This window comes from Ambystoma mexicanum, chromosome 6q, assembly GCF_040938575.1.
Source record: "Ambystoma mexicanum isolate Mex_15411 chromosome 6q, UKY_AmexF1_1, whole genome shotgun sequence".
Lineage (NCBI taxonomy): Eukaryota > Metazoa > Chordata > Amphibia > Caudata > Ambystomatidae > Ambystoma > Ambystoma mexicanum.
This window is the reverse complement of record NC_090937.1, coordinates 960,460,105-960,532,193: the sequence shown is the minus strand read 5'-3', so window position 1 is coordinate 960,532,193 and position 72,089 is coordinate 960,460,105.

The window sequence follows — 72,089 nt, the reverse complement described above, 5'->3', positions numbered from 1 at the left end:
CTATCCACACTAGAACTCTTTCTAGGAACTCCCAATCGACTCTGTCGAAGGCTTTTTCGGCATCAAGCGACAGGAGGGTGGGGTCGTCATTCCTCCCCTGTGCCACGTGTATCAAGTGTAACGTCTTCCTCATCGTGTCAGCTCCCTGCCTCCCCGTCACAAAGCCGACCTGGTCCATGTGTATTAATTTCGGCAAATGCGTTTCTAATCTGGCCGCTATCACTCTTGCATATATCTTGGCGTCTATGTTAAGGAGTGATATGGGGCGATATGACCCACAGTATTTGGGGTCTCTGCCTTCTTTTGGGATGATCGTTAGAAGGGCCTGAGCAAAGGACGGGGGTGCCTGCCCTGTTTCGAAGGTGTGGTTGAATAGAGTTACCAGGAAGGGGGTAAGGAACGCAGTGAACATCTTGTAGAAGCCCGGGGTGAAGCCATCGTCCCCGGGCGCCTTTCCTGACTTGAGACGTTTAATGGCATCAGCCACCTCCTCCTCAGTGACCGGAGTGTCAAGAGCTTCCGCCTCCGGAGATCTGCCTCTTTGAGATGGGCATCTACACTCCCCGGTGGGGGAGGAGGGTCACAGGTATATAAATCTTCATAAAAGAAGGCAAATGCCTCTCGTATGCCCTCTGGGGAGGATTCTGTTGTATCCACGAGAGTGCCATCTGTCCTCTCTATCACGTCTACCCATCTTTCTGCCCTTTGCGCATGGAGCCTTGCCGCAAGAAGGGCATCGGCCTTGTCTCCTTTTTCATAGTACTTTTGTTTCAGGTATTGTAAGGTCTGGGTCACCTTGTTCATCTCAAGGGCTTTTAGCTCCTCCCGTAATGCCTCAGCTTCCGCAAGGTGTGTAGCTCTACATTGAGGAGATGTCTCGGCTAGACTCTCTGCTTCGCCTAATTTCTTTCTAACGTTAGCCTCCAGCAAGGTGCGTTCCCTCTTTTTCCTCGCCCACTCCCTGATTAGGATCCCACGCCACGTGGCCTTTGCCGCTTCCCAGACATTCACTTTCACGACTTCACCCGTATCATTGGTCATGAAGAATTGTTTGATTTCATTTTCCAATTCCTCCCTGAAAACCACATCCAACCACAATGTTTCGTTGCACCTCCACTTAGTGTTGCGATGGGCAAGGCCATCCCAGTCTAGTTCCGCCATAACCATGTTATGGTCAGACCATGCAATGGGATGTATGTCTGCGGTGTGGAGTATTCTCATCAGGTCTTCCGAGAGGAACAGATAGTGTATTCTTGTGAGCGTGTCATGAGGGGCGGATCGAAAGGTAAATCCTTTGTCTGTTGGATGTAAGTGACGCCAACTGTCCGAGAGGCCGTACAGGGCAAGCATTGTTTTAATTTCTGCATGTTCCTGCGACCGGGGAGGTTGGGGGACATTGTGTGTGGTTTGCCTATCCATGGCACTGTTCATCCATGTGTTGAAGTCACCCCCAAGAATAGTATGACCTTGCGATTTATTAAACAGCCATTTGGTCGCTTTAAGGAGGAATCCTTTTTGGCCTTGATTGGATGCATAAATTGTGGCAAGGGTCACGACTGTGTTCTGAATGGATCCCACTATTAACATGGCCCTACCCTCCGTGTCAGACCAGGAATTTAGGATCTTCATGTGGAGATTCTTCTGGACCAGGATCCCCACTCCGGCTTTCTTGAGGACACCCGAACTCCAATATGTATGCCCCACCAGACCACTGGGGATCCCCTTCTCGCTACCCTTCTGATATTTCGTCTCTTGTAAGAACATAATATCAATGTTCGACCTCTTAAATTCCCTCGCTACCAGCGAGCGTTTAGTGGGGGAATTCAAGCCTTTTACATTGAGTGTGCATATACGTAGCTTGTGATGTCTAGATGTTGCTGCCATTGCAATGTGTGAGGTAGCCCCATAAGTGCACCTGCCTCAATGCCTCTGCTCTAAGCGCCATATGCCTATTCCTACACAAGTAAGCCGGTTCCTATGTGGCCTTATGGGGGCCGCTAACAATCTTTGTCGCTCAACCTTCAACAGTATTAAGTGTGCCTTTCTCTTCTTCTCATTTTCGTATTCATCCATTCCACCTGACCTTTCCAGTTGCACTAGCCCACCCCTTCCCCCCCTAAACCATACGGCGTCCGATCGGGCTGGGTTATGTTCACCCAATCGTCTTCGGACCAACAACGGGAACCGCACCTCAAATGGTCCCAACCACATAGTTATAAAACATAACCGTGAGCCCCCAACCCCCCCCTGCATATGTAAACATGTTAACGAACTGAACTGCATTTCAACAATAGGATCTCAGTCATTTGCGCCCGATATTCGGCCCCCGGTAAAACTTTGTAAGGGCCCCCCTTCATTTTCATATCGGTTCACACCACCTCTTACGTGCTACCCTTTCTCGGGCCTCACACAGACCTCTGCCTTCTCCATCTTCTTTAGGGTCCACTTAAGCGCATCGAGTCACATCATCTTAGTGTACCCTCATCCCAGGTTGCTTTGCGAGCACCTCTTCCGCATCAGGTGAGGTGGTGTGAGGACAACGATTCCACCCTCCCCCGTTGCTACCCAATGGGTGTCCATCCGACATTCTCCAGGGTCTCTAGTTAGCCTAATGTCCGTCGTCAGGTGCACCCATGAAAAGAGAAACAGGTAAAGGAACAAAGTGGGTTCAATGTTCAGTGTCCGGGGAGGCGTTCATCCATCTATATTTCCTGGCGCCCTGCATCTTCTTTCTCCGTGGACCTTTGATGTGTCATTCCTTTGCCTCCAGCCTGTTTCCGCTCTGTGACGGTTCCTCCTCTTGGGTACCCAATAGATCAAATATGCAGCACCTAATATCCTTTTCTGAGACTAGTTTGATGGCATTACTATCCCATTCAAAGGAGAGTGAGAAGGGATAACCCCAATCGTATCAGACCCCTTTTTCTTTCAGCATTTTGGTGAGTGGTTGCCACTTTCTCCGCATTGCTAGTGTGAGGGAGGATAGGTCTTGATATATGGAGACATGTACCGGGCCCAACGTGACTTGCGGAGTGTTTCTGGCCTTGTCCAGGACCCTGGCCTTGTCTGCGTAATAATGGAATCGGGCAAGCACCGATCGTGGGCTTCCTGGTTTTCCCCCAGCCCTGTGCACACACTCAATTTTGGGCTCATCAATTGAGTCATCATTGAAAAGTGACTTCATTATGCTATGCAATGTTCTTTTCAGGTCTGACTCGGTCTCGCCTTCATTCTCCTGAATTCCAAAAATGCGTATGTTATTGCGCCGCTCCCTGTTTTCCAAGTCATCGATTTTTAGGCGAAATTCCTCTTCCTTAGCTTTGAGTCCAGCGAGTCGCATGTCCATCTGGGTCTCCAGGGTGTTCAGCGAGGTCTGGTTGTGCTCAACTTCCTCAAGCCTGTCTTGTCCATTCTTTGAGTTATTTTATCGATCTTGCTGCCGATGTCAGCTCTCATACTCCGCATTTCGTTGAGGATATCGGCGACGTCCGCTTTGGTGGAGGCTGCCTCGGGGCCCGGTGTTGACATAGTGCCGACTCGGGGTGCGCAGTAGCCGTGTTGCGAGGGTGAGAACTGGTATGCCGCCAGTCTCTCCTTGGCGTTCATACATTGGGTTTGGCGGTGTTTGGGCAGGAGATCCCACCAAGGGTACAGTCAAAGAGTGGAAATCGGGGCTTGTCCCTGGTTCCACAGCCACCTGACTGAATATGGTTCAAGGTTGGCGGGTGCCCTCTGGAAGAGGAATCTTGGCAGTTGAGGAGGGCAGGGTGCGTGCTGCACCTTGGTTCATTGGGGGGCACTCGTTTAACAGTGTTGAGGCCCAGTGGAGGCAGGCCTCATTATGGACGTTGGCTCTGAGAAGGGCACACACCCCGCAGCACGCGGGGGCCCAGCTCTCAGTGCGGGGGCGCCTTTCCAATGGGAGGGGTTTTCCGCTGTTGGCGAGGTCTTGGGTGTAGGCCCAGGCAAGATGGTGTGGGGGAGGTCTCCGGACCAGTAGCTTTTAAATTGAGGTTCAGGCCCCGGAGGGGGCAAAAGATTGGTGGTTGTGCAGAGGAGGGCACACACCCCCCCCCATAGATGGGGGCTCAACCCTCTGTACTGTCCTCACCTCAGGCGCAAGTCCCTCGCCACGATTTCCGTGGCTGGCTGTGGTGTCTAAGTCTCCCAGGGCACTGCGCTTGTCCTACGGAGCAGCTGGGCCAAGGGCGTAGGCCGCGTTCGATATATACAGCGGCCCGCTTATCTGGCCTTGATGTGGGGGCCCTCTTGAGGCCGTGTCCCGCCTATCGCAGTGGCCCGATTATGGTGGGCGGTTCTCGTCTGCACCCCACATGCTATCTTCGGCCCCGGGCCCTTAATGAGGAGAGTGCCGGGGGGGATAGGGAGGACCCCTGGCCAGGCGAAGCGCAGCTGCGTGCTCCGAGGGGGGGTAGGTCACTTACCCTCTCCACAGTTTCTTTTCGCTCATGGCCTGGAGCTGCTCGGGTAGCTGCACGGGTAGTGCGGCCACACTCTCCACCCCAGGTGGTCACTCGCCCCGCAGGCGAAGCGGGACAAGTGGAAGGGCTGCGGCCGCCGAGGGTTCGCAGCAGGGCCTGCGTCGTTCGCAGTCGGCTCGTGGAGGGAGCCGGGTTCCTCGATGTGGCGCGTAGTCGCGTCCCGCTTTCCGGCTGCTGCGTGTGCGGCGGAGAGGGGCCCTGCTGTCGGATGGACTTTACTCCAGCATGGGAAGTCCGTTTTTCACCCAGACTTTGCTCAGCGGGTGGGGGGCCACTTCGGGTGGCATGAGCAGCAGTTACTTCTCCACGGTGGGGTCAAAAGCGGGGGCTCAAAGCGCTTTGGGACCCAAGGGTGCGGAGCTCACACGGCGGTGCTCATCGTCCATGCGCCCCCTGGTGGCCGATCCGGCGCTATTTTTAATAGGGCTACAGGCATTACTGGTTTACCAGTGCTGTCTTGTCACCACAATCTGGCAGAGGGCTTTAAGGAACACCCTTGATGTTTAAACAGGTTTTTCTCTTCCTGTGGTGCCTCCCCTTGGAGCTCCATTAGTTGCGTTTGCCCAAGATCGCTGTAGGCTTCAGATGATGTTCGTGCAACCGTCATTCTTTCATTGGTGCATGCCACTTCCACTTCCATAATCGTCTCACTTTTGGATGCCATACGCTTGGCTTCTGTGTCTGCTGCTTGGTTTCCGTGTGAGACAAAATCTGTCCCTTTGGTGTGGGCGGCGCATTTCACAACCGCTGTGCCCACTGGGAGCTGTAGTGCCTTCATCAGCCTGTCCAATAAGGCTGCATGCTGTACTGGCGTGCTGTCTGCTCTGAGGTAGCCCATCCTTTTCCAGCGCCCTAAGCCTGCATGCACTGTTGACGTCACATAGGCGGAGTCACGTACACCATTACTTCCTGGTCTGCGTGGTTCTCAATGGCGAGTATCAACGCCAATAATTCTGCAGCCTCTGCTGAATAATGAGATGGTATTTGTGCACTAAGAAGCAGTTGAAACTATCCATTAGCTGTGTGCTTTATCACAGCAACGCCTGCATATCTTGGCCCATCATTTCTATCGATTCTCGAAGACTCGTCAATGAAGACGATCTCTCCTCCTGCCAAGGCATTTTCTTTCATCCTGTGGATTTCATCATAGAACTCTTCATAATTTGCGCAGTCATGTATCGGCTCTCCCTCAGTGACTGGCTCTGCAATGAACATAGCTGCGTTCACTATCTTACATTGGACTATTTTAATCGTTGGATTTGATATGATCACTTCATAAGCACAAGCTCTCTGAGATGCTAATGTGCCTTTTCGGTTTCTCTAGAATGGCAAATAATGAGGGATCAATGTACAATGTCATTGAGCATCCCATTACAATGTTCGTCACTTTCTCTATGGCAGGTAAACTTTGTTCGCAAGGGAAGTGGCCTCTCATTACTGAGTCCAGATTCTCACTGTAATATGCCTGGGGCTTGTACCCAAACGAGGTTCTTTGAGCAAGCACTACCGTCATGATGCTGCCATTTTTGTGTGAAAACAGGTAAAATTCCTCTGCATAATTGGGAATCCCTAGACCTGGAGCTGTGCAAATAGCTCTTTTGAGTTTGGCAAACCCTTTCTCCATGGTCTCAGACCATTCGATCTTTTCTTTTGTCACTTGGGCCTTCTTTAGGGCCTGAAGTAAAGGCTTACTGTAGGAGCTGTAGTCGAAGACCCATGCCCTGACATAGTTGCATAGGCCTAAAAAGCTCTGCATCTGCTTTATTGTGTGCGTGTTCAATATGGCTTCAGCCCTTTCTGGGGCACTTTCTTTCCTTCCTGTGAGATCAGCTGGCCTATGTACAGCACTTACTGTTGACAATATTGTAATTTTTCCTTGTCAACCTTATATCCTTTCTCAGCCAGTATAGTCAATAGTTGAATAGAATTGTGCTGCAGATTAGGATGTCATCCACATACTGCAGGACAACACTTTTTAATGCAATATTGCTTTAAGTCCATCTGCAGGACTCCGTTGAAAATAGACGGGGACTCACAGTACCCCTGTGGTAGCCTCCTGCTTTTCAGACGCATTTGTATGAACATAAATTGCGTCAGATCTTGTGAGTCACGGTGCAACAGGATTGAGAAAAATGTATTTTTTAAGTCAATCACAGTGAAATAATTTGCCTCAACGGGTAGATTGCATAATATTGTAGCCGGATTCGGGACTAAAGGGAGCTCGGCCTCAACAATATCGTTTATCGGCCTTAATAATAATAATAATTTCCCTTTATATAGCGCTACAAACCCTCAGGTATCTGAGCACTGCTTATTATTACCCACGGTGTGTGGTGCTCATTTATTGACCTCGGAAGGATGAAAGGCTGAGTTTGGCCCTGCCAGGATTCAAACCTGCACTGGCAAGCTCTGCACGGATGTCAACGCGAGCACTCTACTCGCTGTGCCACTTGACCGGCTATGAAACTTAGATCTTGAATTAGCCTCCAAGACCCCCCCCATTGATTTCTTGGCAGGATACACTGACGTATCACATGGTGACTTTGACGTCACTAAGATGCCCTGGTCCATCATGGCAGAAATTGTCTTAGAAATCCCTTCATCTGCCTCTCTGGACATGGGATATTGTCGTGCTCTCAGTAAAATTACTCCTGGTTTCAGTTTAATCTTCACTTCTCCAACCCCATTCAAGATACCTACATCACAGGGTCCAGTAGTTCACAATGGGACAGGCACTTTAGCTATATCGTCATCAAAATATTCAGGATGTTTTAGTGCCAACATCATTCTCTGAGGTACTTCCCTTTTAATCATCTTTACCCAAAAGGTGAGACTTACTTCCACCATTGTCTGTCCCGTTTCTGTTTGTTCTTCAAACAGATCGTCATTGGTGACGTCATTCACTCATTATCCTTCTTCAATGGCAATGATTGCGCACCATTGTCTGCCTTCATAATCGCAACTGTCATCCACGACCACTATCCCTCGGACTGCAGCGGTGTGTATCATCAAGGGAAATACTTTTCCCTTCTCCTCATGCATAGGTATTATTGGTCTGAATAAAAACTCATTAGGGGTTCTCATGATTCTCCCTGCAAGGCCTGGCAATCCTGCCATAAGCACTTGCATGCGATATGCAAAGATTTCTGGCTCTAATGTTATGGCCCTCATGACTATGTGTCCTGAGTAAGCTCTATTCATTTCACATACATTTCAGTAGTGCATACCTGGAGTGGAGCATACCCTCCCCTGTGAACACAATTGTCATTTTCAACATTGTCATTAAGTCTCGACCCAAAATGTTTACTGGGGTCTGACACGAATATAATAAAGGTACATTCAGTTTGCAGTCTCCTATGGAGACTAGGAGTGCATTTGCAAAGGGAACTCGACTGTGAGCTCCTGTAAAACTCTGAGTATCTATGGCCTCGCTGGACAAGGAAACTTGCCTTCACGTATGCATGAGCGTGTCACACCCGTGTCAACTAGAAAGGAATATTCTTTACCCCCTATAACGACATCCACCCTAGGTTCCCTATGAGGTCTGGTGTCACTGATAGGATAGAGCACATAAGGGTTCCCAATGAGCTATCCTAGTTCATATACAAGTTTGGCCCACCGTGCATCTGTGGATTTTCCCCATTCCCATTGTTATTTCCCCTTTCAGGGTTCATGGTCTGTGATAGTTGCAGCAGTGCCTGTTGGGATTGGCCTTGTGGAAAATTCCCCATGCTTTGTGGTTGCGCCCTTGTTGCGCTCCTGGCGCTTGTTGCTGCACCGTGTGATTCTGTGCAAAACCCTGTTGTAAAACTGCAGGTGAATTCGCCATGCCTGCTCCTGTTCCTTGGCCATTCTGCATCATGTCTTGACTTCTGCATGTACACGCCAAATGCCGTGTCATTCCACACAGCCAACATACTGGCGGTGGTCGGATCACTTGCCCATTTGACATGTCTTGGTTACCATTTTGCATATTCTGAAAGCCTCCTTGATTATTTCGGAAACCTCCCTGATTGCTCTGCCATCCTCTTCCTCTAAATCCTCTTTCCCATGGGTAAAACCCTATGTTACCCTGATTATTTCGTTGTGGACTAGCCACCTGCTGCATGCTTGATTCAGCTGCGCTAGTTAGCATGGCTCCTTCAAGAGCATACTTTGACAATTTCTTTTGCACCGGCTTTGCTGCCTCACCCTTACAAGTCGCTTCCTTTTTTGCGATTCTTTTCCTGCAGCAGTCTGCAATAATGTGCGATAGTCAACTGTATTTCAGCCCAAGGTTTCGCCTCAACTCCTACCAATTTCTTGAGTTGTTTCTGCACCGGTTCTGGCAACCCATGGCATAGTATATGGTAAAACACAGGTATAGATTTCATCCAAGATTAATGCATTTTCAAGCACACATGCGTCTTGGAAATTCTGTATATAAATTAACGAATCTTCTGACTCATTATAACTCCCATATCGGAAGTATTTGGGTAAAGTACTCGTAGCACTTTCCATACTGCGGCGCTACAATTGTTAAATGATGCTCAGTCATGAGCAGTATTAATTGTAGTTACAACAAGGTAGCATGCTCACACCCACACATCGTCTGCTCTCTCACCAGGTATGGCGATCAGGAGACCCTTAATGTCCACTATAGCTAGCGTGCTGCCTCCTGTAATTTTTTCTAACTCATGTATCCACTTTCCGGCTCCCGATGTCAGTGTTGGAAGCTTGTTTTTCAAGTTTTCTCGATCCATGTGTCGCCATGGTATATATTGTGGTCTTACTCCCCCTTCTCTAGTAGCGGAAATTGGAATGCGTAGCCCTCTTTCTCTTCTCTTGTCTATTGCAGGGTTAATATTCCTGCATCGTCGTCTACCTGGCAATGTCCTTAGTCTGTCTACATAGGGTGGCAAAGACACCCCCCTCTGACCGTGAGATATTTCTTCATATCGGTCAGGCTGTGTGGCGGACTCTGACGCTCTTGGTGCAGACTCACTAGCGTCTGCCCATCTTATTTCCTTTTCCCTTGGGAGTCGCCTTTCACTTCGCCTCCCTTCCTAATTTTCTTCACGCGCTCCCCTTTCGGAGTCAGACATTGTCTGTCCCCAATTCACATAACTTCTCGTATCCTCCTTGTTCCTGCTTATTTCTGATCTGTCCAGGGATAGCTCTCTACTCTTTTTGTCTCGCGTCATCAATGCCTTTCCCATCGAGTTTCAATAAAATGTGCCCTCCCATCCATTCGTCTTTTGCAAATGCTATCTCATCAGTTCTGTCTTTGCTCCCTTTCCATCGCTTCCCTTCTCTCTCCTTGTCGAGAGATGCACTTGTCTGTGCCTGTTCTTTCTTCTCATCATTGCGTTGCCCCTTTTCCCTTGGGACTACGGAGGTAATATTCGCTTACATTTTATATCGTTATCAAATTCTTTGCGCTTCCTCGCCTCTTCTCTGACCTTATCTTCTTCCTTTCTTTTTTCATTTATACGTTCATCTGCCCTTCGAATTTCCTCATCTCTTAGTCTCCTTATCCTTTTTTCACATACCATTTGCTCTTCTTCTAATATTTGCTGTTTCTGTTTGTCTTGATCATAGGCCTCTCTTGGGTTGCGATTGAGCTGTTTTACTTGCTCTTCGCGATATAGCTTTTCTCACCGTTGTCTGTCTTTCCTTCTTATCCTTTCGTCTCTTAACTCCTTCTTTTTCCCCTTTCTCTGTGTATCATCTAACCTCTCTTTTTGTCTCGCATCATCAATGCCTTTCCCATCGAGTTTAAATAAAATGTGCCCTCCCATCCATTCGTCTTTTGCGAATGCTATCTCATCTGTTCTGTCTTTGCTCTCTTTCCATCGCTTCCCTTCTCTCTCCTTGTCGAGAGATGCACTTGTCTGTATCTGTTCTTTCTTTTCATCATCGCGTCTCCCCTTTTCCCTTGGGACTACGTAGGTAATATTCTAGTACTTTTCTCTCCCTTGATTCTCGTTACTACTGTGTGTAGGTGATTCATATGCAGGGTTGCTGTACCCCGTGGCTGCTTTAAGTTCCCTTAACGGGTATAATCCCTCGTCCTTACTCTCTTCAATTTTTGTTTCTGGCAGTGCAGGAGGCGCGGTAGGTGTCTCACCCCCCTCTGTGCATACATTAAATATCCAATCTGTTGGCGGCTCTTCATCCTTTACCTGTTTGTTCATTTTCCACAACTCGAGAACAGCAAGGCGTTTTTCTAACTTCTTGCCTGTATATGTGGCATGCAAATATGTCGTCATATGCTGTAAAACGGCTTTAGATAAAGACCCATTATGTGGCCACAGCATAAACATCTTGTGGGCGGTACCCTTAACCCACTTAATGCTATATTTCTTTAGCTTGAGTGCATGTTTTGGCAATTGCTTGCATAAGTCTGCTAATAGAGTTATGTCTTCCATGCTTAAATCTGTTCTCTTTCCTCTTATACAACAATTGTCAATGCTTTCATGCAACTTCAACAATTCCAATAATATGAGCGAGCACCAAACACTGCAAGCTCCAATGCAAATTTTTTTACGAAATGTTATACTTCCAATGTGTTCAAAAACATCAATTCATCTGCGATTCTGTCCCAGCTATCAAATCGCAAATGTTTTAAAACAGTTCTCTTAAAAAATGTTCAATACATATGACGTAACAACAAAGAGACATATAAAACAGACGCTCAACAGACTAGACGGACACCAGCTGGACACCGATATCTCTGCCTCTAATTATTACCCCTTTGTGGAGTATAAACGTACCCCTTTCATGACGTCTTTAAACGTTGTGGTAGCCTATTCATTCCCCATTATGTGGGACTTTGGGTACACGTTTCTTCTGGCCGCTATATTAAAGCGCAGGAATAAGGCGAATCCTCTCACTTCTCAGGTGTCTGCCCTGGTAACCTCTCTCCTCTCTCGGGTGTCCACCCCGGTATTCTCTCATTTATTTTATTATTCTCGAGTCATTATCCCCTTATATATATACAGTCTTCTCTACTTCTAACTATTTTCTTTTCCTCCTCCCTCCGTTACCTTTTCCCTTTACTTGTTCTAAGGCATACACTGTTTACCAAAGCACTACATTTTTTCTGCTTTATTCACCATTCGCATGGTTCCTCTCTGGACCCTCGGGATCACGGCCTATGTTACCAGCTTCTTCAGCTTTTCACTCGCTCAGCTGCCCGTAGGAATGGGAAGGGAAGTGTTGGAAAACAGGTCCCTTCAGGCCCTTTCTGCAGTTTTCTTGCTTATGCTACCATTGTCTACGGGGAGCCTCACAGTCTACTGAGCCGAATGGCAAAGGGCTTGCGATATTGCCGAAGACCTAGAGTTACTTTATGTCGACGGTCAATAGGTGTCTTATTTTAATCAATAATCAATAGTCACCAACCCTCCTCTGCTACCAAGTGTACTGGAGAGACCCCCGGCCGGCCCATAGAGTCGGGGTTTGCTCCACAGTACTTTAAGATGAGATAGCTGCACCTTTGAGATGGATGGGGGTGCAGATGTATTACTCCAACACCAATCAATAAAGACAACTCAATGGTTTGGCAAAGAGGAGTCCGTTTAATGACAAGTACAAAAAACGGGGAAACATGGAAATCAACAGTGATGCGATAGCCCGTCTCACTTCAACTCCCAGGAACTTCAGACAAACAGTAACGTTTATAGACAAAACTCGTCATCATTGACATGTAACACTGGAAAAGTTAACATGCAATTATATTGGTTGGGAAAAGGTAACTTTACTTTAGGTACTATATCTGTATATGGTGATGGAGTGAGGGGATTGGATAAACACTTTCAGGTGGTGTCTCAGTCCTTCCTTCTAACATTACTCTAGTAGACGTCACTATGATTACGACGTACCATTGGTTCTACTATCTATAGGACCCTAGATTATTTGGTCCATTGTGATTGGGTTGGCTTCAACCCCATGCATAAATCTCCACTTTACTTAGCAGCACGCAGAATGGTCAGCCAGGTGCAGGAAGCCACAAGATTCACCCGGCCTCCCTACAATCAATCATTACTTTAGTGGCTATGTGTCAATTAGTTGGCTGTGGTCGGCCTCGAAACTGTATCTTCTTGTCAGAAAAAGTTATGATATCTCTGTCTGGGTGACAGCCAGGCATAGGTGTGAACCCGTGCCTCTTCTTGCTCGGATGGTCACGTGCTGCTCACACCGTGGATCTGCCTAGTTTTCTTCAGTTTGTGCATTTAATTCTTGTTCGGCTTGCCACCTTCCTGGGTCCCCTAATCTCGGCCTTCCTGAGATAGGCTGTTCTGTTCTTGAGTTTCGATTCTGTGAAGCTACTGTTCGCTCCTTCTGTTGGTCTGACATTGGCTCTTCCTGGTGCACGTTGCCTCTGCTGAGATTCGATTCAGCCATCTCTTATCATTTTAGCTGGAATTCAAATCCTGTCCTGTTTGACCTCTAGTAACCTGAGTTAATTCTGCTTTTGTGTAAAGTGGACTTGCACTTATGTAACATGCTTCGTTTTGAGGTAGATTATGGATCATGGCGCTTGCCGCAGTCTATCTTCTACTAAGCATAGCAAGCCGCACAGTTTTCTTAGCTTTCTTGCGGTCCAAGCATAGGTACAGGTGTTGTTTGAATGACTTCATGCTGCTTTACAGCTTACGTTTCTTTATATTTTGACATTGTCTCTCCTTCTAGGTTCACAATATCCTCATTCATGGCGTTTCATCTCTGTGTGTCATCTTTGGGTTGTCTTATCTTCTATCTGCAAGTCTGTCCAGGCCTTCATGACATCATCATTCGTCTTCAATTAAGGCCTTTGAGTTTCTTCTGGGACAGTGTTTAGGCTATCATCATTTCGTCTCATTTGCTGGTAGGATTTTCTCAATGGATACCTTACTGTCCATGGTTGTCTGGTTATTGGTACTTCAAAAGGTATTTTTCTTCTGATAGGCACTGGGCAGAGCCCTACTGCGGCTCTCTGCTGGTTTATTTGCTCATCATACATCACATATCTTGGTGTGAATGTTCCTGGTACTTCAGAATGGGCAACTGGAGTGCAGGCTTTATTTGGGACCTCCTCTACAGAATTCTGTCGCAGAAGCTGCAAATCGCCCTGAAAGTGACTGGACCCGGTTGAGCACCAAGAACTTCTACAGCGGAAGGTATGTTGCGGTTTTGTCCTCCTGGACCTTCTCTGAAGCCGCTTGTGACATTTTATGACCCATTGCTCCCTTTGTGTTGAAACCAAGTATCCTTGAACTATTGTGTTTAAATACTATATCGACTACCCTCGTGTCAGTATCCAGAGTTCATCCCTTTTCCAGCTTTGAAAACGTCTGTCCTCAGAATTCCTATCCAGAGTGAGTTGTATTTTGAAGTGTGCTACAACTGTCTGTTGTGATAATAATAAAGTAGATATTATGTACAACCTTGACTGGATAGTCCCTTTTATCATTGGGTAATAATTTTATGTTCGCTGTATTGCAACTAACCAATGATCCACAACCTTTCGGAAATAAGCCTGCCATTCTGTCCATGTTACCACAATTGGACAAGAAGGTTTATAATTTGCTTGTATTTCTAATCTGTTCGGATCCTCTATGGTGTACTAGAGGTGTGGGGCTGATTGATGGTTTAGAAACCATTATTCATTCTGGGCCACTGATGCCCTGGAAGGTGATTAGTCACATTGGGAGCAGGCGGCTGGATCGAGTTGGAGCCTTAATCACCTAACGATAAAAGTACTGTTGCAGTCAATGTTTAGACACTGCTAGATATTGTTAAATATTAATGGATCTTGACATAGAGACTGTGAAAGGCATGGGCAAGGATGTCCTGTGTGACCTATGTCAAGAGAGGGGACTTCCACACAGCACTAAGGTTAAAGACCTGAGTTGCTGACCACCCTCGAAGCTTGGGTAGAAGCAAGGGCAGTTGGGGAGAAGACCCCAGGGGATGGGTTAGATCCTGTGAACCCCAATGAAGAAGATCTTGCGGGAGGGGCAGTGTAAGATAACAAGGAAGATAGCATGAGCAGTTTATCTCTCCAACCATCCCACCGGTGGAAAGCATGGTTTCTCAACACTCTAGAGTGTCACAGAGGTCAGGGGCTAGTGCAGCACCCTGCAAGTCCCAGACCTCAGCACAGTCACTAAGTGGTCCAGTAATTGTCCTGGCTGTTAACGATGTAGCAACTAGAAAGTTCCTGTTGAAGGAGAGGAGACTAGCGCTGGAGTACCAAAAACAGCAGGACAAGGTTGTAATTGAGTGGGACAGGGCCACCATAGAGCTGCACAGACTGGCACTCAATGAGAAGAAGGAGGCCAACTGATCCACCTCTAGCGAAAGCAGCAGTAGTGGCTCAAACCAGGATGCTCAGGATAAACCTCAGCGCCACATACCCAAAGTCTTAGTACAGGCGTATGAGATGGGGAAGGATATTCTTGATTGGTTTGAAGTGCTCAAGCTTGCTTTTCAGCTACAGGAGGTGGGCGAGGTACTGTGGGGTGCATCCCAGATGAGTCACTTACCGACACCCGGGACTGATGCAATTCTTCAGTTTACTCCCAAGGAAAGGATTGTTTATAAGAGCATGAAGGTGGACCACCTTAGGAAGTTCTGCAAAACCCCTGAAAACTATCTCAATAGCTTCGGAGAACTTAGAAAGTAAAGTGGGCAGATATTTGAAGTGTTCACACACTTTTTGAAATAACTGAGCAGGTGGGTGGCTGGTAACAACGTTGACACATTTAATGGGATGTACAATTTGATTGTGTGTGAGAATGTATTGACGGATTGTGAGGTTGACCTACAGCAGCATCTTGTGGACAAGACCATCACAGACCCAAAGGTGTTTGCAAAGGCTGCCAACAGGTTTGTGAGTTCTCAAGTTGAGATAAAGGCTCAGGCGAGCATACCCAAACCAGAAGAGAAATCTTAGACAAAAATGTTAACAAGGATGGGAAGGACAAAGGTCCAACCAAAGCCTCTTCGAAGTAAGGTTCACAAAAGAATGAAGAGAAATCCCAAAACTTTAGTTCAGCTGTACAGACCAAAAAGAAGAGCTCAGGCACCCCTATCACTGGGACACCTACATTCTCACCAAACGTTGTCTCATGTGTAAGGAGTTGGGCCATGGGAAAAGGGATCCTGCTTGCAAGGGCTTACCCAAGCAAGCCATAGTGAATGTTGGACTTGTGTAAGAGGCCATCATTAGTGTGGGCCTCCTATAGGAGGACTTCCCACTAGGCCAAGCAGTGGATGAATGTGGATTGGTTACACTAGTGGGAACAGTACCGGGTCTCCAGAAGAGATCACAGTTCCCAATAATACTCCACTCTATTAGAAAATGTGTATATCAATGGACACAAAACTCCTGCGGTCTGAGACACCGTGGCTAGCCTCACTGCGGTCACCCAAGCAGATTAGTATACTGATGGGCCTGTTTGTAGCATCAGTGGGTTTGCTGGAAAGAGTAAGTGCCCATTGACAATAGTAGAGTTCAGCTGGCGAGGTGAAACGACCCAGTGCCGTGTAGTGGTGAAAGACTCCATCCCTGTCCCATGTCTGTTGGCTAATGATCTACCTGATCCTGAGATAGTCGCATCGGCAACAAGATCGAGGGCCCAAGAGGCCACCAGATTGAAGACTCTCAGAGCATTAGCGATTGGATTGCTTCCAGAGGGCTTGTTGGGGGGACCGGCCCGGCAGGCAGCCCCTAGTCTAGTTCTAGAGACTCCTGAGTCACCTACTCTTGCCACAGAGGGACCAGTAGACACTGAGGACCCTACCTAAGTAGCAGGGGATTCAGTGACTTCAGAGTTGCCTGGCACAGCACAGGAACTTGAGGTGGAGGACCAGATGAATGCAGATATGAAGGGCCTGCCCAAAGCTGAATGTGTTTGCATCAGCTAGGGGCCTCAGATCAGACTGACTTCTTCAAAGCCCAGACAGACGAACCCACTCTGGCAGGTCTGTGGAAGCAGGTGGAGGAACAAGCTAAGGGTGAGGCCCCTGGACTGTTCAAATTGTACTAGGAGGATAGACTGCTGTACAGTGAGCCAAAAGGCTCTGAGAGAAAGGGCACCAGAAGGTTGGTGATTCCCCAATGGCACAGAAAGTTCCTTTTGGATTTGTCCACCAAATTCCTTTAGCGGGTCACTTGGCAGTGACTAAGACATTGGACTGGTTGTCTGCACACTTTTACTGGCTGCAGTTCAGTGTGAAAGTTAAGGAATTTGCCCGGTACTGCCTGACTTCAAGATTCTGGCAAGTCAGGTGGTGCCACAAATGCCCCTTTAATTCCACTCCCCATGGTTGCCCGGATTTTGAAGAGAATAGACATGGATATTGTGGGTTCTTTGGATCCTCAAACCAGCTCAGGGAGCAAATACATCGTAGTGGTGGTAAACCACGCCACAAGGTACCCGGAGGCTGTCCCTCAGAGGATCATGTAAGCCCCAGTGTGCTGTAATTGGGGTATTCTCCCATGTTGGATTCCTCAAAGAGGTTGTTTCGGACAGCAGATCAAATTTCATATCGGTGTGTATGAAGGCTATGTGGGAAGAGTGTAGTTTCACCTATCGGTTCTCTACATCCTTCCATCCACAAACAGATGGGCTTGTTGAGCGGTTCAAAAAGACCCCAAAAGGCATGAAAGGTGGCTTGGAAGAGCACCGTAGGAGAATACGGGATATTCTTCTGCCAGGCCATCTGTTCACCTACATGGAGGTGCCACATAAAGGAATAGGGTTTAGCCCATTTGAGTTCCTGTTTGGACACCCTTTATGAGGTCCCTTCAGTCTAGTGAAAGAGGGATGGGAGGGCATGTACTCTGGGCAGACACAGCCTACAGGCTCAGTCCCCCCGTCATATTTATTGGGATCTGACAGGTGGAGGTGTACACAATGCATCTCCAATAAGGGGGGGGGGGCAAACATTCCCCCTGCCATGCCCATCCTAATTAACTAAAGAAGGCTCCATGGAACTGCCCTGTTCTTTTGTTGAGTACTGTAGCTGGTGGCAGAATTTGCATACTAATCAGATTTTAATTCAAACAGCCCCACGTGGGGCCTGGCTGCAAAGGTGTACAAAGGAGAAAGGAAACCCCAACACCCTTTCATATGCACCTTGTGAACACGAAACCAGCTTGCACCCTCAGTATCGATTAACAGAGAAATGCTATGTCTGGGACCGGTGTTTACAGTAATCATTGCTGCAGGGGGACCTCATTCAGAAGGTACGAGTATGTGGTTTGATGGAGCTAGAAAGTCTGGTCTCGCCGCAGCTTCAAGGGAGACCTGGCACTTTAATCAGGAACCACAGAGCGCTCCATTAACCAGAGGAACCCTTTGATCCACAAAAGACAGGAAGGTGGGTGGGACTTAGTATTACATGTTTTCACCTCTTTACCATTTCTTTTGCAAATAACTCTGGTTATGAGCTCATGCATACAGGAGGTTTTTGGTGGGGACCCAGGGCTGGTTCATTAGTATAGTCTTCCTTAAATCTTCTGCCAGAGAAGGAAGGCCAGGACCTCCAAGAGGGAAGCAAGAGCCTTCCCCTAAACATCTCCTAGGAAACAAAGGGGAGTACTGAATCCTGAGGATCCTCCAGCAGCTCCAGAACCCACAGAGCACACAGCGTGCCCTGCTAGGCTATGCAGCAAGCTTCCCAGGTGGGATGTGCGAAAGAGTCTCTGCACCAAACCAAGCACAAGGCCGCTGCCTGCAACTCACTTCTAATCTTTGGGCCGTCTGCCTTAAAGGATGACATAAGCCCAGTGAAGAAGCAAGAAGGAGTGCATCAACAAGCATCTACCGATGTCTGCCTTAAAGGACATTTTTCAAGCCAGTCAAGCCCCTCGAGCTGCAACTGACTGAACGGCTGACTATTGTTATGCTGCAGCCGCTAAAGTCATCCAAGATGCCTTAACCAGTTCTTCAGAAACTCTGACCAGCACTGAGACAACGATTTCTGACCCTGAGCAGCCTGAAAGCCAGCCTGCAGCCGTCCATCCAGCTTCTCTCGCCAAACTGCCTGCTGCCTGATACTCACAGCTGTCTCCCCTCTTGAACTCTGTCGCAGAAGTGGCAAAGCACCCTGAAACTGACTTAACCCTGTTGAGCACCAAGAACTCACACAGCAGAAGGTGCAATGTGGATCTATCCCTCGGGCACAACTCTGAAGGCCCCTAATGACATTTTATGACCCATTGCTCCCTTTTTGTTGAAACTAAGTATCCTTGAACTATTGTGATTCATTACTATACCGGCTACCCTCCTGTCAGTATCCAGAATGCATCCCTTTTCCTTCTTTGAAAGAGTCTGTCCTCAGCATTACTTTAGTTTAGAGGGTGGGTTGTATTTTGTAGTTTGCTAGAACTGTCTGTTGTGATAATAATGAAGTAGATATTGTTATACAACCTTGACTGGACAGTACCTTTTATCATTGTCTAATAATTGTATTCTGTTTTGTTGCAACTAATCAACGATATATGACCTTTCGGAGATAAGCATGCTGTTCCATCCACGTTACCAAAATTGGACAAGGAGTTTTATAATTTCCTTGTATTTCGAATCTGCTCGGATCCCTACTGTGTACGAGAGGTGTGGGTCTGATTGATGTTTTAGAAACTGATATTCCTGTGAATATGTTAAAAGACGAGCTAGATGTTTGGGCCACAGTGTTGTTAAAACTTCTCATGTCAATTGCCAAATTAAACCAAGTCCCGGATTCCTGGGGTAAGGCACAGATTATGCCTATCCACAAAAAAGGTCAACCGAGGAATACCCAGTAATTATAGGCCTATTTTAGTGTTGGATGGAACAAGAAAAGTGCGTGCTAAGGTGATCCTAAACTAGTTTCAGGATTGGGTGAACGCAAATGATCTGGCCTCCGACTTACAGGCGGGCATTCATAAATGAATAGTCACTGTAGACCAGTGGTTTCAACTATCTTTAGTTCTTCAAAAATATACAGTGTTAAAGAGGATTCAGGTCTACCCGGTGTTCATGGACCTGCAAACAGCTTTTTATTCAGTTCCTAAAGATCAATTCTGGCAGGTGCTGATGAAACAGAGTGTATCTGTAAGATTGATAACTACAATTCGGCAATTGTATAGCAACAATACTGCGGTGATAAGGTGGGGGACAGTAGGAGAGTGCACTGAAGTATCCAAGCTAGATAGGGGTGTGCGACAAGGCTGCACCCTTGCTCCATTCCTGTTTTCCCTTTTTATTAATGAGGTCATCCTGGCATTATTGGCTGAGTGTTCAAGTGGTCATCTTGACCCCCCCAAACTTAGCATTGATATTATCTCGGCATTATTCTTTGCCCACAATGCCATACTGTTGGCTGCTTTCCTAATGGGGATTGGGCGCAGCCTAAAATGTTTTGTCACCAACTGTTCCTGATTGGGCCTGACACTGAACAAGCCCAAGACGAAAGTAGTGGTATTTAGCCCAGCACAGACTTAACCTAGTGCTTGTCGTATGGAAATATATGGGGCTGAGCTGGAACAAGTACCTTGCTAAGATTATTTGGGAGTAAGATTTGCCAAAGGTGGTTCATAGTCACTCAAGATTAATAAATCATAGGTCATACTTGACAGAAACTGTGGAGGTATAAGGACATTATTTGTTAATCATAGCAAGAGGGTGGTCTCCCCGGCTATAAGCATTTATAAGATCCGATCTGTGCCAGCTGCCCTGTATGGAGGCAAATTATGTGGATACATTAATAGCCACCAACTTGAGATCACAGAGAATACATTCTTGAAAATGCTTTTGCGCCTCCTGAACAGTTTTGAGAATGGACCCCTGCAGATGGAGTGTGGCCTCAAACCAATCAATGAACAGCTAGTCTGGAAACCAATTCTCTATTGATAAGACTCTGGGCATCCCTAGATTTAATAAGGTGTCAAGATGCAATTACAGTTTTGCTAAGTACACTAGGTGGGGGATCATTACCCTGGGCAAAGCATGTTAGGAAACAATTGAAATGTCTGGGCTTAGACGCTAATTGCGATAAACCTGAAAATATATCAAACCTGAAAATATATCAAACCGCAGGAGAACTGAAGTGAGGCTTGGCATAAGGCAGGCAAATTATGAAAAACGTATACAAGATTGCTTTAAATTAAATTAAAGCTAGGTCTGAATTATGTGTCTATCAAAACAGAACAGGGCATTGAAAGCTATTTGGAACGGGTAACACCTGCCTACGCATGCACCCTTAAGACTGCCAAATTTGCCAGTGGCTGGAAAGGCCAAACTTCACAAAGTTGCCCGCTTTGTAATCTGAGCACATCCATTATGCACTTTTTGCTATTCTGTAAGAAATATAGTGACTTCAGAAGGCAGTTTCTAATACCGCTGTTTAGAAAAGCTCATGTAACTTCCCCCTTGAAAGCCGTATTATTATGCCAGTCCATCAAAAACGTAAATGATGTATATTTTGTGGCAAGATTCGTCCACCGTGCCTAGTCACGTGGAAGTAATTGAGTAAGCATTTGTAGTGTAAGAGAGGTGAGTTCGCCTAACCCCCTATCACAGAGAATTGTGCCAGATTTTATGTATTTAAATGTCTATAACATTTTTAACATCTTGTTCCTTATCATATTTTTATCTGAAGTTTTATTCAATGGGCTTATTGCTCTATTATCAAGATAATTATTTGTTTCATCAAAGTTAAATTCATGGTTGTAACTTTTAGATATCTTGTCATCTTGTTGATGTTCTTTTATATTGAATTTTATGCTAAAGACAATCTGTTGAATAAAGTACACAATGATGCTGATGACATTGTCCACTGGTGCCCCCTAATTTGATTCTTCCCAGTACTATGAACACATTAATTAAGGAAGGTCTTTTGAGTCTAATTATGTGACTTTACATGTTCACATTGTGTATACAATACGGTTGAAAAAAAGAAAAGATATTGTCAAACAGCCACTGTCAATATACTGTCCATTTTTCCAACTACAAAAAAGGCACAATTAGTGCATTTAATTGCAGTGGCTCTAGGGAACACAACAGTTTTTCAGTGAGCTACCACAGGGACTGACTCAAATACGTTTAAAAAAATAAGCTGTTATCAGAGGAGCAAAAGCACGCAAAAACTGCAGCAACAATGTTCCTTAGACCAATTACAAAACTGTAATGCAGGTAGGTCTTAAAATGTGTTCATTGGGGAGCGATAATCGACGCTTCGCTGGCTTTTACTGCAGCTAGAAGTCATTTTTGCCGAAAAAGCTGTAAATAATGTTACGTTCTAGACTAGATTTGCCTAATAATTCTGATACTTCATTCCTGTCTGTTACTTGAGCTGAGCTTCTCCTGTGTTTCCGTGTGTACATACAGAAATCACATAAAACGTATGCATAAGGCAATACATGAGGGCATTTGTTTAGGGCAGACTATGTTCTGTAGTAAAACCTAATTTAGCATCAAATAATGCAAAGTAATTGTTCTTATTACCCGGGGAAAATGCAATATGACTCTCCAGTGCAATACCTTAAAGACTCACAATTGTTTTGGTGCACACATTAAGATGAAAGAGAAGGTACACTACCGGAACTCATGATACACATATGTTCTTAAAAAAACACTTCTACAATGTCAGTGCAATATCTCTTTTTGTCTACATCCTGAAATTTGCCGGTGCAGCCTTAACTGTGGTCTAGAATTGTACACTTTGAAAAGTGAACTTTTTCCATGTTAATGTGTTTCTTGAAGAATCTGGGGTCGTACATAATGCCGAATCGAGGAAAACGTTTGTCTGCAAAATGTGCGACTATAGATCAGTGAATGTTTGTCAAAGTCAAAGGAAATAATCTCTTGGCAAATGATTACTGAATTGAGAAACTCATAAATACAAAATAAATTGAGTGTTGTTTGTGAAACACTTAAACGCTTTCAGTCTAGTGACTATGAACACATCAACATAACCAAACCCACAGCCCAAAGCAGTTACGCCATCAAGAAAATTGAACAGATTCTGATAATAGCAAACAACAAACATTGATTCCCACACTCAGAACAAATGAAATCCCCAAATTCTAATCATGATCAAAGCATGCTTATCAAACGAACATCAACAGAAACCAACACCTAATACGAAAAGACAAACACACAACTCACCCAATGAACGTAAAACACTACAAATTGACAGTATAAATGAATTATTACATGAGGTAATACATGCTACAAAAGTGTAGCAGTGCAGGGAAATACATTTCCATGCCGAGAAAGAAATGCAAAACTCTGATGGACACCTGGAAACTGAAATGGGAGAACACAGAAAAGCATTCATTAAAACCTAGACACGTGAGGTACACAAAACAATCTTTTTTGTAATTTCTTAATCTGTCTACCCACATCTGACAAACAATGCATTTTAGTACCGTGATTGCAGCAGTAATCTCATCAACTGGTACACTTCACACAAAGCTGCCTGCATGAATGAACGAGGCCATGCATGGAGTAATCTATTGCAACCGAATAAGACGAGCAGGCCTCAACACATGGAGGCAGTAAACCCGGACCTACCGATGCCACCCTCCTACTAGATTAGGAATGCTTCCTGGGCTAGACTGCAAGGGACGCACATATGCCTGCCTGCCCGCATACAAACAGGGGCCACGCAGGCAGCCGGTTGCCCAACTTGGGCAAGGTTATGCATTTGAACGGATGCCATATTGGAAATGGACTGTGAGTGTCGTACAGCCCCTGAGCTGGACATAGACACAGAGATGCCCACACACCCCACCTGATTAGAATGTGGACATTTAGTGCCTCGCTTCAAGACAAGAATGCCAAATAACCTACCCACTAACAACTTCACCCTCTCCTTACACCTCTCAAATTCTAACCAAACACAACCACAAACTCACAACGCAGCAATCCGCACAAACTTCACCACACTGCAACAACAAACAAAGCACACATAATCCTGCACAAAAGCACACAACGTCTTCCAACAGTATAACACCCCAAGCCCAGCCGATGGAATTCCGGGCTGAGGCCGCCAACAGCACATCACTGCTCTCTTGCACTTCTCCAGCTCATCCCTAATAACCCCCTCTACCCCCTTTCTTTCAGATACGCCAGGGCACCAGAGGTCCACTCCGGTGGTGATAGTGCGCGGTACAAATAACCTTTAACATTAACATTAACATTGTAATCTGTTGTATTATACAAGTCAATGAGTTTCACAGGATTGAGGCAGCCGGCAGAGGGTTGCTTTAGTAAGGCTTCATTTCACTTCACATAAGGTACAGAGAAGGCCTAGGCCTGATAAGTACTTTAAGGACAAAGGGCAATCACGGCCACATTACAAATTCAGCTCAGCCCCCCCAACTGACACGAACATGGAACACTCATTCAAAGCACTCACCTAGTATTCCAACATTCTCAGTGCCAACAGGCACACATCATTCATAAACATTCCATCTGCATTCAGTGTTACTAGCAGGACAAGCTACAGGAAATAGCATGATTCCCAACAACCAAAACAATATAAAAATGAGCTACATCACACTGCCCACAACCAGTTTGGAGCGATGCTACAATGCTACCTCACAGAACACCTATACAGTATCACTGGATGGAACAGATGGTCCTGACGGTTCATCTTCATAAAGAACTTGTGAACACTGGCGTGCTACAGTGGCAGCAAATTAAAGTAGAGCTAACAGCTCAATAATGACCTTATGCAAAACCCTTCATGCATAATATAGGTCAATACAACACAAAACAGAGAACCAGCATGTCATGTCAGCAGAGGTGAAATTGATCACTGCAATATGATAGTATAGAACACAATGACATGAGCCACAAGAGACCCTGGCGTCATGTGACCTATTTTCCTGACTAGTTTTCTGGGTAGTCCCCTAGGAAGTTCTGGCAGTTGTACCACACACCAACCAGTGCAACACAATGCCCTCTCTCATTCAGACATTAGCAGCTCAACTAATGCAACTGCCTAAACATCAATTATTAAAATTAGGCACTTGCTTTGAGAAACATTCACCGGTCTCCCTTACACTAAATAAACTGTGAGGGACCTGAAACATGCAGTACACAGCCGAGTGTGACAGATTTAGGCTGACCTTCAGATGGGCATGTCGTGTGTGCAGTGATTTGCGGCACAGTGAACTTTGAAATCAGATCTGTTGTAGTAACATTTTGGACACATTGCATTCTGGAATCCCTTGCTACAAGTGGCAGGCCCTCACCCTCACTATACATGCATGACATGTGAAAAATTCCTAGGCATCTGTATCTCACTCACCACATGCAGACAAGCCATTGGTGGTGTATGGTGTGCATTCGAAAAGTTCATCAATCTTTGAAAAAGAGACATATTTCCGCTCTGTACAGAAAAGAGACAGTTATGAGCAGTGTGTTTGTTTCCAGGGTCTAGCTTGTCTGGGCCATTTCATTTCAACCTTTTTGATAGCACCTTCCTTGTATTGCCTGGTCCTGTACTGATGCATTCTCAGTCAGTATATGTATCTTGAACTCAACCTGTCTCCCATGTAATGTACTCAAGATGCCCTCCAACTCACCTACCAGAATTCGCAAAATCCCTAGGACCACCACTTAACGGACTAAGGATAGGTACCAAGACTAGAACAAAATCAGAGTACATCCCCTGCTACCTCTCCAACTACAACCCTACCTCAACATGTTTTAGAGGTGGGTGTAAGTTGTCCACATGACAGTAGATATCCTCTTCCTGAGTTGGTTCGATTATTTGGTGTCAGAGTTTTTCTGCACCCCCATCCATTGCATGCACGTTACCCAAAGGGCTCTAAGCTCAGTAGGGCTAACACCAGCTGCTTCCCATTTATTCCCACCTTTATTTACATGTATTCATTATCCAGCTTTCCCTCTTTTGTATGCCCCAAGCCCCCTAACTGTTTAATATTGAAATATTTGCATTTTTTAAAATGCATGCTTCTTTTTTATTTTGTTGTCAAAATTCCGTGGCTTTTAAAATGGAAACACATTCAGTGAGATGGCTTTGCAATTGTTTGGTATTTCATTAAAATGGCTTTCATTGAAATGCATGAGTTGAAATGTGTGTACAGTGAGTGGCCAGGGGTTGCATGTGGCCCACATTAGTAATCAAGTGTGGGCATGCAAGTGCGTTTTGTCTTCTGTGTATTCCCTTTTGCTAACTGCAAGTTAATAGTGCTGTGCTTAAATTGCTTGGTGCCTATGAATATGTGGTTTTATTGGTGGCTTGAGAAGGATGGCACAGTCAATATATTGTCTGCCAATGCTTCAGGGCCTTCCAACATTGCAGCCCGGTGGTATTTGGTGTCTAAGGTGGTTGGTTCCATTGGTACATCTGCAGGTGCACAGAATGTTGCAATATGTCATGTTTCTCAGAGAGAATGGCCTGTGAGCCTGCCAATGGCTGATACAAGTCTGTGTGCAGTGCCTGTCTGTGTTGCCAGTTCTTTGCTCTGGTGTTGCGGGACCAGCAGTTTGCAGGATGATGTATATTAGCATATATATATATATATATATATATATATATATATATATATATATATATATATATATATATATATATTCAGTGAAAAAAACGTGTTGTTAAAGAGACGTCATGGTTAAGTTGCGCTACTAAAAACCTATGAAATTCAGTGAAAAAAATGTTGTTAAAGGGACATTATGGTTTGAAGTAAAACTGAAAACACCCTGAAATTCGCAAGTTATGGTAAGGTAAGCAACCATAACTCGCACCACCACTGTGCACTGCTAAGACTAACGCCCAGGACATCACAGATGGCATCACAAATATCACAATAGCACTGTTTTTAATGAAAAAGCGGGAGTCTCCCGCCTAAATCGGGAGGGTTGGCATGTATGTGCTAACGCTGAAGCTGCAATCAGAGAACTAAATAAAACCAAAAACAACAGATACACAGAATTTCAATTAAATATTAGTGTTCAATCCGCGTTTGTGAACCTGGGGGAACCCACGACTGCACTACACCCAAATCCCCACGACAAAAAAAACGACACACACAAGTTCTAATTGCGTGTCATTGCAATATACCACACACAACACACGATACAATTTACACCACCAATATTGTCATCAAATTATAATTTGACTAGTTTGTGTACAAAATCGCCCAAAGTAAAACTTACATAATATTCAGCATTTCCATTGTATCATTGTAAAACAAGTACTCCATCCACTTCAATGAATTTTCATAAAATGAAATTAAATATTCCCTTATCCAATTTTTGAATAGTGAACATAATCATATTTGAAAGTCTTACATCCCTCCCTTCATGCATTCTGTTCAAAATCCTCCCTTTGTTTCAAGGTCAAAAACCAATTGAACCTTGTACTGTGTGCCATGCATGGGTCTGCTCAGCTAGGAAACAAAAATTCTACGGCGCTGACCTTGACTCCGAATGGGAGCAGATAGCACTTCACAGCACAGAGGCATTACAAATATTTTTAAAAAACATATGAATTGTTTGCTACCATTCACCAATGCGGGCGACCCACAGTCACGCCACACCACCTGTCAGCTCAGCCCATCTCCTGTTCACACAGCAACTCAAAATGAACATCATACTAAAGTGAAACAGCCAATAGTGCATTGATTATATCCACTGACAACCACTACAACCGCGAACATGGTGATCACATCAGGGTCACCTGCCATCTAAACAAATACAGTATTTGACCCATCTCCTACTCTCCAACCCCCACCGAGCACTTCTGCACACCAACACACTACACTCCTCACAATTGCATTTTGCCTCTGTTCTCCACCACGCTGTCAGTACACCTTCAACAAAAAAATCAAAATTTACTCCCTCTAAATTAGTAAAAGGCATTTGTGGCAAAGTAGTTTGTTTACGATTAGATCTCAAAGAAAATGTACACAATCATACACCACAATCCAAAATATTTACTTCCAAAGGTATCTTATAACGCAGTCCTATTGCAAACTGTACAATATTAACTGCATAGCCTACCCAAAACTTCACATTCAAACTCTACAAATTAAAAAGAACACAAACTTTTGCGTTCTGGATATTTGATAGGTGTCTGATTCTATGGCTGTGTTATGCTGCGGTGGTTGTGTCCAGGATGTAGAGTCTTGGGTGCATGGCCTATGGCCTTCGGCCACGCAGAGCGAACAGGGAAGTGTGTCTGCGGAGTGGACATAGATATCACTCATTTTTTTGCCTTACGTTTTGGCCGTTTATTAAAAAACTACTGGATGGATTTACACCAAATTAACAAAAGCATGTTTTCGGGACTAAGCCGACGCTCCTCCTCTTTTTTCCAATAGACATAATAGGAAAAACCTTTGCTCATGCCTACAGCCCAAACCACTGGATGGATTTCCACCAAATTTGCGGCAGGAGAAATGACCAGCACAATTTTCACAATTTTCTACTCCGAATCTACCTTTCTTTTCATCTGGTTTAATATTATTTTTGTATGTGAAGTTTTGGCCAACGTGGTAGAGACACATGGTTTCCAAAGTGGTACTCCTGTTTGGGTAGTATGTGTCTAGTAATTGTTTTTCAAAATGTCTTGGCTGTTGGTATCATTTTTGGCTATTGTTTCTATGTCCTCATATGATTTGAGAACTCGTTTTCTAGATTTAGCAGGACCAAGACTTAGCCATACTATATTGTCAGATTTTCCATGCAAGCCAGTACTAGTAAAACAGTCTGCAGCTTCATAGCAGCCACATTCTCCATGAGAGAGCATTTTTATGCTTAAACTATTTCTGTGATAGTGTTTTGTCAGATGATATGTCATCTCAGAGGTTCTGAAGCTCTGTTTTCTCTGCTTTGGTTATGTAGGCTGTGTCATATCATGCAACTGCAGTGGAATTGTCTACAATGCACTGCACATCTATGTTTGCATTCCATAAGAGGGCAATATTGCATTGTAATCATTGGTGTATTTTGATTATTCTGTTCGTTTTGTGTAATATGTGTTCTTAGGTGATTTATCTTTGACACTATGTCTGACTGAAGACATGAAGTTGTTTACTTGACCTGTTGTTGAAACTGGTCTAGGGAACCCAAAGCAGCATTTGGTGTAGTATTTCCCATTGTTTTTATATTTGCGACGACAATATTTCCCACATTTGTGTCTTTGAAATTGTAATATTTTTGCGTGAAGATCACCATGTGTTATTTGTGAAGGGATTTCATAAGTGACATATTTTTCGATGAACTGCAAAACAGTGGCATCGCTGTTCTGACCAAATTTAGGAGCACTTCTAATCCATAATAGCATGTGGATGTGTGGTACCCCTCTGGCTTGGTATTCTTTTCTCCAAAAGAAGTGTTGCACTTCTCTGAGGGGAGGAACAGTCTTATATCTTGATACATTTACAGTATCTAGAGAGCAGAGTTCTCCTGGTGTTTTTATATCTATGTTTGTTTTGCTTTTGTTTGCTATGCATAGGAAATCATGTAAATCTTCCCATGCATATTCTGCACAACTTAATGTAACAAACCAAGTGGGAAGGCCAAGGTTTGTTATCATACAGCATACAACTCCATGACATGGGAACCAGTACTCTTTTGTACCATGTATGTTTGCAAAAAGATTTGTAATCTCATCTTTTTCTTGCACTTTTTGTAATAATTGCATAGCTGGCATATTTTTAAAATGGGTACCTGATTTTAATGTGTGTGCAACTCTGTAGCATAGAGTTGCTAGTTCACTTTCAAAGAGAAGGTGGAATATGTATTCCACGTTTTATATTAATCTGGGGTCGTGACAATACATTCGTAAAGAGCAATATTCTGATGCTGTTATCTGTGTGGGTGTATCATCGTACCTTCCTCCTTTTCCAGTAGGAAAGAGTAGAGGAAAGGCCCATGCTTCTATACTTTTTTTCCCATATGCTGATTGGATATCCTTTGGCTTGTCACATTTGGTATGTTTCCAGTGCATCATCTATAGTGTCTTTAGAGTGTAAAGGATGAATTGTATAATGGTCTAAAATATTGGATTCTGTAGCAGGATTTAGAAGTTGAAATTGATCAGTTTCTGGTGACTCTTGAATTATTTCAATGGTTTCTCTCAAGTTTTCTTCAATATTAATTTCTTTGTAGTATTTATTGTTGTTTTTTAGATATTACAGGGCTTGTCTAACTTTATGTACGTCCACGAGTTGTTGCCACTTTTTTTGTCTTTTGTAGGTACACCCTTTACTAAGACAATTAAAGATTTATTTATTGGCCGTTGCACTCCTAGAGTGTGTACATTTTCTTTAAGATCTAATGGTAAATAAACTACTTTGCCACGAATGCCTTTCAGTAATTCAGAGGGAGGTAATGTTGCTGTTTTTGGTTGAAGGCGTATTATTGCTTGAAATGGGTGCACTGTTTGAATTATTATGCTCTCATATAAATTTAGTTGTTGCAGAGGTTTTGGTAGTCGGAATAATTCCAAGTTATTTGCGATAGCACCTGAAGGTGTTTGGTTGTTGTCAAGTTTTGCAGTGCAGTAATTGCAAAGTATTAACGGGTCAGTAATTTCGTATTTGTTTTCTGCTATAAAGTAGAGAGCTAATTGGAACCATTTGGAATCTTCCTTGTCTTCTATTTTGTACGTTATGTCTACAGTTTTTGTGCTACTTTTATAAAACAACAACACACACACATGTTTAGTACTTCAACGGATGTACTTTTAAACTTTAGTATTTCTTTTTTGTATATGTGTAATAGAAGGTTCCTATTTGTACAGTTGTTGCTAGTTTGTTGTAAAGGTATTGCATTTTGTAAGTGGCTTTCACTTCCAAAATATTTTATCTGGATATGCTCTATTTCTTGGAGTAGTTGTTTGACTGTACCATGTAGAAGATTGTTATTTAAATTGGCTAGTGCTAAAGCAGGACTTTTAGCATAGTAGAGTTTATGGACTAGATTTCTTATAGTTGAATGATGTGTTGATATCATTTTGATATGATGGAAGGTGCTTTTGCAAATAGGTCCTGAAATGCACGCTTATTAAATGAATGTCCTTGTAGTCCTGTATATTTGCGCACTGGACAGGTATCCATATTCTGTAGTAGTTTCATTTTGAATTTGACTTTGCTTTTTACATACTGATTGAGGAACTGGCATAAAGATTTGAAAAGTTTTTCATACCCTCGTCCACTGCTATGTATGGCAATTGGGTTTGGTTGCTTTTCTTTATATGTTTCTTCATTAAAATATGGTTCTGTGCTTGTGGTGTGACTCCATTCACCTCCACAGATGTTTAAGAAGCTATTTTCGTTGATTTTCATTTTAGTGAGAAGTCTTTTTTATATTTTATTAGTTAGTTTTGTTAGTGGTTTAATTCTGTTTAAAACTAAAATAAATAACTTCCTTTTGAGAAGGATTGCACTGTCTATGAGAGCTTCTAGGATTTATTTTCTACGGTAGGTTTTAACTGTTGTGCATGATTTTTCTCTTGTTTTTATAAGGTTCTGAAGGACTCTGTGGCGGAACGTTTTTTTGTAAAATACGTTTTTTGGTATGGTTACTTGCCACTACATTAAGATTTAAAGGAGCAGTCTTAGCAGCAGTTGTAGCTGAAGTCTTGTTAATCACTTTCTGTTTCGTTTTACATTTTGATTGAGGAGGCAATATTTCTGTACTGGAAGCTTGTTTTGCTACGCTTAATGACTCTATTAGATCTTTTGTTTGAACTTTTTGTACAAATTCTGCTAGGGATGGATGCTTATTTTGGACACTTTTATTTTGATTTGCTCTACTTCTGTGTTGTTTTCTACAGAGTGGTTTTTTGGTAGGCATTCTTTTGGGTCTGTTTGAGAAAAAAAGAAAGTGTGGGTTGGGCTGTTGTGCAATGTGTGCATGCTTTGTGCATGAGTGTTTGAGTATGATGGTAAGGATGTTTGTGGAGGTTTGTGATTGTGCAATGGACAGCTACATCAATTTGGGAAGGCTATTCTTGTATTTGTGTGTTACTATACTGGGCTTCAGATGACAATATAAAGTATGCAGCTGGTGAGGGGAAGCACTAATACTAAATCTAATGGTAGAGGGTTAATACACTTGTTTGTTCTACAATACTAACATGTTAGTGTGTTTGAGTAACAGCTAGAACATTATGTAAGTAATGTACTTACTTTTTTGTGTGGAAAGAGTAGGTTTCTTCTAAGTTCTTGTTCCTACTTCAGATGATGCTGCTTTTCAGGAGAGTGGTCTTCACTACAATTGTAAAAGAAAGAAGTTAGTGAATATGTGTGTTTATAACACTTTTGTTAATGTAGACATTGATTTTTTTTAGTAGTAGTAGTGTTTTCTGATAACTGAGCATAGAGTGCACATGCACTTTCCTTTGCCTATGTGCATCCTGTATATTTTACTTAGAATCTGTTAGTTGAACATGTTTTACAAATGAGTATAATAGTAAACGTATAGAGTACACTTGTTTTTTTAAGGCTATGTTATTGGATGTTAGGAGATAGAAGAAATAATCATATGCATTCTTTGCTATTTTTATGGGGTAAATGCCAGAAATTGTACAGAAAAGCATGCAATAAATGCATTTGTGAAGATGTGGGAAATAAAGCAGAAGGATTTGATCTAGAGGTAGTGGTGTTGTTTCAGCTGGGAGCCTTTCTAATGGCATTGTCTGTCTATGTGCATGAATGAAGATGCATCTACTCATCCTGGCTGCATGTAATTTTATAACACACTAGAAAGCTTTTTGCCATAATTATACTGTTATTTCTCCCATCTTTTAATATGAAATGACACTTTGTTAGATAGCTGTGTGTGTAAACAGAAAATTGGAGAGCAGGCAGGTTTGCAAGTGACACTTGATAATTGCAGATGGGAGAAGTGACAGTAAGTTCATTTTGCAGTTTGTACAGGGTAAATGGCAGTTACTCTGTTTATATGCATTCATAGAAGAGCTGTACATGTACTGTGTAGAACATATTCATACCTGTAGTCTGTGTTCATGCATGTGGATGTGCATGAATCTGCAAGTAGAAATCTTGGGGAGTTGTATAGTAGTTGTTGCTGTAGGTCCTTTGCAGTCACAGCCCAATTGTACTAATAGTGATCAATAGTACATCTAAAGTGCTGATCTATCAAGATGGAGTTAGATGTAGAGTTCTTTGATGTGATTGGTGGATGGTTGTGTGACTGCTTAACATTAGCCAATGAGGGAATGTTACAGAGAGTGAAGAAGAACGGGTAGAGGGCTGCCCCAGTGTTACGCGCTCCGCGGACACCGCGGATGTCCACGGACAAGGCGTGTCACATCCGGGACTTCTCAACATATCTAGCATGGAAATAGGACTGTAGGGATCAGCCAATCAGGTGTTGAGGTTGTGGTTTGTGTTGAAAGAGGCTGTGTGTAGTGAAGATGGCAGAGGTGGAGAAAGTCCGGATGTTGGTGGTTGGACATATGTTTGTGCATGGTTTGGAGCATTATGCTAAATGCAGGAATGTGGCAAACAATTTTGATGTTAAAGGAGTGGAGCTGGTTTGGCATACTGTGCCTTGTTTCAATGTGCAGGGAATTGTACACGTTTGTGGAGATATGGGCAGGGTGAACAGTCCACATGTAGTTGTTTTTGCACTGTGGTGTTTTGCATTTTGCCCCTACTTTGTTGGAAGATCTGGAAAACTTGGTTCAGACAGTAATGAAAGTACTTCCAAATGCCAAGATTATTTCTTCTGGTTTAATACCTAGGGCAACATGGGAAAATAGTTCTGTTTTTTGTCCTCACTAAATATTTCTAGGTATGTAATCAACCGAGGCATGTTTGCTTTAATGCTTAGAGCTGGTATGTTCTTTTGTAATAATAAGAACATTGATTTTGGTAATACTTCCAAATGTTTATTTTAAAGAATATGGCATGTCTTTATCTTTTATGGGAAATGCCATGTTGTTTTAGAAACATAAGGGTTTGCTTTGGAGAATCTAATCCAAGATTTTTGGAGGAAAATAGAAAAACAAAGTACAAAATAAAAGGTGTTTCTGGAGCATCTGCAAAAAAACCAAAAAAAGGCTCTTTTCAGAGCCAACCTAAAAGGGGAAATGCAGCACAATATTTAAATTTTCATTCCCCATGCTCAGATTTTTCGATTTGTCCGCAGACACTGCGGTTGTCCGCAGACAGCGTGTATTACATATGGGGATTTTGGGGTTGAGAGGCATGCAAATGAGACTGAGCAGAGCAAGGGATTGGTCAATAAGGTTTACTGGGTGTGTTGTGTAAGGAGAGAGTTTGTCAGAAAGTATTTTTCCTGAGAGGAGAGCAGATAGCTATGGCTGTGTATTTCAGAAAGCAGATTGTTTGGATTTTGGGAGATTTGTGTATAGATTGGTTGGAGATGCATGCAGATAGCTGTGGAGTGGCTGCACATCTTAGATTCCCTCATGTGGAAGTGCACTGGCATGGAGTGCTTGGAATGAAATGGCTGGATTATGTACCTCTCTGTGCTACTTCATCCAGACATTATTATTATTCATTGTGGAGGGAACAGTAAGTGTCTGGAATCTCTTTGCAATTTGCAATGAAAGAAGGATTTGGGAAAGTCATGGACATGTATCCAAACTCCAGAGTAATTTTTTCCTGTATTGCGCAGAGACAAATGTGGTTGCGTTCTTTTTCATTTGGTCCACAAATGGAGAAAGCAAGGCACAATGTTAACAAGGCTGTCTGTGCCTTTTTGAGAGATGTTGGTATGTCCTCTTTTCAGAATAAAAACATCATGTTTCGTAGTACACACATTTTTCGCAAGAGATGGAGCACATCTTACTTATGCCGGCAATCAGATTTTTCTGCGAAATATTCAAAATGCATTGCAAACTTTTTTGGAATTACAGCAATCCAATTTGCTGTAAGTGTTGACCATTTGAAGTTTTTGAAACACTAAAAACACCACAAAAGGCTCTTTTCAGAGCCACCACTTCGTCCCAGAGAAAAGTGCAATGGTTCTGATAAGGCAGCACCCAAAAAAAATGAAATGTCCGGGGACTTCGAAAAAAATGCAAAGGGCCCTGCACTATTTATTTGTCACTTCTGTTTTTGAATTGTGAAAAGCGGCTCTGAAAAGAGCCTTTTTTTTGTTGTTTTATATTTGTTTTGGTTTTTGTAAACATGACACACAAGGAAAGGAGGGGAAAGGAGGGTAAGGAAGGGACACCAACCACAGGGATAAGAAAGGGCAGGTGGAGAGAGGAATACGTAGGGTGGGCCTACTTATTCAGGTAGTGGGCAGTCCTTCTCATGCTCCTTGACTGCAGTCTTGAAAGCACTCCGAAGGTTCTCCCACCTGCAGAGTACTGTGTCGCAGTACATGCACAATACTGTGACCCTCGAAAGGTAAGGGTCAACAGCATCATGAATGGCTTGGGAGACAGCTGGAGGGATGTGCTGTCCCACAGGAGTGTCTCTTGTGGTGGCAGGAGTGGAAACAGAGGATGCCGCAGGGGAACTCAACCTACTACATTTATCGCAAGGTACAACCTTACGAATAGCCCCACCGTGGAACGACTTTAGGTGTCGCTTCATTGATGTCATACCATAGCTATACGAACCAGGCTTGCCACGACTCAGCTCTATGCGGCACTGATTGTAGATCACCTTGTTCGCACAAGCTTTTAGCAGTCCATCAAGAGTGGTAAATAACCGCCATACCCAAGACTCACGATGAGTAGGGACTTCCACTACCTCATCCTCTTCATCCTCTTCATCTGTCTCCTCTGTGTCATCATGCCTGTTCCCCTCGGCAGGCCCTTGGGGAGGTGGTGGTGGTGGAGGGGCTGGGGGTGGTGCTGAGACAGCAGTAGCATCAGCAGCAGCCATGGATGCCATCAGGTTAGCTGAAGCAAAAGCAGCAAGAACAGCAAGAGCAGCAAGAGCAGCAAAACAAGGTTAATCTGCATTAGTAGAAAGACAGAATGAGGATGAGCTCTGGGGTGTGGCCTTTTATAGGGGGGCAGGTGTGCACTCCACATACACCTGCGCTGTCTGTGTCACGTCGAACACCAAGAAAGAGCTCAAAAAGTTCCAAAAAGTATGTAAATCGCCAGGGACATTGTCTGGGACATGTGAAATGGTGAACCTTTACTGGGAAATACCTTGGATTGCTCAAAAAAGCACTTTTTAAATGTTCAGGGGCCCGGACAGTGTCCACAAATAAGGACACATGCTCAGCATGGGTGCGGTCACAGGGTGACATCGCAAACATGTTTGCGAATGGGACGGCTGTCCGTAGGACACCAAATTCGCGGGGTCAGTTGTGCGCAAACATGCGGGTGTTCTACGGACAGTGTTCGGGTCCCCCAACTAATTAAAAGTGCAACACACGTGTCGCGGACAATTATGGACAGGCGCGATGTTCGTAGGACCCAAGTGTGTGGTGCACATGTGCGTGGTGTTCTACGAACAGTGTTGGAGTCCCTGAATAAAATAAATGTGCGTCAAAACTTTGCGGACAGGCGGACGGGATATGTGTTCTAAGGATATATTCATTCTGGTTGCGAACATTGCAAACGGGGGTGTTCTTAGGACACCTTAATTTGAATATTTATGGCCATGCAGATGGTTCTAGTGTCCTGCGGACATCTTCATTTTAACTACGGACAGTGCAAACAGGTATAGTGTCCTTAGGACACCCCCATTTTGGTTAGTTGCGGACATGCGGACATCGTGTGTGTTCTAAGGACACCTCTATTTTGATTGCGAATAGTACAAACAGGTATATTGTCCTCAGGACACCCCCCCATTTTGGTGAATTGCGGACAGGTGGACATGTTGTGTGTTCTAAGGACACCACCATTTTAATTACGGACAGTGTGAACAGTTATAGTGTCCTTAGAACACCCCCATTTTGGTTAGTTACGGACACCCCGGACACCCGCGCTGTCCGCGGACACCCTAACTGGCTTTTTTTAAAAAAAAATAAGACACAGGCATACACTAAGGACACACTTAAAATTGCATCATTGTATAGTAGTATCAACATTACGAAAGAGAGGGGGAAGTAGAAACTCTCGAAAATGCAGGGGAATTATGGGTTTGGGCATGATGTATGGGAGGGGAGGAAGGGATGGAAGTCTCATCGTAATGTTTTTCTTGCTGGGGAGGGTTTGGGGATAGTTGACTGGGACATAGAGAGGGGGAACAGGTACATGTGGGACAGTGATATTTAATGTTTTCTTTAATGTGGTCCTCCACAAACTGTTTTATAAGATGGACATTTTTCATTAACGTATCCATTTTTAGTTCCATTAGTTTCAGAGGATCTTCTAATGTCTCTCTTGGTATATTATATTTATTGTCTGTATGGTCTGTTAAAAAAAATGTGTTATGTGCACATAAAGTAATGGTTATTAATTGGCTTATATGGAGAAATGTTGTGTCTACCATTAGTATCACTGTCGTCACTCATTTCATCTCATGGGAAATTTTCTTCCAGCCATTCCAAAGGACTGGACATTTCAGTGTTAAAAAATATATATATATTAGTTTTAGTGTACCTAATACAGAAAATGTATAAATATATGAAATAAATGTAGTTTACTTACTAGTTTCTTACAAACGTTTGGTGTTACTGCTGTGTAGGTATACTCTTGCTTTTTGCTGTGCAGTTTCTGTGAGGTAATTCTGTTGGAGGCATATTTGTTTTGTTTTGGTATATTCCATTATATTGCAAACGCTATTTCAGTGGATGGTTGGTGTCTTACATATACAGTTTCCACTTCTTATTTATTATTAAATGTAATGTATTTATGTGGTTCTTTTTGAACATGTTCAGTGTTTTTATTGTATGATACAATAATGTAAGATACCCCCTGTGTTTTTGGGTAGTGTTGATAGTGACCGCTTCCGTCCGTGGACATGTGCACGGTCCGCGGACATCAACATCACTAGCGGGGCCAAGGGGTTCAGTATTTTCTATGTCATATATATGTAAGCTAAGGGAATCCTAGTAAACATTTATCAAATGGATATTATCTATATCTATATTCAGTGAGAAAACTTTGTTAAAGGGGTATTAAGGTTAGGTTGAGCTACCAAAAACCTATGAAATTCAGTAAAAAAACTTTGTTAAGGGGACGTTATGGTTAAGATGCGCTACTAAAAACCTATGTAATTCAGTGAAAAAAACTTTGTTAAAGGGACGTTATGGTTAAGTTGCGCTAATAAATCCTATGAAATTCAGTAAAAAAAACTTTGTTAAAGGGACATTATGGTTCCAAGTAAAACCGAAAAACATCTGCGAATTTCAGGGGTTCTTCGGTTTTACTTGGAACCATAACGTCCCTTTAACAAAGTTTTTTTTTTAATGAATATATATTTATATTACACGGCCTGTGGTAGCAGTCATGTAGTTATGGTTAAATTGCTCAATCCATAGAAAGACCACTTTTTGGCAGGCTTATATTTTCGCTCCCCCTGGACGAATTCTTATAAAACATTGTAAAATAAGTATATGGCCTGCTCTGAATTTTTTCGGGAAGGTTGGTGAGGTTCCGTGGCGGGGGGGCAAAGTTATAAGGGATCCCACATTTTTATTTTTTTCCATAGACAGAATGGACAAAAACTTTGTGCACGCCTACAGCCCAAACCGCTGGAACAATTTTCACCAAATCTGCGGCTGGAGCGGCGGCTTGGTCCCGAAAGTGCGCTTTTGTAAATTTGGGAAAAATCCATCCAGTACTTTTTAAAAGAACAGCTAAAATGTAAATCTCAAAGAAATAGTGATATTTGGCTCCACTCCATGCTCTCATTTCCCTGTTCGCTCTGTGGTCAAAAGTCTGATTGGCCTGGAGTGTGATGTGATGTCGGCGAACATTAGACGCGCCCGGTGGTTGGCTGGAGGAAAGCATGATGTGCATCACAATTTTGGGTAACGCGGCCATGTTGTATTTCAAGACAGTGCAGTGCTGAAAGGGGCTGGAAAGCATGCTTTGCTGCATCTGCTGGAGGGAAGAGGGGATGGAAAGGGTGGGGGAGGGAAAAGTGGTTCACATGATATATTTGTTTAGTTGGAAGAAGACGGTGGTATGCGAGCGGTGCCTGCGAGTACTGCAGCAATTCGCGGGTAGCTAATTCAGGTGACTATCTTCTGTGGTGAAAGCAGGGTGGCTGAATTGGGGATGGGGAGTTTATTGAAGATGATATCAGGATATTTCCATTGGGTGTAGTATGCTGTGTTGAGTGTGGTAAGCACCTATTGCCTTGGGTGCATTGCCGGAGGCCTTACACCGAAGAGTATGCCCACTGGTTTCAAGTATGTTGCTCCCTGTTGGCTTGTGTGTGTCATTTGTGTGCAGTGTACCCATTGTTGGTTACATGGCTGTGGTGATTGTTAGCACATGCTATAGTTTTCGGTCCATGCCTGGAGGTGATGGAGTCAATAGTCCTGCAGTGTGTCCACTGGGTGAAGTGTTGCACTGCTGTGTGTATAGAAGGGGATAGGGTTCAAGTGGATGGATAATGTGTTTGGGTTCTGTCCATTGGCCAGATGATTGAAGTACTTTACTGTATTATGATGTATTGGTTATCAGTCCTTAATACAGTCTTGGGTGCAGGGGCAATGTTCACAAGATGTTGTAGTTTGGTTGGAAGTAGAATAATAGTATGTGATGGTAAGTGGGTAGGAGTGCCGTAGGTTGTGCTATGTTTGCGGGTTCTAGTAAGTGGATGCATGGTTGCATGCATGGCTGTATAATGTTGCGGGGTTGGGTAGGGGTGCTGGTGGCTGTGTTATGTTTGAGGGTTGTGGTAAGTGACCACATGTTCCCATCCATGACTGCATTGCATTGAGGTGGTTGTGGCCAAGTCCTAGCCTCTTGGTTGCATGGCCGGAGGCCGTAGGCCTCTGCATGCACCCAAGAGGCTAGGCTTGGCCACGTCCACCTCAACGCAATGCAGCCATGCATGCATACAGTGTGATACTGGTATATGGATTGCACAAATATGTATACGGAGTGCATTTTCTTTTCCTTTGCTCATTTGGCTACATTATTGTAACCATACGTTGCTCCATTGTACACACTTTTAAATATGCATCTCTCCTAAGGTAGTCACCTTTACAGAATGGTTGTGGAGGACATGTAGACTTGGTAGAGCACCAGAGGTTAGCTGAAAATGTGTGCACTTCCATATGTTGTACTTCATTGCACTTGTTGCGCATTACGGAGTGACATGCCACCATTTACATTTGCAATGTTTTGCCCCTCATCACACCCTTTACCTAGCGGGTGCAGTAATATATTGCAACATGAAAGAATTTCCTTAGCATCACACATTCACAATATGGACATTGTACGCAGCTACCCACATATAATTGATTCTCGGTTGGCTCAACAGGCGACTAGCTTCTGTGGTGAGTGCAGGCAGACTCCATTGGGGATGGGGAGTGGATTGCTGATGATATGAGGATATTTGCATTGAGTGTACTATGCTGTGTTGTGTGTGCCAAGCCCCTAGTGCCTTGGGTGCATGGCTGGAGGCCTTGCACCGAAGAGTCTGCCCACTGGTTGCAAGTAGGTTTCACATCGGTGGCTTGTGTGTGTGGTTTATTCACAATGTACACATTGTTGGTTGCAGGGGTGTGGTGATTGTTAGCACGTCCTATAGTTTTCGGTCCATGCCTGGAGGTGATGGAATCAATAGTCCTGCAGTCTGTCTACTTGGTGAAGAGTTACAGTACTGTGTGTATAGAAGTGGATAGGGCTCCAGTGGATGGTTTATGTGTTTGGGTTTTGCTCATTGGCCAGATGACTGAGTACTTTACTGTATTATGATGGATTGGTTGTCAGTACTTAAAACAGTCTTGGGTGCAGGGGCAATGCTCTGAAGATTTTGTGCTTTGTTTGGAAGAAGTACAATAGTATTTGAACAGATGTGGGTGGGGTGCCAGAGGCTGTGTTATGTTTGTGGGTTCTGGTAACTAGCTAGATGTTTGCATGCATGCATGTATTATGTTGTAGAGGTTCGGTTGGGGTGCCGGTGGCTGTGTTACATTTGTGGGTTGTGGAAAGAGGCAAGATGTTTGCATGCATGGCTGCATTATGTAGCAGTGGGTGTGGCCAAGGCCTAGCCTCTTGGGTGCATGGCTGGAGGCCGTAGGCCTCTGCATGCACCCAAGAGGCTAGGCCTTGGCCACACCGACTGCAACGTAACACAGCCATGCATGCAATCACTGTGATACTGGTATTTGGATTTTACAAATATATTTATGGAGTGCATTTTTTTCCTTTGCTCGTTTGGGTAAGTTGTTATAACCATATGCTGCTCTATTGTACAGACTTTCAAATATACATCTCTCCTATAGGTGGTCAACATTTCAGAATGGCTTGGGAGGACATTTTAGACTTGGTAGAGCACCAGAGGTGACCTGAAATGCATGGACTTGCATTTGGTGTACTTCATTAGACTTGGTGGCCTTAACAGAGTGACATGCCACCATTTGCGTTTGGTATGGTTTGCCTTTGATCAGACCCTTTGCTTCTCAACATGAAACAACTTCCTTAGCATCACACATTTAAAATATGGATAATGTACAGAGCTACTCACATATAATTGGAGGTCTATTGCACATACAAATGTATGAAATGTTTTCCTTAAAGAAATGCTTTTGAAAGAAAACATCCCATTACAAATGACATAAGTTGAGCTATATAATTGGTCATAGAAATATGTTCTGCAAAATCAGTATGCTGTTATTATTTTCTCTCCCATCCAGCATGGAAGGTACAGCAGTACTAGCTACACTACTGTGGGAGAAAAAATGTACACTTCACTCTGAAAATGACAGTCTTACTTGCCAGACAACATGCTGCATTGCCGCTTGTAATCACTCCGAGTGCACATTTCTTATAAGGAAGACCAGTCCTTGCTAATGTCCCCCTCTGGCCCCTATTAATGTTTATCTGCTGTCATTGCAGTGCTCTGTTTACACAGAGCAACATCTTCAAATGCAGCACATCCTGGGAGAGCTCCCCTACCGCATGTATGCCCTGGCGTTCAATTATCACACAGAAGTGTGAGCTCAGGGCACAACAGGTTTTACTCAGGCAGCGGGTGAAGGCAAATTTGCCATGTTTAGAGGTCTGCAGAGATTGCCAATAAATCACTGGACAAATCCACCAATGCAGGTAAGTCCCGCAGAATACAGGACGGTTTGCCATCTTACTATTAGCTTTGTTTTGTGTACTTTTTGATATGCGCAAAGAACGCGGTCAGCGTTGCCGTTCTATACTATTGTTATGTGTGCATCGAGTGCACTAACTTTACCTGAGGGCATCGCACAACATCACAACACTCGCCTCCATAGCTGAAATTAGTTGTTGATAGTAGTTGCTCAAACCGTGCACTCCAGGCATTTTCATAATGTGCATGCCCAGCATAGCCAACGTGTCATGTGAGGAGCTAGGTCTGGAAAACAGCAACATAAACAGAAGCTAAAGCTGGAATGCACACTCAGAGCATACGTTTGCTGTCTTGTTGTACACAGTAGTTTCTCAGAGAAAATTTGAATAATGTACGACCAACACTGTGTACTGTTGCAAGTGGTTTTATTTTTCATACAATGTTCACAAGAAAGCGTAAGCTGCCTGAAACCACTGCTTTCTTCATTTTGCAGGTAAATTTGAGCGATGAATGCTGTTGCTGCTTTTCTGTACTTCTTCTGCCGTCTAACAAAGTCCCAAAAGGATTGGCCCTTGGTGGGTCGTGTGAGAGAACACACTTTCTTTTTAAGTTAGGAAAGGTGACAGCTGTTGTCTCTGTGATGCTTTACATCATAAAGGTTTGAATGTTGCTTCTTATTGCCGGAAGCGCAAATGGACACACAGGGCAAAAGCGGTTGTTCCAGATAACAATGAGCGAAAAGACACTGCTTATGGTAATCTTGTAATGATTGCTCCACCAATCGTCTGTTGGGAAGTTGAAGGAGTGACACAGGCAGTAAGGTGCAAGGTAAAGAGGAATAAGAATACATTTAAGGAGCTGTTATCGGTGGCAGCATAAAGGACAAGGGTCTGAGGGAAGGATGTTGTGAACGGGCCCTGGGTGGCCGGGCCATGGACCTTTGGGTGACCTACTGTGTGTTGAGTAGCGTTGGATGTTCACCCACTGCCTTGTTCTCTGTTTTGTAGGTGCCACTCTCCTATGGCTACACACATGCAAATTGACTTTCAAACATTGCCAACACACCCTGCTTTCATGTGTTTGCTTTTCACAAAAGATGTCACTGCCAGCAAGTGTTGTAACACCCACGGCACATTCTCTGTGTGTGTGTCCAAACAAACATACAAAAAATAGAAACTCAAAGGGGTCCCCTCTGATTGCAGGACAATGCATGAGCTGTTTTGCCAAAACATGCAACACTACAATATTACCTGGCGAAGCTTGTGTGCCGACCGAGAGGTCTATGGGCCTCTGGCCATTATTAATTTTAATAGAATGAAGGCGTGTACAACTCTTAAGTGTTTGAAAGGTCATTGTAAGGACAATACAGGCAATCTAGCAGCACGCAATTGAACATACGGTGTGCTGTTTCAGTGCTCGAGTTGTGTTCACTTTCAGTGTTGTGCTTTATGTATAGGTTGGCATAGGTTGGAGAACCATGTCACCAAAACCAACAACAATCATATCCGTCACGTACGCTGCATGGTGGAGACATGGCACTGTAATGTAGTGTGACCACTGCTGTTACAAATCCCAGTACAGTGCACACAAAAAAAAGTCTACGGGATGGTATTTTCATAATTATGCATACAGAACTGTATCCTACTAAATTAAATGTTAATCCCTTTTAAGATGTAATAATAACTTGTACTTACATAACGTCTGCAAATTCCATGGTTATACTGTGTGGACGGGAAATTGCTCTGCACGGCATATTGCTCAGTTGCAGACTACCTTTGCGGAACATGTGAGTTGTGACTATACTGTAAATCATCTTTGATTTTTTTTTACTTTCATACAATGGGCCTCATTACAAGTTTGCCGGTAGCCTTGCTGGTAAAACCGGCAGGCTGCCACCAAACTTGTGATTTTTTCCAGCACCCGCGAATGGGCAATTACTGGGGCATTCAGGCCCCTCCGGACCCGGAATTTGCCCATTCGCAGGCACCGGAAAAAAATTCTCCCCATTCCAAATTGATTTCACCATGCATTTCCAAATGTCAGTAGTGTAGTTACATAGAGGTTAGTGTGACGTACAGGGAGAGATGATGGTAACTTATACATGCTGCACTGCATGCAAAGATGACACAATACATACATGTACATTTACAGCCCATATTTACTATTTATGTGTGCAGTGTCTTACGAAACAACAATGTATCTTGGCAGACTGTGTGTGCGATGGCTCCGCATACGAGGGTGGCAGGGTCATCTTATGCAGTTTGGTGTCTTTCAGCACAAAGATATTTGGTGCTCTCGTTCATCAAACAAAAGGATTTACTTAACAACTTCTTGAAACATTGTAAGGGGGGTATGTTTTTCAAATTGTGTCTCCACTACCCATCACAAAAATAGGAGATATTCACACTTTTTAGGAGTACAGCAGACATTCAAATATGGTTGACAGTGTTGTGCACCATGTGCTCTACTCTATTATGTGTTCTATCCCTTACAGTCAAATGGTGTGCATAACAACAAAGATTACTAATGCTGTAAACTGTGCCACTGACATGCGAGGAGGCAAATATCACTGAACATAGGACAATTACGTAAGACATATGGATGCATTTATGTGTTTGGGTTGTTGTGATTGTGCAGATTATTTGGTAGGTTACTGTAGTACAGTGCATTGAATGTGACCACTTATTACAGGTTTGGGTGAAGAGGGGATTCGGCAAAGAGGTTGTCTATTGTGTGGAAGTAATGCAATACATTGTGAACTGAAGTGGCGAAGGGGTAGGTGGCTGTGTGATGTGTCGGGTTTGTGTTAAGTGCATAGATGTTTCTATGTATGCTTGTATTGAGCTGTGGTAGTTGTTGCCAGGGTCTACAATATTGAATATATGGCTGGAGCCCGTACACTGTATGGTGTGCAGTGAAGTGTGTAGGTCGTGGGCACAAGCAGCACAGTGTAATATAGCTGTACATTGAACATTATGCCATTGGCATGTGGATTGCAGAAATATGTGGACACATTACACTGCAGATTGTAAAGAAGTATGACACTAATCATTTCATACTTACTGCTTCTATTGTGGAGGGCCTGTGCAGTTTTTGTGTATGTGATGTGAAATGTTGTAGTTATCGTTGCTTCATTATTTGTGGAAAAAGAGGACATAACATGTAAGAGCAGGTATTTGGTTATTTTGCAGTTCATTACATTGCAGATATTTTTACACTTTGTGGACAATCATAATGAGTATTTCATAAGCACTATGCTTTAAACAAGTGTACTGTGCAAGGTGCGCACTTCCTGTGTTTAATTGCATAAACATTGGGACTGTGGGTGAAAAAATCCATGCTGGATTAAAAAAAAAAACTTCCAAATGCATTTGCTGTTACATTGCAGAGTTCATTAGAGTAACATTTTCACTGATTATAGCAAAGTTTAAGGTTCACTGTTGTAGTAGGAGGAATTGCAATGGTGTAAGATTTCTGTTTTGTACATGTTGGTAGTATGGTTGCGGTTATATAGCAGTTGGTGTATTCTAACTGTTTGCCTGCTTCCTTTCTTTAACACTATTTCTTTATGCGTTTGGTTGCTGCTGATGTTTTGCAAGTATTGTGCCATTGCTCTGTGCTACTGTAGAATTGTGAGGGAAGTTACGTACCTGTTGGCGTACTGTAACTGTTCATAGCTTGGAAGTGTTTGAGGATATGTGTATACCACACTGGTTGCTGTAGGTTGCCTTGGCCAGTTTCAATGCTGCAAGTAATATTGCAGTATTCTGGTTGCAGTTAGATACCAATTGGCATATTCTAACTGTTTACAGTTTCCCATTTTTATAGGGCTTGTTTAGAAGCTCGTTCATTCCTGTTGGTAGTTTCATATCTTTCCACATTCTGAAGTGGTGGTGCAGCATTATGGGTTTACAAATTGATATTTTCATATGTATTGAATTTGTATGGGCCTTGTCAGACAGGTGGTGACTCATTTGCATAGTTGGTGGTTTCAGAGGTTACTGAGGATAGTTTTGAACCCTCATACTTAATAGTTTTTCTTTTACGTAACATGTAGGAAACAATGTTAGTGTGATTTTTGTACACTTATTGTTTCTCTGAGTGTAATCATCAGGGTCATTGGGGAAAAGATTGTAGAACAGACACATTGATGTATTCGTTGGATAGTTATTGTATGCTAAGTTTTTCTAGTTCCACAGTGCAGAAGGTAATTCTTTTTTTGTGCAAATATGTATGTACTGGTGGGTGATGGGAGTAGGGTATTCTAAGTTTGTACATCAATGAGTACATTTTGGCATCAAGAATATTAAGTAGGCATTTGCAAGATGTTCTGGTAATCTCTGCTTTGGAGTAATGGAAGGATCATTGATTCCAGCCATGACCATTGCTTTCTAATGTATGCAGTATAGTGGGCTGCACTGGTTGTGTCGCCTGTGTGGTAGATTATGGCTACTGTTGTGAAGGTTTTCTTGCCAAGTGATACCTGTCCCTGTGTGAAGGTAGTAAGTTTGCAGTTATCTTGGTTCCATCTGCATTGTATCATAAAAACATCAATATTACATATTGACTATGTGATTGTATATGTAATGTCAAACAATTATTGGATTGCACGAAGTACACAATATGCTGTGGTTTGCATTTTGTACCAGTTGCTGAAATGGAATGGAATCACAGTTAGGTATTGGTACATAGACGCAGCGCTCATTAGGGACTTGTTCCTGAATGACATGGTTACAGAGAGTGCATGTATGTTTCCACATGTAGGAAATCTGAAAGATTTCATTTATGGGTATGTTTTTGCTTTCCAGTATTTGTAGGAAGTACATTAGAAATTCTTGTGGATCTACTTGTCTGTTTATTGTGAATTTCACCATAACAGCATCGTAGTCCAATTCCTGCCTTTTTCCTGAGACACTTTAAGTGTTGTCAGGATTATTTGCTGCATTTCTGTGAAGGATTAGCATTTGTAAACACAACTGGTCCGAGCCATTTAAATAAATGTTTTCAACAATTGCTGGCATTTGGAATAGAACATTCATTGCTACATTTGCATAGCAATTTACACCAGTTGTATTGGAAAATTTAAATGGACCAGGTAGTTTTGCGTTTGAGTACTTTGATGGAACTGCACGTGGTTTCTTTGAAGAGGTACTTCTCTTTGTGTGTGGAGTTTGGTTTTTGTTGTCCTTTTCAGTGCATTTTTCTTTGTTTTTGATAGTTGATGCAGTATGAGCTGATTTTAATTTCTTTGGTAGTACTTTTGGGAGATCATTTAGAACTTCTGATTGCATGAGTTTTCTTTTAAAACCTTTGCGTTTTTGAGGAAAAGGGTACATTTTGATATGGGGTGTGTACAGTGCACGTAGTCTATTGTACTTTATGATGCAAATGGGCAGGGTGGCTCACATGGTCGGGCTGAAACATGAAACTGTCTCAGGCACCAATGAAAATGTGGCCTGCATTGAAAATGGATATTCATTCCTTTAGTCACAGACTGTTTAAATAGTACCCAAGGGGGTGCTTTGTGTTAAAATGTAAGTAAATTGTGATATTTAAAGAGTTTTTATTAAGCAACAATGGTCAAAATGACTAACTGCATAGTGAAGTAACTCATCAAACTGGCCCACATTGGCCAAAAAGGTGTCCCATTTTGACTGGCCTACACTAGGATTTTGCATTTTTGGTACAGGTATTGCCCTATTGCCTTATAGGCCAGTCCGAGCCTGGCGGCTCACCCATAATGGCGATGGGGCTCCCACCCAGTGGCCCCCTCACCCATTATGGAGGAGCTAAGGAGCCATCCCAGTGAAACAATGAGCACTCCCTCAGCTGCTTTTTCCAGCTGAGGGAGTGCTCCTGCGCTGGATGAACTGTCAAAGCGAAACACAATTTCTGTTTGACAGTTCAGTTCAATTCTCCAGCCGCACATGTTCACTGAGCCATGGAAGGCTGGGGCGTTTGGTTTGCTTGCATTGCACAGCTCATTGGAAATGCTGGCTGGGGCACTGCATGTCTGCATGTGCGAGGGGGAGCTCCTGCGACTCCTCGCGCATACGGACAGAGCAGCCTGCAGCAGGGCGTTTCAGCACTCACACGCAGGCCAATGCAGAAGGTATGCTTATGTTCATTTACTTTTAATTTAAACATGTGTATGGATGCATGTATGCTTGTGTTATGAGTGAGTGTATGGAGTTGGATGCTTGTGTGAATGATAGAGTGATTGTTGTATGAATGTGTGTGTGTTAGTCTGTTTTTGTCTGTTGAGCGGATTTTGGAAAGTGGTGGATAGAGGGGGGAAGGAGGGTTGTAAAACAAACACATTTTAAAAATGCCTAAATGCCTTTGTTGCACAATCCCCCTACCCACCTGCCAAAATCAGCTCTCCTTCTGAGGCGCTGTGGAGCCTAGGGGACAGGGAAGGTATTTTTTTACTGGATTTCTATCATTGATGGCAAGTCAAAAATACCATGCTTTCCCCCTTGGCACCCCAGCGCCTTGCATACACATATAATCATGTTGATTGTGTTAGGCCTAGGGGACAGAGATGGTATCTTTTTACTGGACATCTATCATAGATGTCCAGTAAAAAATGTCATGCCTGCCCCCTGGACGAATTGCAAACTGTTTGGCTATTTACCCATTTTTTGAAAGTATGCTCTCCAATGCAATATTGTAACCCATTATTTTTTTTTTAATTCACGGGGGAAACCCCCCCCCCCCACGATTCCCCCTTGATATGTTTGGGCTCTCCACACTGCGCTTGGTCGTGATGGCATTTTTGGGGAAATAGTTATGCCCCTCCACTTCAAAATTCACCACTGGCCCTCAGACTGTGTTGGGAGCGGGATGGGGGGAGCCCAGGGACTGTGTGAGCAGGATGGGTGGGAACCATGGGATAGTGGTGGGAGCAGGGTGGGGAGAGTCCAGGGTGTTTGATGGGGTGGGGCGAGCCCAGGGACTGGGTAGAGGTGGGATGAGGGAGCCCAGCAACTGTGATGGGAGCAGGCGGGGCAGCCCAGGGACTGTATTGGGAGTAGGTTGCAATGACGGCGCACAATACATACTGTTCATTTGACATTTTTGGGGGAGCCCGCCCTGCCAAAATTTTGCTCAGGGTGGGGGGGCAAGCCAAAAATGTTTGAAGACCACTGCTCTATGGTGTCTTTGGCGTGCAGTGGTGAATTGTATAGTGATCTAAAATATTGGAGGCTGCAGTAAGATCTAGAAGTTCAAATTGGCCAGTTGTTGAGGAGTCCTGAATTATTTTGGTGGCTTCTCTCAGGTTTTCTTCCACGTTTATATTTCTTTGTAGTATTCATTGTTCTCTTTAAGGTATTACAGGGCTTTCCTAACTTTAAGTCCACCAGCTGCTGCCAATTCTTTTTATCTTTTGTAGGTACACCATTTACCAGGCTAATCAAAGATTGTTCGATTGGCCTTTGCACTCGTAGAGTGTCTACATTTTTTTTCAGGTCTAATGGTAAATAAACTACTTTTCCACGAATGGCTCTTAGTAATTTGGTGGCAGGTTATTTTGCAGTTTTTCGTTGAAGTCGTATTACTGCTTGAAATGGGTGTACTATTGGGATTATAATGCTCTCATACAAATTAAGCTGCTGGGGTGTGTTTGGCAGTGGAAATACTTATTATCAAGTTTTGCAGTGCAGTATGTGCACAGTATGGAGGTGTTAGTAATTTCGTATTTGTTTTCAGCTATAAGGTACAGAGCTAATTGAAACCATTGGGATTCCTCATTGTCTTGTATTTTGTGCATTATTTATATCTATAGTTTTTGTGCTCTTTCTATAGAAAGTTCTGCGACAACACACACATACTTGGTTTGGCACTTCAACAGATATGCTTTTGAACTTTCGTATTCTTTTTTGTATGTATGACATAGAAAGTTGACCTCTGCAAAGTTATCTCTACTGTTGTCTGAAAGTGCTGGAGTTTGTAAGTGCTCTTCACTTCCAAAATATTTCCTTTGGATGCTCTCTATTTTTTCAATCAGTTGTTTGGCTGTACCGTGTAGGAGCATATCATTTAAATGTTGCAGTGCTAAGCTGGACTTTTTGCATAGTACATTTTGTAAATGAGATTTCCTACAGTAAAATGGTATGTTGCTAACATGTTGATATGGTAGAAGGTGCTTTTGCAAGTAGGTCCACAAATACAGGCTAAGGTATGTCCTCATAGACCTGTGTGTTTGTGCACTGGACAGGATTCTTAAGTTTGTAGTAGTTTAATTTTTCCTTTTTCGTTGGCTTTCACATAGTGATTGAGGAACTGCTGCAAAGATTTGATAGAGGTTTGGCGGCCGTTACAGATTGATGTGCAAGGCCATTTCTAGGTGGGGCCAGCTGTTTCGGTGGAATGGAAAGTGGCATCTAAGTTTGATGGGGATATTTGCGAAAGCAGTGTTTCTTCTTGCATTATGGTATTGTGTACCTTTTCATACCCTCGTCCACTGCTATGTATGGCAATTTATTTTGTTTGCTCTTGTTTTTTATGATTCTTCATTGAAGTATGACTCTGTGCTGGTGGTGTGACTCCACCCACATGTACAGATGTTGCCAAAGGTATCTATGCTGATATTGCGTTTGTTCAAAGTACTGGTTGTAGTTTACCAATGCATTTTGTTCGTGTTTTCATTCTGTTTAAAATCAATATAAACAATTTCCGTTTCAGGAGCATTGCACTGTCTATAAGAGTTTCCAGGATTACTTTTCTGCTGTAAGTTTTAAGCGTTGAGCGTGATTTCTCCCCTCTATTTATAAGGTTCTGAAGGACTCTGTGGTGGAACACTTTTTGTAAAACAAATTTTTTGGAATGCTTCCTTGTGGTGACATTACCATTTGTACGTGCTCTGTTAGCAGTAGTGCGAGTTGCACTGTTTTTAGTGCATTTCTCTTTTTCATTTCTACATTTTGACAGAGGAATTACAGTTGCCTTACTGGTAGGTGCTTTCATTTTCGTTAGTGACTGTATAAGCTCTTCTCTTTGAACTTTCTCTACAAATTCTGCTAGGGGTGGATGGCTACTTTCTATGCGTTTAGGTTGCACTGATCTATGTCTGCATTGTTTTCTATGGAGTTCATGTTTGGTAGGCATTCTGTAATAGCTGCTGGAGAAAAAAAGAAAGTGTAGGTGTGCAGATTTTGAAATGTATATGTGTACAATGTGCATGAGTGGTTGAATATGAGGGTAGGCATATAAATGGGAGCGTGTCACTGTGTAATGGGCTATAACTTTCGATTGGGAACGCTACATTACTATTGGGGGTTTAATACAATGGTGGCGAGATTATAATATAAAGTGAGGAACTGTAGAGGTGTCATGAGTAAAAATTAAGGAAATAACGGTGGGTTGCCGCAATTCTGTATCTTACAATACAAGAACACTGCACTCTCTCAATAAGACGTCAAACACTACAATGTATTGTACTTACTTGGTTGGTTGGTGAGAGTAGGTTTATTCTACATTGTATTTTCAAGTTCACACAGCAGAGGCTTTCAGGACAGAGGTGCAACTGTAAAAGAAGATCGTACGAAAATATGTTTGTGAATGGCATAGCGATTGCATTTGGAAAATAGATTATTTAAAAGTGTTGGGAATATGTTGGCAGGAAGAGTTAGTGTGTGAGTATAAATGGATGGCTCTATATATGAATGGGGGCTTGGGAGCATCAACATGTTTGGTATGGGCGTAAGTGGGTTATTTGTAAGTATGTTGCATGCCGTGCACTTTAGCAAGGGTGTGTATTGGTGTAGGACTACTTAGTTTGGAAAGATGTACAGATTGCAAAGGAGAATGATTTTATGTGTGCAATTCCATTTACTTTTCTGCACATATATGATTCATACATGAGTGGAGCAATTATTTTCAGTTGTTTCATTTATTTATGCACATTTATTAATGGTACTGTTGTCAGTGCACACATACTTTTTTTTGGTTTTTAAGTAATGTTGCATTCTGTGAAGTGTGCAAGGTAAGTGGCAGGCACCCTGTTGGTATGGGTGCAATGTATGTACTTGGCTTAGTTTGGTATGATACATTCACTGATCCTTTTCTGTGAGATTTTTACAACTTTTATAGGAGGTGCGTTAGTGGGGAAAAGGTTGTAGATTTGACAGAAAAAGAAGAGAGTAACCGTTTGGCTATTATAGTGGCTGATATGGGTAAATACCAACTTTGCAAGCACATACCACCGTAGGTGGCAATTGATGGTAGGTGATGGGAGCAATGGCAGTATGCTTTTTGAGTACGTTATGGAGGTTCAGTGGCAGGTACCCTGTTGTGAGGCAGTTTTAAAAGAGTTGCACATGTACTGTATAAAAAATATTGATCCCTGCACGTTGTGGTGATTGGTGGCGATGTGGATGAATCTGGATGCAGAATTCGAAGGTAGATTTACAGTACTTTCCAGTGGAGGTGCTTTGATTCACCGGACACTTGTACTCTGAGTGTTTATCGATTAGTATGGCATGTTGAAAAGAGATGATAGTGTTAGATGCAGAGGTCTTGGATGTGATTGATGGATGTGTGTGTGACTTTTTAACAGGACCCAATGAGGGGGTGCTGCAAAAGGAGTACTGGAAAGGAAAGAAGGACTGCCCCTGCTTCACTGGGGTGCAGCCCTCGCAGTAGTTGGGGAAGTGCACATGCCACAAGATGTCCTTCTTACTATGCGTGGCATGGAAATGGACTGCAGATTATCCAATCAGGTATTGAGGGTGTGCTTAACAGGAAGGGGTGGTAATACTTTTTTTAATTGCTGTGTACCGTGATGATGGCAGAGATGCAGAGAGTGAGAGTGCTCATCGTCAGTGATTCGTTTGTGGGTGAACTGCACACATATGCCGAGGGTAGCAGCATTGATGAACATTTTGGTGTGGAAGGAGTGCACGCTGTGTGGCGTAGGCTCTACCGAGTTTGCAAGCTGTGATTGCAGAGTGCAGAGATGTGGGCACTTGGAGTACTGTTGACATACTAGTGCTGCATTGTGGAGCACTGCATGTGGCTTTTTGTACTGCTGCAAGTTTGCTCGGTGAACTGAAGGAGGTGATGAAAGCAGTGATGTGCCTTTTTCCCACTGCAATGGTGATATTTTCATGCATACCACCAAGACAAGTGTGCAACAACCCCGATGTACATTCTTCAGAGTAGAGAAGGAAAGGTGTCTTGTAAACATCAGCATGTCTGCATTTCTGTTTGATGCTGGCATCTTCTTCTGTGCCGATGAGAACCGTAATGCTTCTAATGTAAGGTTTTTCAGTGGAGCTGATTTTTTTTTGTCCCCCATTGAAAATGCTCTTGTGCTCCAGAATCTAAAAGCTATTTTTCGGTGCCCAGGAATGGGCAATTACAGGGTCCGGTAAGGCCGTAATGACCCGGTAATTGCCTGTTCCTGGGCGCCGGAAAAAAATACCTGTGGCAGCCGTGCCTGTACTACCGCCAGCCTCCTAAAGAGGCCCATTATGTTTCATAGTAACAACAGTTTCATAGAGATGGAGTCCATCTTACTAATGCTGGTAATAAGCTGTTTCTATGTAATATCCAAAATGCAGTGCAGCACTTCTTGCAAGTATAGCAACAGAAGGTGTTGACCACTTCAAACCCTCCAAACACAAACAGCACAAAAAGGCTCTTTTCAGAGCCACCACTTCCTTTTGGGAATGCGTGCAATGTTTGTGACAGAGCCACGCCTCGCATCTTTTAACACGCTGTCTGAAGAGCCTATAGGTTGCGCGGCGGCCTGCATCCTTTCATTCAAATTCTATTTTTGAACTGTGAAAGGTGGCTCTGAAAAGAGACTTTTTTTGGTTTTCCCCCTTTCTGGGTGTTTTGTATTTCTCCTGTTCTTGTAACAAACGACACAGAAGGAAAGGAAGGGAAGGGAGATTAGGGAAAGGGTGCCAACCACAGGGATAAGAAAGGGCAAGTGGAGAGAGGAAGATGTCGGGTGGCCCTTACTTAGGCAGGGGACAGTCCTTCTCATGCTCCCAGACAGAAGTCTCGAAAGCACTTCGAAGTTGCTCTCTCCTGCAGAGTACCGCATCGCAGTACATGCACAATACAGTGACTTTTGAAAGATAAGGGTCTGCTGCAGTGCGTATGGCCTGCAAGGCTGATTTAGGGATTTGCTGCCCCACTGGAGTGTTCCTAGTGGTGGCAGGAGCAGATGCAGAGGGTGCTGTTGAGGACATTAATCTACTGCCTTGTTGGAAGGGGAAAACCCTCCAAACTGCTGTCTTGTGGTTTGATTTGAGGTGTCGCCTCATGGAGGTGGTGCCGTAGCTGTACATGCCAGGTTTTCTGCGACTGCACTCAGTGCATCTTAACGGGTTAGCACGAGATTTGGGCACGTCTCCTACGGTGGTAAATAGTTTCCACATCCAGGACTCACGCTGGCTGCAGGCAATGCGGAATTGCTGTACTTCATCCTCGTTCTCCTCTTCATCTCTATCTACATTACCACGCCTGTTCACTTGTCCAGGCCCTTTGGAAGGAGATGTGGTGGTGTTGGTGAGGGTGTTGGTACTGCTGAGTTAGAGGCAGTAGCAGCAGCCATGGTTGCCAATAGATGCAAGTGTAATATAGCACACTTGCTCACAAAATTGCTCACAAAGCAATTTTAGCATGAAGCAATGTGCACCGCTGCTCTGTTCTGGAAAGCCAGACACAGAATGCAGAGCAGCTCTGGGGTGTGGCCTTTTATAGGGCTGTTGTGGAGCACTTGGAATCGGAAAGCATCACTAAATCGTTTGAAAAATAATTAGATTTACAGGGGCAGAGTGTGGGACATTTGTAAGGGTGCACTTTCACAGTAGCACTCCATACATTGCAGAAAACAGTACTTTTTTGATGTCCAGGGGGCCGGATAGTGTCTGGCAAATAATGGCCCATGCACAGCGTGGGTGCGGTCCCATGGTGATGTTGCGAATGTTCTAGAATGGGATGGCTGTCCGCAGGGTGCTTATTGGATGGAATACATTGTGCGCATGTGCATAGGCGTCCTAACGACACCGTTGGGATCCCCGGACTAATTAAAAGTGTGACACATGTGCGGTGAACATTTTGGAACAAGCTGGGTATTTGTAGGGTACAGCAGGTGGGATGGCATTGTGCACAGCTACCTGTAGGATGTGGATGGGCATCTCTAACTATTAAAAGTATGTCACAAGTTTCTTTGCACATGCTGGGCAGGGGCAGTGTTGCCAGGACACAGAGAAAGGGATATGTATGCGCGTAGCTGTGCAATGGACAAACGTGTGCTCCCACAACTAATTACAGGTGGTTCACAAGATGTGGCCCGTAGTGACATCCTATGGATGCCTCCATTGTGATTGCAGATAGGCAGGTGCAGTGTCTGTAGGACAACTCCATTTTGCTTAATTGCGGTCATCCCCACCAGTACTGTGCGTCGCAGAGTCATAACGGAATTGTAAAAGAAAAGGAAAAGCCACATATACACTCAACAACAATTTACATATAAACCTTTATTCCCACACATTCATAGATACTATTAGGAAATGGGAGGGGTAGCGGAAATGGATACATATACAGGGGAATTGGGGATTTGTACACTTTGGTCGTGAGGGGAGGAAGGGATTGGGGTCTCATTGTAACGTCTCTCATCACACGGAATTTGCAGGGATTGTGGGCTGGGAAATAGAGAAGGGATACACATGCAGGTGGGGCAGAGGTATTTTATTTTCTCCATAATATGTCCTTGTACTAAGTCTTTTAAGGCGTCAACATTTTTCAGCAATTCCTTCATTTTGGCATCCAGGCTGTCCAGTTTGCTATTTACAGAGTTTCCTTCACTTCCTGTGGCCGTATGCTGTTGTGGAAGAGGTGCCGCTTGTGGTCATTTCTTTCATTTCCAGTATGTTCTGTTAAAGAAGAAAAAAAATCTGTTAGGTGTACATGAAGCAATATATATGAATTGTTTTACGTTTCAGACTGCGATGCGTACCAATGGGGTTACTATCGTAACTCATTTCATTATGAGGGAAATTCTCTTCCAGCCGTTCTAGGATGCTTGCCATTGCTGCAAAAAAAAAACATCATGCTTTTCTACTATTGTTCAATGCACAAACTGTGCAATTATAAAACAAACCTTAGTGTACTTACCATGTTGTAGTGACATTCTGCTCTCAGTACTTTGCAGTCCTTACTCTGCCAGTTCGTTCTGCGTTCCTATGTAAAGCAGCAGTGCGGTAAGATTGTTGGCGGTAGATGTTACTTCTCTTGTTGGTGCATTCCATTATGGTGCATACCCTATGTCTTTGCTCTGTTTGCTTCATAAGTACAGAGTTTGCAGACCTACTCTAATTTCCCTTGCAATTCACGTACATAAAGCTGTTTGTATATGTTCCTTGTCTTTGCTGAATGGTACCACTATGTAAGAGAACCCCTGCCTTTCTCAGCAGGTTGGATGCCAACCGATGTCCACGGACAGACCCATAGTCCACGGCCACTGTGCCCATTAACATGGAGCCAGCGGGTTCAGTATGTTCTATGGTTCATCTACACAAACTAAGGGTATCCTGCTAAAAACCTATGAAATTCCGCGAAAAAACATTATTAAAGGGATGTTATTGTTCAGTTGCCCTAATAAAAATCTATCAAATTCAGTGCAAAAGCTTTTTTAAAGGGACATTATAGTTACTTTGCACTAATAACAACCTATCCATATTATGCTTACTAGTAAAACCGAAATTCCCCAGTTATGGTCAGCTAAGCAACCATAACTCGCGGCACCACTGTGCACTGCAAGGACCACCACCATGACATCAAAGATGACATCACAAATGTCATTGATGACATCACTGATCCAGGTCGGAAAGTGTGTGAATGGCACTGAATTGGCTGTGCTGTGTTAGTGCAAAGGTGCTCAGTAAAGCATATGGAGTGTGAATTAGGTAATGAACTAGGCCTAAAGAATATTTCCCCTTGCTCTGATTTTATTCTTGTGGAATTGTTTTAATAAGTATTAATTGTTTGTTTAACCTTGATTGTGATTTTATTTTGCAGTGTCTATTCTAACTTAGACTACTGAATTTAATCGATTAACTCAAAACAACCGTATGGCTAAATACTGATTACTATGATTTTAATGTTATTTATTTGCTGATCATTGACCATAACCAAATTGGATTTTAGCTGGTCTTACTACTACTTTTATATTGTGTGTGTATTTTTATAAAGCTATTTTATTGTGTTTTAATTGCGTTATAATTCCTGGTATCAAAGAAGTATGTCATCTGGTGCCAAAATACAACACATGGAATATTGAATATTCGGTATTTATACATATGTGTTCTTAGTACTTGTTTTGTAAAGGTTCTTTGAAGTAAACACAAAACAATATTATTAAAAAAAATGTTCTTTCTTTCCTACTTCAATACAGTCTTCAGGGTTTCCCTGTTTACCCTGTTACCATATTTTTAATATCTCAAAATGTTCTCTTCTTCTTCCCACAACACTTGCTATCTTGGATTAGTACTTTATTTGTACTGAGGCAAGTATGAGTATTCCAATGGTGAATTCCCTCTTCTTCACCCACTTTCAATATTTTATATGCCCTGGGACAATTATGAGTGTTCCAGAAATGATTCTCTTTTCATTCATTGTGGATATTTTATCCAAACTAGGATGAATATGAGCGTTCCAATAATGTCCTTCAATCTCCCTCCCGGGTCTTCCGCTTTCCCTGTTACCTGCACTGTTCAGGGAAAGCATCACTGGGTTTCTTGATGGGTTAGGACTACCTCTGTGGTTTGTCAGTTTGGCTTTGTGGATTATATCACCTATTTCACTTTTCCGTGTTTTCAGACACTTTCCATCCGATATCTTGTATGATGACTCACGTTTCACTGGAGAGGTCTCGGCATTGTTAATGGCACCATGGCTTGCAAATGGTCACACCACCACTTATTTTTTTCTCTGCATTAAGAGTGTCTCATGTACAGTTCACTTTCTCTGCACGCTTCCCCTTCTTGGTACCACTTGTCTGTGGCTTTTTTAGCTTTGCCTCGGTTGAAGGATGATGTGTATCCAGTTTCTCATCCACATTCACCTGTGCACGAATTCGTATTTCAAGGGTTCTCTCTCTCAATCGCTTTCAGACACTGTGCATTTGGTGTTTCTCTCTCTCTCTGTGATTTGCACCTTTTTCCTTTATTTCCATGGCTTGGGTTCAAAGTCCTTCCTCTCTGTTTGGTGGGCGCTCTTTATTCTTCTATAATTGTTTTTCTTCATCTAAGTATAAGGCAATTTTTCTCTCAAACCGTTGATCAGAATTTCCTGATGACAATAACACATTTTTCTATGTTCGCCAGGCTTTGCCTCACAGAATGTTTTTGAAGGTTTATAGATGGTGTGTTTAGGGAGTTCCTCACAAGAACGGGGGCCTTGTCCCCAAAGGGGGTGTCTCCCATGGAGGTCCGGCTTGTCTCTAACCTGAGGGAGTTATTGCTTAGCGGGCTGACGGATTCCGGCAATTCGTCACATACCTTTTCCCTTGTGTTATTGGCTTCCCCTTCTTTGCTGATCAGAAACCGACACAGAAAGTCCACATTTCCTTCCTCTTATCCCTTTAGATGTACTACTGTAAAGCAGAAAGGCTGCAGGTCTAATAACAATGTCATAATTCATGGGTTGGTGTCCTTTCTCAGACTCATCCACGTTAAAGGAGTGGGGTCTGTGATCAGTGTGAATTTTCTACCGGTTAGATAATATTTGAGGTGGGTGACAGCCCATTTAATTGACAGAGCTTCAGTTCAAGGGTGGCATCATTTTGTTATCTTGGAAAGAGTGTCCTGCCTGCGTATAACTCTGGGTGTTCTATATTTTCGTGCTTTTGGGATAACACTGCTCCAAGACCTGTTTTGGAAGCATCTGTTTGTAGTATAAAGTCACAATTGAAATCGGGTACTTTTAGAACAGGCTTGCCACACAAGATGTTCTTCAATTCATTAACACTCACTTGGTCTTCCATGTTCCATACTAACTTTTGAGGTTGTGCAGTAAATCTATGAGGTTAGTGGCTATGATGGAATAGTTTGGTATGAATCACCGGTAATAGCCAGTTAGCCCCAGGAAAGCACAAAGGTTCCTCTTGATTTTAGGTGTTTGTGTTAGTTGGACTGCCTTAACTTTCTTGTTCTTGGGTTGGGCCAAACCATTACCTACAAAGGAACCCAAGTTCTTCACTGCAGATTGTGCTAAATGGCACTTCTGGGGGTTGGCAGTTAAAACATGTTTTCTTAATGTTCTGATGACTTTGTACAGATGTAACATATGGTCTGGCCAATTATCACTGTGTATCACAATATCATCTAAGTAAAGCCCACAAAAATGGGTGAATGGTTTCAGGACCTTATCCATAAGACGTTGGAATTGGCAGGTGCTCCGTGGAGGTCAAATGGTAGGATCTTGAATTAAATAGACCCTGTTGGGTCTAGAAGTCTGTTTTATTCTGGTCTGTGGGATTAAGAGGAACCTGCCAATACCCTTTTGTAAGATCAGACATGGATATGTACCTTGCCCTTCACAGTTTGTCAATTAAATTGTCTGTTTGGGGCATCAGATATTTATCAAATAGAGATATTGAATTGAATTTTCTGAAAGCAATACAGAATCTCCACGATTGATCAGATTTCACAATTAAGACAATGGGAGAGGACCATGGACTCTCTGATGATTCTATTGTATTGGCTTTTATCATTTGTTTCACAACTTCCTCTATTATCTTTCGTCTGGCTTCAGGAATTCTGTAAGGTCGTAGGTGCACAACTTTCCTTGAGGTGTTCTCATGCAATGTAACACGTTTTTAACCCTCCCTGGTTAGTCTATGAATACATCAGGAAATCGGCCTGCTGAGATTGTAACAGGTCTCGGGAGATGAAGAGGTTTTCTTGGCCTACATCTGTATGAGGAGTGTCTTTCATTACTGTGGAGTCCTCATTTGGGTCTACTCACCAATCCTTAAGGAGGCTGACATTGTAGACCTCTGTCTTTTGTCTCCTGTCGGTTTGACAAATAAGGTAATCACACAGTAATTTTGTTTTCTAGTACTTTTAATGGCCAAAACATTTCGATACCATTTTGTTTTTGGATGGTGGCAGACTAATTGTCCTACTTAGAAGGTACGGGCAATGGTGTTTCTGTCGTAATTAGCCCTTTGGTGTTCCCGGTCTTCCCTTAGCTGTGTCTTGCCAATTTCTCTTACTGTTGTCATATGTATACATACGTATTGTGTGGTTTCAGAAATTGGCAGAATGGCCTCCTCTCTCTCTCTTCCCACATCTGTTTTAGCAAGTCCAACACATCCCGGGCTCTCTCCCGTAAAGTAACTCAAAGGGAGGATAGCCTAAAGAGGGTTGGGGTGTTTTCCTTACAGCAAAGAGAACCCAGGGGATCATTACATCCCAGTTGTGCCACCTGTCTACACCAGTTTACTTTAAATCCTTTTCAGCGCTTGCTTACAATGCTCTACCAGGCCTTCCGTTTGAGGGTGGTATACCAAGGTCCTTAGCATCTTGATATTCAGGATTTTTTTTACCTCACACATGAAGCTAGCTATACATGTGGTAAAATGGTATGTAAGCATTTCTTTGGGAAATCCTACTTGTGAGAGGAATGGTAACAAGTGTTTTAAAATGTGTGGAGTAGTGTTATTTCTCTACAGAAAGGCATCAGGATAGCAGGTGGTGTAAACAACCATAACTACAATGAATCAGTTAGCCAACTTAGATGTTTCTAAAGGTCCCACGATATCCATGGTTATCCAGGAGATGGGAACATAAATGATTGGCAGTGGTGTAAATGAGCCGGGGGAACTGGGTTGGTTGCAGCTTTCTGAGATGTGGTACATGTCATGATGACATTTTTCACATCTGCAAAAACTCCTGGCCAGTAAAACTTTGGTGTTACTTGACTTTGGGTGTTTCCAACTCATTGATGGCCGGAAGTATGATGGGAGTGAGTCAACTCTATTTCCATTCTCCTATGTTTTGGGGTATTACTAATTGGGTTTGAGGGATTCCCTCAGATGTGGTATCTCCCCTATAAAGTAGACACTTTTTCAAATTGTATTTTATTTCATTTTATTAGGTTTTATAGAGCATAGTGAACAACATACAGGTACCAATTGGAACGTGTCATAACCATTTGCAATTTTTCCACCAACCCCCTTCCAAATCACATAAACTTTAAACAGTAAACCAATCTCACATTTACAAAATCATGGCACATCAAATTATATTGTGCTACTTTTCCGTGGAGGGCTGTGGTAATTCTTTCCATTGTGCAGACATTTGTTGACACACTGATCCACTCTCTCTTGCTCGGTACGAAGTTCGCTTTCCATTTGATCACTAAGCAGGCCCGTGCAGTGAGCAGCAGTGGGCCCACTATGCCAGTCATTCTCCTCATCTCGTCTTCACATTCTTCCAAACCGAACAGTACTAGGAGTGGTGCAGCCTCACAGGGGATCCCATCTACCTGCTTGATCCAACCAAGAACCACATTTCAAAACACTTTTACCCGGGTGCACCCCAACCATATATGCCAGTAGTTGTCCCTCTCCCCGCACTGGTTCCAGCACAAAGGGCTCGTGGATTGAAACATCTTCGACAACCAGTGAGGATCGTACTGCCACCTATGGATTAGCTTGATGGCCTGCAGATTATATTGGGCCACTATGGACACCTGTGAGGCCCCTTTACACATCTTTGTCCATAATTCCGTGTCCAATTCTACATTCAAGTCTTGTTCCCAACTGTGTCTCAACTTAACTGTTGATCCCTTCGTGGTATCTAGCAGCGCTCTATACATGGCTGAGATCAAACTCTTGGTTTCTGTCATTGTGTCAAGCAATTTCTCAAACAGGGGGAGATCCCTCTGTACCTTCTCCTTCCATTCCTTTCCCATGAGTGCCCTTAAGTTGTAGAAAGGGAAAAACAGCTAATGGGTGTATTCTAAGCACCTCCTCCAATTCCGTGATTGTAAGGAAAACACCTCCCTTCCATAGTTGACCCACTCTCTCAAGGCCCGTCTCAAATCAATGTGGGCAAGTCCGCTTGTCCATCCTCGGAATGCTCTTTGTGCAGTATCTCAAATCGTTGTGGGCACCAGCCGCTGGTCCATGTTCTAGGATTAGTACAGTGGTTGGTCCATCGAAACTAGCCAGCACTATCCTTTAGGCGACTCAAGCTCCATCTAGTACTTCGCAGACACAAGTCAGTAAAGGAGCATATAACAACTACGGATGGGTATGTCTATCATGTTGTGGGTAGTCATCCGGTCATATTATCACATCTGGGGAAGCGTCCTTTCCTCAGTGTTTTCTAGATCTTGCATTCTTCAAAGTTCCACCCCATGTGAGGCGTTCATCCTTCTATACTTCCTGGACCCTGGGATCCGCCTCCGGTTCGGTCCTTGGATGCGCCATTGCTTGTCTTCATCCAGTCTTTCTCCGTGATTCAGTTTGTTCTCCTGGTTGCCCAACAAGTCTGATGTACAGGTATGTATGTTCTTCTCCGATCTCAGCCTAATCGTATTTCCCTCCCATTCAAATGTGAGAGAGAATGGGTAGCCCCAACGTAACTGTACACCATTTTATTTGAGCCATTTCGTGAGAGGCATACGCATTCTTCTCATGGCAAGGGTCAGTGATGATAGGTCTTGGTAAATCGTGATCTTGCTGTGTCCAGAAGGATTTGTGGGCTGCGGTTGGCTTTCTCAAGAATACTGGCTTTGTCAGCATAATTGTGAAACCGTGTAAGGACTGTTTTCGGACCTCCAACAGCCCCTCCAGCCCTCTGTATGCGTTCGATCTTTGGTTTGTCGCATGAGTCATCTTCGAATAGGACTTTCAAGATCATATGTAGAGTCCTTTTCAGGTCCTGCTCGGATTCCCCTTCTCTATCTGGAATCCCGAAAATCCAGAGGTTGTTCCGTCGCTCACAGTTCTCCAAGTCGTCCATTTTCAGACGGAACTCCTCCTCCCTGGTTTCTATCTCTGAGATTCTTTGATCCATTTGAGACTCTAAAGTGCCGAGCGAGGTTTGATTGTGTTCAACCCCATCTAGTCTCGCTTCGATTTTATAAATTCTCTGTGTTATCTTGTCAACCTTTACGCCAATATCTGCCCTCATGTTTTTAGTTCACTGAGTAAGGCCACCATGTGGGCCTTAGTCGCTGCTGCTTCCGCCCCCAATGTTGCCATTACAGGTTACAGATAGGGCTCTGGGTCGAGGTGACATGGGATGAAATTATATATTGCCAACTTCTGGCGTGTGTCCATTTGCTCCTAATGCAGAGCTTGGCGAATGGAACATGCTCTGGTTCCCCAAGACAGTTGCTACACCAGCTGGATTCACACGGTGCACTCCCTGCTAATATGGTCCGTCGTGATCTCTGGCTACGGTCAGTTCCCTTATTGGAGTAAAATTTTACTCTGACCCTTTCCAAGAAGCGAGTTCTCGAGGAGGGCACATACCTCAACAATGAGGGCCCAACCCTCTCAACGACGGACGTAATTCTGGGTTGTGTTGCTCAGTGGTATTTTCCTTGAGGGGAATGCACTGTGAATACGTGAGGTTAATGGAACAGGATCTTGGGGCATCAGACGTAGGATCTCACTAGTGGGTGGAGTAGGTATTCTCTGGGAGCCAGTTCCATTGGGATCCCGTGTATTCGAATAAAGGCTGCTTCCTGTTGTTCATCAACTGCAGGTGCACCTGGAGGAGGGCACACGCCCTAGTGCCGGGGGCCCAACCCTCCAGTTATCTCTCGTGGTACGCCTCAATTTGCACCTTGCACGTCATCTGTTGTTTCAGGACCCCCTTGGCAGCTCTCTGGAGTTCACAAGTGTCACATTTGTCTTGTGTCTTTACAATCTGTGACCCCCTGTAGAAGGGGTAGCACATTCACCCCATGAGGGTGGTCGCAGCCAACGTGTTACATCTGTGTGGGGCAGAGTTTCATGTGGTCCTTTGGGATATGGAGGTGATCCCACTGTGTACCTCTGTCCACTGTGTTCTAGCCGTGTACTATATAATGGACCCCATCGTGCCGACACCTGCAAGTTATGCAAATTACACTGAACTGTGTGCTTTGACTTCCTCCCCCATGTCCCATCCACGCAGCTTAATTTTTGGTGCGCAATATAAAGTTATTAGGTCCTCATTGTAGGGCTACTTTTGAGCTGGGAGGATTCCAGAATGGTTCCAGGGTTGTGCCCAGGCACGAGCCAGATCCACGTGCTGAGTGTCAGGGCAGTACGATTGTGTTGTTCCCTAGCTATCAGATACAAGTTTCACTACATATGTCTTAGGTTAGCTAGCGCCCCGGGCTTGTGGGGCGGCCACAAGCATGCCTGTCTCTGGGAGGGGGCACAGCCCATGTTGTGCCACAGTACTGTAAAGGCTGGTGGCTCTGTTGGATGTGTCCGATGATGCCTTTCAATTACGAGATATGGGCTCAGAGGGAGATTGATTGGAGTCTCCACCGGCTTCCGCTGTGCTCATGGACCCACGTGTGATGTGTGATGTCCGATGTTGTGTGTGCTGCCCTATATCAGCGGGACAACTTGCAGCAGGCACGTGTTCTGGATAACCTTGGGTAGGGTGCTGGGGCGCGCCAATCTAAAGGGTCAGTGGAGAAGGACCAGGAAGTGCCTTGTTCTCTCTTCTTTTTTTAAATTGTTTTTTCACTTTTGTTTTTTTTTCTTCTTTTCCTCCCCACGACCCACTACGTGTCGCCGCCAGTTCAATATTGGGCCAGTGCGGTGCCGTAATGTCGTGGCATGTCCAAGGGGCAAGTCTGTCCCAAAAGACGGGGTTCCCGTATCCAATGTTGCTGGGCGCTCTAGTGATTCTGCAAGCTGTGCACCTCCTTTCAACCAGCCCCCGCTCCTCTCACCGGTTTGAATTTTAGTATATGGACAGTGACTGATGAGAGTGCGTTAGCATGAGCAGCAGGGTTGCTGGTGAGCGCTGTCCCGCTGATCCCATTTCCGCCTCCGAGATCAGCAGGGCAGTAGTGCGTCCCTTGTCTGCTCCACGGCGTCTTCACAGTGTGCTGCCAGAGATAGTGGAGGAAGGAAGGTTAAGTCTCAGCGTGATGCCCAGACAGGGGGGGGACCAACTGGCTCACCTCCGGTGTGGGCTCTGGGTGCTCGTCTCCAAATATGCTCCACTCGGCACTGCTTCACCGAACGGGGCCCAGAGGGGGCCACTTGCACTTCCGTCCTTGGGTGGGATGTTTCCAGGGGAGGGCCACTGCCACTCCAGATCTCCTCGTGGCACTGCGGGTGCCTCCACAGGCTTCACTGCTATGGTGTTTCTGTGTAGATCCCCAGGCGCGTGTTCCTATGCTGTGCCACTTTCACTTTGAATGATGCAGGCCAGACCGGTGACGCCACGTTTGAAAATCACAATTTCGGGGTGAATCCTACTCGATTTTCTTTGGGTTTTCGCTCACTGTCAGGGGACTATGTTCCAACGCATGATTTGCCAAGCTTCTCCAGGGGCGGGGGCTTCTAGTGGGGGCTCAAGCCACTCTGGGGCCATAGGACGTGGATCTCACACAGAGGTTAGGCTCATCCGTGTACCCCCTGGTGGCGAAATCTCAGTAGCCCCTTTTTTAAGAAGAAGAAGGGACAGGCCTGATCTTGTCCTTCTTCTTCTGGGATTAACTTTGTGAGTGCTTCGCTAAGTATGGGGTTGTTTTTTTGAGCAAATGCTAAATCAGGGAGGAGACCAACATGTTCAGTTTCTACTGGTAATTTATCTTACTTGGGCATATCTGCTTTCCCAAATTCATGAGATTCTATATCGCTATTTTCTTGGTACTGTACCACTTGGGGAAATGGGATCCAGGTGTTCTCTAGTACCTCTTAGGCAATCTTTTCCCCCCACTTCACTGTGTATGGTATATTCCCATGATTTTGTAGTAGGACTTTAACATCACCCCGATAATCAGGTCTCCAGGCTAGCCGTGACTTCAAGGCTAACTGTATATATGTTCCTTTAGGGGGAGCTAACACTAACCCAGTGGGGATCAAGTGGTATTACTATTTCACATGTAGATTGGATTGGAGGTCAAAGTCAATGGACTCAGCTGTTCCTACTGTCAGGCTTTTGACTTTGCGGTCTAGCTTTGTAAACTGTAGGGTCTCCCAAATTTTGTCAGTTGGTCGTAATCCCATGCATGGTGGGTCAGAAGAATGACACAGAGTCTGACTGGTCCTCTCACTGCTTATTTTGTTAAAAAATAGGGTTCAATGCCTAACTGACCCTACACTAAGTGTGTTCCTTACCTAACAAAACTAACTAAGCTACTCATCAGTTGTCAGTGAGAGTACAAATAATCAACAGTCCCCTGTTCCAACTAACCTACTCTGGCCCTGCCACTAATACCAAAATAAGTCAGGAGAAGGTCTCCATTCTCATGTTGGTTGGTTTGTCACCAAATGTAGATCAGTAGCCGATTCTTAAATAGTTCTTGGTAACTATTTGTATTAAGTCCCACAATTCTGACAATGGGATCGTCAGGCTCTCAGCCTTGACTGATACTAGATAAATCTTTCTTTCTTTCTGATAGGATGACTTCACCCGTATTTTTGGACTTTGCTCTTGTCTTTCTGAATTTGTAATATTCGAGTTTACTTTGCATTTGGTCTTTCTTTCCTACTTCAGTTCAGTCTGCATGGTGTCCCTGTTAACCCTGTCACCATATTTCAAATATATCAAACCTTTCTCTTCTTCTTCCTTGTAAGCAAGAGTTCCCAACACTTGTTAAACTACTTGGATTAGTATTTTTTGTACTGGGAGGAGTATGAGTATTCCAATAATTAATTTCCTCTTATTCACTCACTTTCAATATTTTACCTGTACTGGGATGAGTATGAGGGTTCCAGTAAAGATTTTATGTCTCTTTACGCACTTCAATATTTTATCTGTACATGGATGATTATGAGTGTTCCAGGAATGATTCTCCTTCTTTGAATTCACTCTGGATATTTTATCCAAACGGGGATGAGTATGAATGTTCCAGTAATGTCCTTCAATCCCGCTCCCGGGTATTCTGCTTTCCCCATTACCTGAACTGTTCAGGGACAGTGTCACTGGTTTCTTGATGGGATAGGTCTCACTCTGTGCTTTGTCAGGTTGGCTTTGTGGAGTATGTCTGATATTCCTCTTTCCCATGATTTCAGACATGTTCCATCTGGTATCTCGTATGCTCACTCGCATGCCACAGGGGTGGTCTCGGCATTGTTAACCGACCCACTGGTCCACCGTGACTTGAAAATGGTCACCCCACCATGTATTCCTTCTCTGGCCTAAGGGTGTCTTACGTACTGTAAAGACTGGAGGGGGTTATCTGCACTTCTGCCCTCTACATGGTAGTGTATAGGCACAGAACACACCAGCCAAGTCTCTCAATTCGGTAGCAATGGACGAGCAACCGGGCTTATGTTTTCAGGTGGTGATGCATGTTGGTTCTTTAGTACAGTGAATCCCCAAAGCCCTCAAAAACGAATGTCCACACACTATGTTAGGTGATAACACAGCTTCTTTATATAAAATAAGGTTTCTACCCCTGCACGTATATGTATATGCATAGTAACACTTTGAACTTGGAATACTTATTGAAAGAATGGCAAATATATACACTCTATATGGTACCACACAATACTTAAATTCAGTAATAGATGCACTAACAGCAGACAGTTTTAAATAGGCATGTGCATTTTTAAGTGAGGTGTGTCAGCATAGAATAGGGAAGAAAGGCAGGTTAGTTGTGAACAGTGGCAGAATGCTTTCTTTACACTAGATATACAATTCTGTGTGAAGATACTCCACCTGGGCAACCTGCAAGGGAGTTGTTAAGGAGTAACATATCTTGTGTTTTATAGCCCTCTCCAGTAATACTCAATAACCTTCTGCTTTCTTTTAAAAGGTTCTACTACTGCAAATTACCTGAGGGGCCACAGAAGAACAGGATCCAAGATGAATCTGGGACCCCTGGACGACTCATGAGGCTAGAAGAAGCTCTTCCTCATCACAGTACCTTTGGTGCCTTGGTAGGCGAAGTGACAGAGTTTCACGGTTTCACTCGACGATTCCCTCTGAGGATGGACCCCTTTTGGAAGAAGGAGCCACTGGGATGCTGAGTCCACAAGAAAAATGGAACCAAAGTCTTTCTGAAGTGAAGAAATGTTACTCTTTGCAGTGCTCTCCTTTGGTCGATGAATACTCTGACTGTAGAAGTCCTCTGAAGATGAAACTTGCTGTGGGTTCCTTAAAGGCTTGGCAGATGATTGTAAGACCCATTGGAGCCTTCAATGACTTCTGGTGGCGATGGGTGCATAGGTCACTTTTGGTGTCGGGTTTTGGAATATTGCGGTTTTCCTACTTTCGGTTCTTTGGTGCTGCAGCTGAAGCACAAACATATGGGTGGTTTCTGGTGACCTGGACTTGACCACTGGAGTGGACCTCAGACCCTCACCACATATGGACCTTCAGGATGTGTTTGTTAGCTTCTGGGGGTGGGAAATCCACCTACTGACCTTCCTCTGCACTCATCAACTCTTGACTCTCTCTGGTGGGAAAAAGTGGTCAGTGATGATGGCAAGGATGTCCCTTGAAATGCTCTTAGGCAGTTTGGAACTTCTGAAGCACCGGTGTCCAGCAGCACTATGCCAGTGTACCCCCTCTTCTGGTCTGGGCGGTAGACAGCAACGGCTTCCAGTGATCAGGAAATGCAACTGCGGACCCTGGGTGACATCAATGGACTTCTTCGATGCGAGATGTCTGGGCACTCCAATTCAGGACTCAGGAAAACGAGCTCTCCGGATGGCAGGCATTCAGGACTGACTTCAAGGGTACTTTTGATGAAGAGCAGCAGGTTGCACGAAGGTCCCTCGTAGCTTTGCAGATGCTCTCTGGATAAGTCCTTGGAAGAACACAGCAGCTTTTGGATTACAGTGAAAAAATTGCAGCAGCAGACTCCTCCTCCAGCTGGGCTTCAAGGAACAACTTCTTCTTGCTTCAGCTTCAACTTCAGCTTCTGAACAATTTGGTAAGTGAGTGGTCCCCAGATATACACATCTTTCCCTCATTCACTCTGGCTGAGTCAGGCTTAGTCAGCCAATCACACAGAAGGGCATTCGTGCAGGCAGCCAATTGGGCACTCAGGCCGTTCACTTCACCAAGACACCCATAACAAAGAATGTGGATTTCCGTAAACACCCAGACGTTCAGCGCACTACACTGCATTCATGTCACTTTCAATCAGGGCTGTCTCATTTATTGTGTCACACACAAAGAAACCAGACACCCACAACAGAGAATGAGAGTTCACCTCAGACTCCATTCACACAGGTCCCACCCCTAGCGTATACCCACAACACACAGCCCCTGGGAAGGTGCCAGTCAGTGTGACAGGAGGTAGCCCCAGAGCGATATATGGTATTTCCACCCAACATCCAGTCAAGAGAATAGGGAACAGAGACATATATGGTGTTTCCACTCAACAGCCATTAAGGAGGAATGGCCAGAGTCATGGTTTCCCAGGACTTTCGGAAACAAAGTAAAATGCAGTGGAATCCAAGAGGCCACAGTAGCCATCTTGCCTTCTATCAGGAATCCATTGATTCCTGTGATAGGACCTGGGTGTCTCAAAATGGTGAACACTCAGAGCCACTGCCAAGTCAGCATGTAGCTGCCACAAACCCATACCCTGCTCTGTGGGCCACACACAGGTGTCAAAGAACCCACCCATGGGTGCCATAAAGGTATCCCATGGGTGTTGTTCACAAAAAGATAAACATGAAGAACTGCACTGGCAGAGGTCCAGCTGGACCTCAGTGGGCGAAAACAAAGAGAAAACACACACAGAGAAGTGGTAGGACAAGGACTAAGAGGCCCTGTCCCTCAATGAGGCATTTCCAGCATCACACGTACAATTCACTTTCTCTGCATGCTTCCCCTTCCTGGTGCCACATGTCTGTGGCTTTGAGTAGCACTGCTTTGGTTGTAGGACACAGCGTAATCGGTTTCTGATCTGTGTTCAGCTGTGCATGGATTTGTATTTTGTGGGTTCTCTCGTTCCACTCGGCTTCCCTACGCTGTGTGTCTGGTGTCTCTCTCTTTCTGTAATCTCCGCATTTCTCCTTTATGACATAGTCATGGGATTTCCCTGGCTTGTGTTCCCAGACATTCCTCTATGTTTGCTGGACACTCTTTATTCTTCCATAATTCTCTCAAAATGTTTATCATGATTTCCTGGTGACAATAACACATTTTCGCATGCTCTTCGGGCTTTTCCTCACAGACTGTTTTCAGAGGTTTATTTAATGCATGTTTAGGGAGTTCCTCAAAAGAACGTGAGTCCTTGTCCCCAAAGGGGGCATCTCTCCCAGATTAAGTCCCGCTTGCCTCTACCCCTAGATAGGGTATTGCGTAACGGGCTCACTTCCCTAGCCTCACACGGATAGGCTACCCCCTGGAGAGAACAACGGATTCCCACGATTTGTCAAGGTGGTCAGGGTGCAATAGGGCCTTGTTCAAATGGCACAGGTAACTGGCTTGATAATTGGTTTTAATTCTTAACTGTTGGGAAAGTCTACCTTGGCAAGGTCATGGGTGCCCATGTAGATCTGGGCCCATTTTGTATTTCAAATGACTAATCCTATCACCTGAGGTGTGCCCTGCTACCTGTCAAGTGTGAGTATGACATTTGACGGAGCACACTGTGCATAGAGGCCCTGCTGCTACTGATCTGCTGCACCTGTTGTCCATGGGACCAGGCCACAACCAGCTGTTGAATTTGTGCAATGTGTTTTGTGAGTGACAGCTCTTTGGCTGATTTGTGTTGTGTATACATGGGGGCAGTGCATACTACCAATCGGGGTTGGTGATGTACTATATAATTCATTGTCAGTCCAGGATGCTTTCTTTTGCATGTTCTGATGTATGTTCTACATGAAGGGCCTCTTTTTGTTCTGTGGTTGGTCGATTTTGGGGGTTAACTCCTACCATGCTTCCTGATGTACAGTCCTAAGGTGTTTGATGTGTTGCTTTTGCATCGGTTGCCCCATGCTCTGCAAGGTGACCGCAAGTGTGTAGGTTGACATTCTATTAAGCTCACTGAGAAATGGGCCCATAGGTCACTCATATACTCAGAGGGGTCTTCTGGCTGCTGGCTCCAAGGAGAACATCTCGGTAGAACGTGGTATTGCAACCCTCCACCCACACCTTGTACACCTTCCTATCCCATTTTACCCAACACCCTATCCCATAGTTCTATGTATGCCTGTAAATCCGAAAACTAAATAACTACTGATATGGGGAAGAATAGGGACTACCTAAGGGAGACCTACATAACAAATACTGGGACGAGGAGGTGCAGAAAAAAACAAGACCAATGATGAGAACTTGAATGAACAGTCTAGTCTTCTATGTTTGCTTACGATAAAAACAAAAGAAGGACATATATGTTGTCAAGCCAGCCCCAGAGGAAAAGCAGGCATGGAAGCTGTGAGCCACAGGAGCAGAGAGAACCTGGAGCCTGGAAAGCTGAAGGAACTGGGGAGTTGCAGAAGGCAGCTCTCTGGGACTGATGTAGGTTGGCCCTTTGACCATGAGGCCAGGGAAAGGTAAGAAAGTGGGCTGTGGGGTCCAAGAGCCATACTTACATTGCCGGTAGTCACAGGTCACAGAAGCAGACACGAGATGTTGACGACTGCAGAAGAAGAACCGACGGCCAACTCCAGTCCCCAGAAGAGCCATTGCAGTGTGCAGGAATCCCAAAGGTAACAGGGGTGATGGTTGGACTGACTGGGATCTAGGGAGGACAGCAGGGCCTAATCCATATGTCGCAAGGGTCGTGAAGCCTAGGAAGAGGCCAAGGAGGGCCTGGGACCCAGCAAGAAGTTATGAAAGTTACAGACACAAACCCAGAGAGGGGGCAAAGAGGGTCTGGCACCCTGAAGAGAGAATTATAAGGATTGGAGGTAATCTCCCTCTGGCTGGTGGTCGAGTAAAGCCACTGAACACCAGGGAAGGGTCAAGGACCCAGGAACAAGAGAACAACACAAGTCATCTTCCTTGTGGCAATACACAAAAGTGCTCCAAGTACCCCAGAACAAAGACATATGGGAGAAGCACAGTTCTGGGACCGCACCTACAAATGAAGATTCCTACAAGTAAACTTCTTCGTCATAGTACCTGGCAGTACGTGGCAGGAGAGTGAGCCAGGTCTGCCAAATCAAAGCAGTACAGAAATAGAAGAGGAGTACAAATCATCTTCCTTGTGGCAGTACTTGGCAGGGGTGGGAACCAAGTCTGTGCAAGTCTCGAGATGGGGTAGCTTGGGTCTGGGACCCTGAAAGTGAATGACTGAAAGTGTTGAACTGTAAAAGTAAAGTGAGGGGG